This window comes from Aedes aegypti, chromosome 1, assembly GCF_002204515.2.
Source record: "Aedes aegypti strain LVP_AGWG chromosome 1, AaegL5.0 Primary Assembly, whole genome shotgun sequence".
Classification (NCBI taxonomy): domain Eukaryota; kingdom Metazoa; phylum Arthropoda; class Insecta; order Diptera; family Culicidae; genus Aedes; species Aedes aegypti.
The window spans coordinates 47386965-47459053 of NC_035107.1; the positions used below are offsets into that span (position 1 = coordinate 47386965).

The 72089-nt window shown below is 42.0% G+C and overlaps 4 protein-coding genes and 1 long non-coding RNA gene across 5 annotated transcripts; 2 read left to right on the top strand and 3 right to left on the bottom strand.

Annotated features, from left to right (window-relative positions):
• Window positions 1-5818: 5818 nt before the first annotated feature.
• Window positions 5819-6521, top strand: LOC110676694. Its single transcript, XR_002500634.1, has 2 exons — window positions 5819-6269; window positions 6338-6521. It is a non-coding gene; the product is annotated as an uncharacterized LOC110676694 (long non-coding RNA).
• Window positions 6522-7206: 685 nt separating this feature from the next.
• LOC5566769 (translation initiation factor eIF-2B subunit epsilon) lies at window positions 7207-17138 on the bottom strand. The gene is made up of 2 exons (XM_021845408.1): window positions 16938-17138; window positions 7207-9145 (listed from the first exon to the last, which is right to left on the bottom strand). The coding sequence occupies exons 1-2, from the start codon at window positions 17031-17033 to the stop codon at window positions 7241-7243; spliced, it is 2001 nt and encodes a 666-aa protein (XP_021701100.1). The 5' UTR covers window positions 17034-17138; the 3' UTR covers window positions 7207-7240.
• Window positions 12521-15072, bottom strand: LOC110676674. The gene is made up of 2 exons (XM_021845500.1): window positions 14006-15072; window positions 12521-13944 (listed from the first exon to the last, which is right to left on the bottom strand). Exons 1-2 carry the CDS (start codon window positions 14561-14563, stop codon window positions 12652-12654), a joined length of 1851 nt encoding a protein of 616 aa, XP_021701192.1. The 5' UTR covers window positions 14564-15072; the 3' UTR covers window positions 12521-12651.
• Window positions 17139-17498: 360 nt separating the features above from the next.
• On the top strand, window positions 17499-40326 carry LOC5566768 (exostosin-2). Its single transcript, XM_021845625.1, has 2 exons — window positions 17499-18185; window positions 38473-40326. The coding sequence occupies exons 1-2, from the start codon at window positions 17650-17652 to the stop codon at window positions 40151-40153; spliced, it is 2217 nt and encodes a 738-aa protein (XP_021701317.1). The 5' UTR covers window positions 17499-17649; the 3' UTR covers window positions 40154-40326.
• Window positions 40327-50478: 10152 nt separating this feature from the next.
• On the bottom strand, window positions 50479-54695 carry LOC5566778 (ER degradation-enhancing alpha-mannosidase-like protein 2). The gene is made up of 2 exons (XM_001651125.2): window positions 54475-54695; window positions 50479-52787 (listed from the first exon to the last, which is right to left on the bottom strand). Exons 1-2 carry the CDS (start codon window positions 54591-54593, stop codon window positions 50522-50524), a joined length of 2385 nt encoding a protein of 794 aa, XP_001651175.2. The 5' UTR covers window positions 54594-54695; the 3' UTR covers window positions 50479-50521.
• Window positions 54696-72089: the final 17394 nt, after the last annotated feature.

Below are 72089 nucleotides of genomic sequence, written 5' to 3' on the forward strand. Positions count from 1 at the left end.
CTCTGCTGGAACTGCCGCAAGAACGGAACTTCTGGAGAGAGTGCAGGAAGGCTAAGACAACCTTCTGCTACGTTTGTGGGCCACATGTGAAAATCATCCGAAACGTGATTCAGCCCGTGGGGTGGCGGGTTTACAAAATTTGGGAAACTGAATGCGGAGTGCGTAGTTGGGGACCTTAGCATTACTGGGGAAACCTCTGTTCCCATCCAATTGAAACTGTATATTGATGCCCTTCTTGAAATGAAAATCCAAACTCATCAATGTCCTCAGGTGAAAGTGGCCATATTTGGAGTAGAAATTGATGCCCTACTCGATTCGGGGGCCGGTATCAGCGTTGCCAATTCCAGTGATCTAATTGATCGTCATGGGCTAAAATTGTTACCGTCGCCAATCAAAATGTGCACGGCAGATAAGACGCAATATTCTTGCAGTGGTTATGTGAACGTTCCCATTCAATTCAGAGTTGTGACCAGAGTGGTCGCTCTTGTAATGGTGCCGGAGATTTCCAGGGAGCTTATACTAGGAATCAATTTTTGGAGGGCGTACAACATTAAACCAATGATCCAGAATGGTACGAATTTCGAAGAAGTAGCTCTCATTCAACCAACGCCGATGAATTCCGAGCGAGTGGAATCTCTACATTTCTTTATTCACCCAATAGAAAATCTACCAAATCTCGAGAAAACGGACCCCGATGACTCTTTAGACATTCCAGGTTTGGACTTGCCGGAGCCATCTCGAGCTACACCAGAATCGATTGAGACTGAACGCAAGTTAGGGCCAGAAGTTTGAAGGCGATTGTAGAGGAAAGGCCGTCGGCGTGACCGAGATGGGAACCTAGGTTATCAAATTATTGTTCAAATATACGTCCTACAGAAAGTCCTTATGTTAATGGAAATGTTGTGTTAGTAGTGATTAAGAAAGCCCACGTTTCGTTGGTCCTGGTTACTTCCGTTGTCTGTTGAATAATCCGTCTCCTAAAACAGAATGGGCTTGAGTGGGTGAGATGTCTCTGTCAGTGATGATAAATAGCATTAGGTCGTGTTCTTGGAGTTGGGTTGTTCGGTGGAATCTTTTGGTTATGTTCGTGTAGCTTCATTTGTTGAAATAGGAGATTTCTTCGGGGCAAATTTGGGTAACGAGTCTGCTTACTTGTTCCCGTTTGGTTACAAATTGTGGATTTTTGTGTTTTTTATATTTATTTGTATGTTTTGGAACCTTCACGTTTCTCTTGTAAAAACAGAAGAAGATACCACAGAAGCGTTAGGGTTTGTGCCGCTGTAAATGTCTTCGTCCGCTACACGCAAACAAATTTTGTTGTATAATCTACCGAATCCATGGTAGAATTAAGAACTGTACCAACGATTTTCAACCGACTACAAAAATCTGTTAAGTTTACGATAATCTGGTGAAAATCACTGAGCAGTGCAGTAAATTTGACTATGTCCATAGTAGCATGCACTACAAAGCATTGTATTTCAATCCGTAACACCCACCGTACAACACAGTGTGGTCGAAAGTATGATGCTAAACTTCTCAAATCAAGAATGTTTCTAGTCAAAAATACTACAACTCTGGTTAAATCAACAGAAGAAATTTTTTTGTGTAGTGATGTTGACTATGTTTTGGTAGAGTTAACAGATTAATGTAGTCGGTTGAAAATCGTTGGTGCAGTTCTTAATTTTACCATGGATTCAGTAGTTTCTACAATAAAATTCATTTCAGTGTACCAACTATTATCATGGCGGAACGATGATACATATATTGCGCAGTTCCCACCTTATTGGACCCCGCACTTCAGAAGTGCGGGCAGGTTCATAAGTGCGGAAACGTCAAACCCTTTGTTTTCGCCGTTGGCGGGCAAGAAAAGGCAGTGAATCGGTTTCGCGCCAACGAAAATTGTTTACGTTTTATCAAAAGCATGTGCTCTCAGCAGGGTTGCTAGTTTGTTTGTTTCATTTGTTTCACGAAAACTTGCTTGTAAAACATTTGTAAAAGTATGTCAGCCATTTGAAATAGGCTTGTTCGATTATAATTAATTGTGACAATGATGCAGTCAAGTGCAAATCTGCATTTGGATAGAAAAACCAGTGTAATTTGTCGCGTAAATGTACATTTGAAGAACTTTCCATTTGCTTAGAAACATATTGGAACCACTGCTTGGTGACCTTCGAAGTGCGATACACAACTTTCCCAATAATCCATTTATCAAAGCAAAGCACAATACCTATGAAGCGAGATCAGCGAGTTGGCATGTAATCCGATAAAATATGATGGATGTGGGAAATCTTTAAAAGGACGGCCATTGTCCAATTTCGGCCTCTTTTTATATCAGGCGTCCGTGTGCTGTGGATAAGTGTTCAGTGCAGTGTAGTTAAAACGTGTACGACCCCCCCCCCCTTGGCCCTTAGCAGGAGCTAAGTGGATGCTTGGGTGATAATTAAGCTCAGGTAATAAAATATTCCTGCACTCTTCAAAGGAAATAGTTTGTAGCTTGTCTGTGCCCTTTAGGACCTCTTGTGTCTTTGTTTCGGACCTTGAATAGGTTCCGTCATCCAGAACACGGCTCGGCCTGAGAAACTATTAGTTTGATCATCAAACCTGTTCAACATACTTATCATACCTGAAATACACCAAACATTAGATAAGTATATAATTAATAAGCAAAGTAAAACTACTTATCATTTGATCGTTCTAGATCGAGATTCAATGTTATTCGCTCCCAAAACGACAATTCGTCCGGTGGGGTGTGCTGCTGTCGTCATGATGATGGTTGACTTGAGCAATGTCAAACTCATTCATGGTTTCAAAACATTCAGAACAAAATATTTATTTTCACCGCTTAAGTGAAATAATGTATGAAATTGAATGAAATTCAATGGTAGAGAATTCATTATTTTACCCAATGGTATTTTAAGAGGCAGCGGAGAATGTTTCGAAACGTGTTTTATTCAAGTGCAAAAATCGCTCAGGCGAAAGTTCCAATGAAACTAACCTCACATATTCTGGTTTTCCAACCTCACACTAGTGCTCCTACCAGCCGGATATAATTTTTTATAAAAGTAGTGGAATAATATAAAAAACAAACGAATGTGGAACATATAGCACGGATATTTCTACCTTTTCCACATAACCGTTTGACTGTTGACTGTCTTTTATCAAGAAATTAAAACATTTTCCCCCACAGAGGCATGTTTTTTTTCTATCTTTATTAACGAGATTTTTAGCCCTGGGCAAGTTCATCTCGGGACCAACGGCTTTACTTCCCTTCCGAAGGAAGTCGTCACTATTTAACTTTTATGTCATTAGTGACTATCTAGGGGATGGGATTCGATTCCAGGTCCTCGCCGTGAGAGGTTTGTGTTCTAACCACTACACCAGGTCCGTCTCCGACACAGAGGCATGTGATGAATGCGTAAATAATCAAATCTCTCATCCAATGACAAGTTGCGCTACCAATGTATAGATGGCTAACAGATGTTGCGTTTCGCGATTGGAGGCCTATTGTTTACCTTTTATAGCTTTCATTCTTGACAGTTCCAGAAGATTCTGCAGTATACTAAGCCCTTTTCAAATGTTTGTCCAGTTTTTGTACAGTGGTCACACTATCATGGGGGACGAGGTTGGTGGTCTAATGGCTACCGCTTCTGCTTCATATGCAGAAGGTCATGGGTTCAATCCCTGGCCCGTCCCTTTCCTCGTACTTTGTACTTGTGTCTTACACTTGCTTCTATCTTCCACTCTCAATCTTTCATAGTCACATTCTACTCGTCCATAGCAAAAACGCTAGAACCAGAAACGGTCAAGAAACCGTTTCTCAACGCTTCACTCTATCTCATCATTATAGCATGCCTTTCCTTACGCTTGATACTTAGGCAGTCTGCTAACCAAAGAGCAAGCCTCTCTGCTATGCCTTTCCCCCAATCCATACACTCCCGCATGAATTGGCGTAGATGCAGTGGTATATACGGTCTACGTGGGAGCCAGTTCAATGCATCATCAATTCCTCACCCTTTCCCCTCATTGGTCTGCATTCTGACGTGGCAGGCGCCATTGTTGCCTAAAAATAGAAGATCACCAGCACTTATACACTGAGGGTGTCTGTTAGTCCCAAACAGTCATTCGGTTGGTTCCTTGTGTAAGTGCAGCTGATCTGGCAATACTGGAGTAGCAACCACAGGCGGCCGATCAAGCTCAAGCTCAAGTGGTCACACTATCATGGGTCACCCACTATTATGGGTCATTTTCATTTGAAATGCGTGTGGAACAGAGTGACTAATAATCGTGACAAGGTGACCCATAATAGTGTGGGCAGTGTATAACAGTTAGGCTACAATACGTTATTGTATACAACAATAGGCGACTAGGATATTACATGCAATAAGATAGGGAAGAGTGGATTATAAATAGGAGGCCAAAACCTGTTACATATCAGTCTGAAATAAACCGTGAGTTCGAACGTATCTTTCTTCGTATTAATTATTCCCTACCGGATCGTATCGGCGGGAACATGCGTAATTTCAAAGATTATTTTATATATATATATATATATATATATATATATATATGTAATATATATATATATATATATATATATATATATATTTGTCGGTAGCGATAGGGGTAGTACTGGCACTATTAATCTGCCCTAAGCTCCTTCCCAACATTTGCTTTTATAAGCCTCTATTGCGTTCATCACACAGACGTTCCTAAGCAATGTTGCTCAAATGGTCACTGTGTACCCTAGCAGCAATCAGCCCTTACCGTAGTTTTGCAGTCTAATACTTTAGACTACTATCAAACTATGATAAGGCCTGAAATGCTACTAGAGTGGTTAAAGAGACGAACGAAATTGTTTTATTAAAATGTCCTCATTTCCCATTTCATTTCATCACTCACTATCGTCACTTTTATTTTCGACACTATCACGTATTTCGCCGATTATCACTCATCAACTTTCGAAATACACTTCAGATATACTTTCCATAATATCACTTTTCACATCACACCATTTTCATATAAATTCATTGTTATTAGCATTTACCATTTGTTAGCATTACTAAGTAATTAAAAGATATTCAATTTAAATGTTTCATTATTTTTGTTGCTGTAGAGTCATTACTATTCAAATTACAATTTAGCACTATCAACAAAGTTACAGTAAAACAAAATCACTTCGAACCATTTTTCTGCACTCGCTGTCATTATTAACACTTTTATCATGCATGTTTGAAGAACTAGGCAATAATGTTTATATTCAGAGAAATGATTGCAAAATGTATTATGGCCTTTATTAAATTAGTTGAGTTCACATCATTATACATCATCATTATTATATTTCTAACAAAACTCAGAATCACTTCCAATTTCCTTTTTAAAATTTTCATCACCATAGATTTTATTATAAACACACCATTAGCACCAACACAATCACTAAATTTAATAACAACAAGTGTTACGCGCAGTTCCACCAAACACCCATTCTTATGTTGCATTATGAAACGATTGATCACATGTTAGCTTCGAAACTTAACAACCATTACTGATTAGTACAAAGGATGCTACAGTTCGTGGTAAACGAACTGAACCATCAACAACCAGCACTGGTTTATAAGTAACTAATAAGCCCTGGCGGTCCCTCCGTTCAGAGGACCTGATAATATGCCGAAACATATTAACAGATCCTCCGCCTGAATGCAGCCATTTCATGATAAATCATGAACCGTTAGAGGTGTGCCAAAGTATTGGGAAGGTGATATGTTTCACAGACGGGTATTATCATTGTGCACCTTCTACTTTGGCACCGTCAAACCCTGCACTCAAAAAAATCCATACGTCATTACTACGTGAAAAATCACGTAGATCCACAAAAATGAACTATTCTCTGACTTCACCTGACTAACGTAACAGTTACCGGTCCTCTGGTGATTTTCACTGCGATGAACCCATCGGTTCTACGTGGAATTTAAGTACATGATTAAGTTCATTCCGATCGTGTTCATTTTTTCCTCGATTCATTTTGTTTTGTGATGAATCGTAAAGATGGCGTCAGTTGAAAATCAACGTAAAGATTTGGGAGACTTGCCATCAATTTGATCAAATTCTAAGGTAACTTCTTTAACGTTGCAGTGAGACTTACATTGATCTGAATTCTACTTTTCGACAGATCATTGGGTCATTTTTCGGGCTGCATTATTTTTAGCAATGCAGATCACATTGGTACATAGTTCTGGAAGAGCTGGTGGCTATCCCGTTGGCGAAGTTCAATCGTGAGTAATCTATTTTTATTTGGTTATGCTTCTTATTATAACTCTACGATGTTCTCTTCCTGAAACAGGAAAGTAACCTGGAACTGTTTGAAGAATGATTCGAGGATAACGAGCCGAAAACCCACACCAAAACCAGGCAATCTAGTACAAGACAAACCTTAATATCAGATGTTTCGGCATTGCTACGCCCAATGTGTACAACTTGATATGTGCGAAAACGATGGTTCAATAAATGTTATGTTTTATTTCTAACAAGTGTTTTTAGTGAAAAATAGTTCGATTTAAGAATAACAATGCAAAGGAAGCCGAATAGCATATATACAAAAGTTTAGTCAAATTTACTGGAAACATACCGTAGGCTCCATGCTACTACTTAGTAAAATATACGAACAAATCACTTAGCTATTACGCGGTTCTCCGATAGAATGATACGCATTCATTAGTTCATTGGTTCATTCTTCGTCATCTATGATTCCCGTAAAAGCTACGTGAAAAGTGGGATGGAAAAAAACCACGTATGTTTTCACGTAACAATGACGTTTGGATTATTTTGAGTGTGTGATCGTGGCCAGGGATATTTTAAAATATAATTTGAATTTATGTTATTGATTGGTACCCTTTGTATTTCAAGCATATGCTAGAATAAGGGCGTAAGTCGCCTGATCGATTTATCTTCATATATCCTCTCTTCTGTGAGTAAAGGTGACATGATGCGGGTTCGTTGGAATTTTTTTACTTCAAACCGATTGGCAGTGATGCAATCTTGCGTCCTGAGGTGAAAAAATGCTGAGAAACTTGCATCTTGTCACCTTTATTTACAGAAGAGAGGATCGATGAAGAGAAATCGAACATGCGACTTACGCCCTAATTCTAGCATACGCTTGATTTGTCATTTTCGCGTCTTACGAGGATTTTCACAAAAAAAGAACTAAACATATTAACGCCATAAATTGTTTATTAGTACCCTACATTTAATCATCATCATCGTCATCATCTTCTTCTTCTTCACTGGACTGCATCAACCAATCCACCAGCTTGGCCAGGCTCTTCTTGACTGTCGCACCGTCTTCGTCGTCCAATTCGTTGTACCATTTCAGAATCACCTCTTCCGTGACGTAGTCTTTCTCGTACAGATAGTGCACCAGCTGAGCGATTTTACCTCCAATCAAATCCTCCTGCTCGCTCGTTTCCTCCAGCGCTTTCAAGCAGTCCATCATGGCATCGTGGCCACGAATGTAGTTCTTGAACACCGAACCGAAATAGGCCAGCAGTTGATTCATAGTTGCCACCACGTTCTTCGCCGCATTCTCTTGGAGTACTAGGAGCTGAAGAATGGCCTTCACTACGTAGAAATTGACCTCCGATAGGGACATGTTGTATGCGTATCGTGACGAGTTGATTTCCAGAATCAGATAGTCCGGATTGGACTTTTCCGAATAGCCACGCTTCAGCGATTCCAACACTTCCGTGAGGAAGATGTTTGCGTCTTCCTGCACCGGAGACATGGCACGGGATTCTCCCTCTTCGGAAGAACTGCTATAAACTGAGGGTGCTTGCTTGCGCTCCAATCGACAGAGTCGCATCGCATGATTGAACGTATTTTGGTCATCCTCGCCATCTGAATCCGGCATATCTTCGTTCTCATCGTTAGCATCCGGAACGGTGTAAGCGCGTTCTCCGAACTTCTTCGACCCTTCGGTCCACTCGTCTTCTGGATTGGAAGCTTGAAGAGTCACCTTGGAAAGCTTCGTTCCCTTCGCCAATTCAACCTCTTCTCCCAGCACACAACCATTATTAAGTTCGCTATTCGCTCCAACCCTAACCCGATCGCCCACAATACAGTGATCCAGCACGCATCCGTCTCCAATCTCAACTCCATCCATTAAGTAGCAGTTATTGATTCGGCAATCCTTACCAATCTTACATCCACCTCCCAAAACCGAATTCTCAACAACCGTATTCTCAGCGACTTCACTCCCCTTGCCAATGACCACATCTGCCTTCAGAACGCTTCCCCTTGCCAGCCTGATATTCCGATGTCGATAGATGTTGTTCCGACAGAACGAATACCGCAACACATTGCCACAAACGCCCATATCCGGTACCAGCGGATACACGTACCGATTAGTCACATCCTTGCTAACAATCTGATAGCTTTGCCAGTTGTTGACCTTCAAGCCATACTCCTCGCTGGGCAGCAGGCTCACGTAAATCGTGCTTGCCAGAATCTCCTCATTGATGAGTAGCCCCCTCACGAAGTCATCACGCGTCAGGAAATCGAAGTTATCGGAAAACAGCGGCAGTGCCGTATTGCTACACACGGCAATCTGCGGATCGACCAACCCATGCTGCAGCGTCACGTCCTTGTTCTGCGTCAAAATCTCCAACGGAATGACGAAATTGCGCTCCTTATGCAACGGCTTAAGCCTTTGATGGAACAGCAACCTCTTACTATTCTTATCCATCGCGATCATGACTTCGTTCCCGGTGCGTTGCTGCGGAACGCCTTCCTTGAAGACCACCGTCATGGCCGTTCCCTTGTCCGCCTTGGCCGTGCGCTTGTGCTCCTCCAGAATGGCCGCCAGGTTGGCATTGGTCACCGTGTCCACTCCCATCAGGAGGAAGTTGCCCCGCATCAGACCCTTGGCGTCCAGATCCCGCAGGGCATCGCCCATGCAGCGGCAGCCCTCGGAGCTGACGATCGTAACGGACATCCCGATGGACCAGCTGCATCCGGCCGATTGGCGTGCCTTGACGTGGGCCTTCACCTGGTCGACATGGTTGCTGCAGAAGAGTATGACCTCCTCGACGCCCGAGCGGTTCAGCGATTCCAGCGAGTAGTCCAACAGCGGCACGTTGACCAGCGGCAGGAGGGACTGAAACAGGAAAAGAAAGAGTATTAACTACCGAATAATGGGTTTCCTATATTAGCCAATGTAGGCATCCTGGAGTCTGGAGACACCTTATTAAAAAAACTCTAAAATAAAACACAGATGTTAATGGTTAAGGTACAACACTGAAGGAACTGTAGTTCAGAGAAATAAATGAGTAGTTACGAAACGGTACTTGATATGGTTAAGGGGACACGGGAGACCGTGTTATTTTCCCTATCTTTCGTCTCACTCTAACAATCATCATCAAAACTTTGTGGAAGCAAATCTCGAGTTTTAGTGAACCGATGAAGCTGAAAATGTATCGGGTTGTGCACTACATATATAGAATCATAGTGATACATTTTTCGCATCGATATATGGAGTGGTTCTTGAGATTTGCTTCTTGAAATGGATAGGGTGATTATGATGATGTCCCGTGCCGCCTTAAAGAACCAGAATTCCTAAATGCTTGAGTCTAAAAAAATAATTTCCTTAAAATCTATCCTGTTTTTACTAAGTGGAAATCTGTAAACAAACGCCTGAGAAGGTAAATCAGGGAGTGTGGGGATGCCGCACCAACGACGACCCTATTTGACGACCCGCTGAAACCAGCCCATGCACTGTGCATGAGCATTTTTTTTACAGGCATATTCAACGTCGCTAGCGAAGCTGAGCTTATCATCGATCATCAGTCCAATATGCCTAAGGGATCGCTTGGACGCCATGGTGCAATCACCTACCAAGATAAGCGCCCGTTGCTCGGACTTGCGGTTGTTGATCACCATCACCTCAGTCTTGTGATAGGTCAGTCCTAGTTTCCTAGATTTCATCCATTCCTTAACTATGGAGATAAAGTGCGCTGCTGTCAATTCGCCATAGACCACTAGGGTGATGTCGTCGGCGAAGCCAACAATCTCAACACCCGTCGGAAACGGCAGCTTCAGTACGTCATCGTACTGCATACGCATTCCATAACATCGGGTCCAGGATCGAAATTTGCGGTACTACCGCGGTATTTCGAACACTTTTTTGCCCCTTCGTTGTGTCATACAGCAGAATTCAATATCAAAATAGCTTTCTACAAGCTTATACAACTGCACTGGTAACTTTACTCTGTGAAGCTATCGCTTCCCAGATTGCGCTGTTAAACGCATTCTTCACATCTAGAGTGACAACCGCGCAGTAACGGACGCCGCTCCTTTGATGCTCAATTGCCACCTCAGCTGCCTGAACGACCGACTGGATAGCGTCCAGAGTAGATTTACCTTTCCTAAATCCAAACTGGTTGTTGGACAGGCCATCGCACCTTCTGTATACGGTACTAGCCTGTTAAGGATCAACATCTCCACCAACTTGCCCGCCGTATCTAGTAGACAGATAGGTATATACGCCGACGGGTCACCTGGTGGTTTCCCCGCCTTTGGTAGTATTTCTGTCGCTTCCATACATCCGGAAGGATTACTTGATCTATGCAGCGTTCTGAACATATCCGGATCCGCATTCACTGCTGCTTTTGAGGCAACGATCGGGTTCTAGTGCCTTATTTGACGCGAATGATTTCACGACTTCTGCCAGGTCTTCGTTGGTTACTCTCGCCATTTCTCCTTCATCTGCCGCATACGACGCTGGGGGCCATGGGCTTGTGGGATGAGGCGGGAAGAGTACATCGATTATCGATCGCAGCAACTCGTGCGATTTCTCTTGGGCAGGGTTGGTAATTATCGGTTTCGTCACTGACCGATGACGAAAAATTGAAAAAAAAAATTCAGTGCGTAAAAGATCGTCATTTTCTCTGTCTTCAATGACTGACAAGAAGACCACGACGAAACAAAGCCGCAAAAAGTCCACGAGTAATATTTTTCGTCACTCCTCCCGTCACCCCTCCGCACTGAACCAACATAAGCTTCTAATCGTCACCGAGCACACAATTGCAGACAAAGAGAATCTGAGCTACGAACTACTAGTCAACAAGGTGTCTTGTGTTAGCAATTGGGCAAGCACATTTCAAGCAGCTGTGTTAGCTTTGCCGGTAGGCGCGTGCTACTGATAATCTAAAGGTTTTTTGTTCAACTCCGGAAGCGCGCTATTTTTTTTTTGCTAATTCCTTTATGGTCGGCCTTTCATTTGGCACCGATTATTTGTCTGCCTTTCTATTCATGCTGAACATGTTCAACGAAAACACAGACAGAGAGAAACGGCAAAGATTTTTCGTCGCGACGAGGTGCTTGGTAGCTGGTAGTTGGGCGTCGTTCGTTGCGCTGAGCTGAGGTAGTGACGAAAACTTTTTATTTTTCATCACCGTCACTGATAGTCTGTCGAATCCGGCGACTAATAACAACCCTGCTCTTGGGGCGCTATGGCACCTTTGGTCTTAGCCATTACTATAGGCGTCACCCCATGGACTCGAACTGGCACTCTGGCATAAGCTATCTAAGCATGCACGTTTTCGACTCTCGATTTGATGCTGAAAAGGAATCACCGATTCCTTGCAGAAATTTTCTACGGCGACTCCCATTTGAACTGACACTTCTTTTCAACCGAAGGCAGATTGCTCGAAGATTTGCAATTGATTTGCACCACCAATACAAAGGCGGCCTGTTATCTCTAGGAGGGACTTTTCTCGGCATGGAAGTGTATCCTCCTTATCTCGATATCTCCATATCTCGATGTGTTTCTGTTGATTTTCCGTTCTCAATTTTCTCTCCGTATGTCGATATGACCAATATCGAAGGTTACTAGACCAAAGTTTTGGGATTCAAAACAAATTAGGAGCGCTAAATGACGTCTGTTTGTGTATTACTATCTTGGCAACGGAGTGTTTTTCAATCTAGTATTCATCAAAAATTTGTTCTTTGTCTCGATCTCTCCCTATCTCGATGGTCCCTTCGATATCGAGATGTGGAGAGGCGACTGTATAGCGAATCGATTGATGATCGCGATGAGTATAGGCCATTTTACGAAACGACAACACTGATGATATTGCTGTAACTTACACACGTTACGACACCGCCTTCTGTCAAAATTTCATTCATAAAATAAACGATCCAGCTTTTCAAAAACATCTTGTAAAATGGACTATAGGGTAGATAGGGGCAGTATGGTCCACCTAAGGATTCTGTATCATGGACCGTTCAAAAAATATCTGAATGCATAGTCACAGTAGTCTCCTCGTTACGGGATGTATGTTAAACAATATGAATGAAAAAAAAAAATGGTTAATGTTTGTTTATATGAAAGATTTGTGTATTTAAAAAAAAATCATTTTTGGCTGCAATCAGCAACCATACGAGGCATAACGGGCCACCATACGGGGCAGTATGGGCACTCTTTTAAAGTGGAAAACCAATTTAGGAAATGTTCTAAATTAATACTGCAATGTATTTTAGTTACTGAAAGATATATTTGATAACGAATTCATTTATTACACTTCAGAATATCATTGAAATAAACAAAAAGAACTTGGTTTTCTGAAACAGGACAACTAGTCACGACGGTGCTAGCTTTTTCGTTCAATCATTGCAAGAACACATGACATCTGTACAGTTGTGTACCCACGAATGGCAACGATGACATTGGTTCCACCCATCTCCGGCAGTAGATGCACTGAACTGATCGCCACAGTATGAGCACAAAGTGTCCTGCGGGAAATTCTCCTTAGCGCTCACTCGTTTTCTTTCCTTTTCGGCTTGCGTTTTGGAAATGCGTTTCATTTTTTTGAGGTTCTTGATGTCCTTGTTTGCTTGCAAAACTTTGAGGGCACTCCTGTGGGGACTTGAAGTAATGATGGATGATTTTTCCGATTTTCGAGTAGATGCAATCTTCCTGCGATTGGATTTTGGCAATGGTCTTACTGTAGCAGGTGAAATCTTGAAGCTGCTAGAGTGTGTCGATGGAGTTGGCACTACCGGTGGTGTCGGATGTGATGTGACCGTTCTGTCTAGCGATTCTAAAGACAGCGGTTGCAAATTTGATGACGGATAAGGTGTTTCGTGATCAGAATCAACCTCATTGGATACCTTCGTTAATGTTGATTCATTAGTGGGGATAAAAGCAAGTGGTTCCAACAAGTCGATGTCAAATCCCAAGAATGGACCCTCGTTTTCTGAATCCGGATAATTAGGGATGGTCGGTTGCACGACGGGTATGTCCGTTACTTCGGCAGGAGCGAAATCTGCATCGCTAAACACAAACCGATTGAAAAGGGCAATTCCGGTTTTACGAAATCCGTTTACTGCTACTGAAACAGATGCAGCACGAAGGTACGCTTTTCCCAACAGAGTGCTTATTTCATTGAGAGTTACAACCTCTCCTGGTTTATTCTTGAGCCAATCTACTATGGCCTGGGAGAAGTGAGTTTTGAATGGTCCCATGAAACTCACATCCAGTGGCTGCAACTTGTGGGAACAATGCGGTGGAAGGCTCAGTACAATGACGTGACATTCTCTTGCTCTGTCGACGAATTCCAGATTCCTTGTATCACTGGAGTGGCCATCAAGGATAAGCAGCACTGGATTCGTTTCTGTTGGGTGCACTTGTTGAATGAAATGCTCGAACCATCGGTTGAAATCCTTTGCTGTCATCCAACCGCTGGGATTACACGAAAACAATGTTCCGGGTGGAGCACCTTGCTTCAGCTGCTGGGTCATCCTAACTCTCGGGAAAATAATGAGTGGCGGTATGAAATGGCTTGTGGCTGACATGTACATGCATGCCGTACTAAGTACTCCACGTTCAGCCGAAGTGATGCAGCCCACCTGCTTTTTTCCACACTTCGCAAGAATCTTGGACTTCTTACTCTGAACCTGTTTGAGATAGTATTGAATTTAGTTAAATTACTCCTCTGGTAACACACATAAACCCTACCGGAAAAACCGATGTCTCGTCAACGTTATAAATCCTGTTTGACCGGATGTTTTTCGTTTGTACGATTTCGTCCAGCAGATCGTAAAATCTCCCAACAGCAACGCGATTAAACCCTTGAGCACGGGCAGCGGAGGTCGCTTCAGGTGTTCGAAGTGAAACTTGTGGGTGGCGCTTGCGAAAACCAGCCAACCAATCGATGCCAGCCATCTGCTTCTCTCTATTGAATCGGTGACGGATACCATTCTTTTCCGCCAGATCGAATGCCAGTTGGCGAATTTCTCGCACAGTAATTCCGTAGAATCTTTGCTCCATATCCAGAATGTAGTTCACAAGCTCATCTTCTTGCTGCACCGAAAAAACATTCGAAAAAGTTCCAAGGTGCTGAAGCTCCAACGGATTCTCGCGACGCAAATAACGTTTTAAAGTTTCGCGGGGGATACGATGTAGTAAGGAAGCGCGCCGCACAGACGTACCACTATTTACCGCTTCGATGGCTGCAGTCAAGCTGCTTTGTGGCCACTGTTTCCGGTTGGATTTACGTAAAAAATTACGCACCATGTTATTCGTGTGAGCGACCGGCAATGTTTACTTATATTTTGACAGCGACGATTGTAGGTTATGGTCAATGAAGATACATGCTCATATTGCCCCAGTCAGGTATGCCCATTCAACCCCTAAAAATCATTCTCGGTAAAAATGCTATTTTGTACGATTAAATCAAATAATTCGTATCACAATTATTCATGGCAACGTAGTATGATAGTTGTAGAAGCATTTGTAAAATCAACAGATCAATAAAATTCATTATAGGCTTTAAAAACCTTATTCAGAAAGTGCGAATCTAATAACATTTTGAGACTTTTGAAGCCATTTTGTTTTCATGAATATCTTAATAAAATCAATACATACTGGTACGATTTTTGTAGGGTTACAAATCGAACACATTTATGACAAGCCAGTGTAAAAATAAACTATATAGATCTAATAAAAGGCTCAAAATAATGGTGGCCCATTCTATTCCGTATGGTCATACTGCCCCCATCCCCCCTAACCGTCATCAACTCGCCAGTTCTTGGTACCTAAAAGGTTAGGACTACAAAACGTCACGTCGATGATCGATTCTGCACCATTTCGACGGAAGGTACTCACTGTACCCGCTTTTGCCAGCTCTACATTCAATTTGGCCAGGGATTCCAACAATAGTTGGCCTCTTTGGTTCAGTGTTGTTCAGACTCATTTCCCCGAAAATAACATTTTCCGAACTACGAAGCCACGAACTACTACAACCATGATCTATCCTCCTAAGATAGAAAAGCAGATGGTTAAGCTTGAGTACTGCACACAAAATCGATCAATTTTGATCCCAGAGAGCCACAATTCAAGTTTCGGTGAAATGAAATGAGTGAGTGAGTGAGTGCGAATCATTTCACTGAAACTTGAATTGCGGCCACCGAGATCAAAACTGTCGGATCCCATGTGCAACACTCAAGCCCAACCACCTCCCCCTCCATCTCAAGAATACAACGCACAGTTATAACAGTTTATGGCTTCACAATTCGAATTTCGGGGAAATGAGTCTGATCAACACTGCTTTGGTTGGTGCAGCGGCTACCCCACTCCATTGCCCATGCATTAAAGTTACCAACTGCCTACCTTGGGGGCGCGTACCGTAAGGACGCCATTCACCGCTCATGCTCCATTCACCGCTCATTGAATTATTTAAAAAAATCTGAACAAATTTTCGCAATAAAAGTCATCAAAATGTATTAGTATACCAGAATAGATTGTATCAGAATGAAATTCATTTCATTTAATTTCATATACTATTTAAAAAACATAATTTTAGGCTGTTTAAGGCGGTAAACATGAGTTGAACAATGATTTTACTATGGCAGATCGTAAAATGCTTCTTAGATGCCACGCTTTACTATGTTGTTGTACTATAGTACAAAGATAACAACCAGCTAATGAAAGTAAATTAATTCCAACTCGTTGTGTATATAGCGCCTCATACTTAGGATGAGCGGTGAATGGCACATGTATCATTGGCATACATGATATTCGGTACCATTATACGTTGTTCAGATTTCAACTTCTTTCCTACAAAAACAAATGTATCTTGCGTCTAGCGCAAAAAGTTGCAATAAATATCGAAAAACAGATTTTTGACAGAATTTGATGTGTTGAAAGGCTGTTAAATGAGCGGTGAATGGCGTCCTTACGGTACCAATTGCAATAGTAACAACGAAAAACTGTCATTTGAGATAGAGACTACTTCTTGGATTGGGTATCGTTATGTCGTCCCTAGCTAGCTGTTGAGACCAATCCGCCACCCAGTTCCCGTTGTTGGCTGGTTTGCGGTATGGGTTCGATAGTAACACCACGTCAGTCTTGATTTCCGAGACTGACTGCCAAAGGAGCTGCTGGGCTGCATCACAGTGGTTTAAATTTAACTGTGTTACTTCCGCTTTGGCCGCTTTAATACTCCGCTTGTGCCCGGACTTTGGGTCCGCCCGTTGAGTGTCCGTTGTCTGCTCTGTCGACACATATTATTAGGCACTGAGCGATTTGCTTGCAATCACTTGCTTATGGCCTTCGGTGCCGCATTTTCTGCACATCTTTCTTCTGTCGGGACCATTGCAATTCCACGGTTTATGACCCTTCCCGAAATACTTGAAGCAAACTTCAGGAGGCAGGAATCCTCTTGATAATTTCCACGAATTTTCTATTTTTAATAGGAGATGGAAGGCAATCCGGGATAGCACTTTGTCGGCACCGTCTGGGATAGTGATTGCACGATAGTTTCCACATTCCAGTCAATAGTAGGTATTTCACGAATTCCATAAACCAACATCTTCCGGAATATGATGCAATGACTGTCAACAAAATCCTGCCACCGGCGATAGAGATAGAAACTAGGATGCAAACTTACCAGCGGTTTCCGAGCGGTAAACGGGATGAAGCAATCGTTGAACCCGTCGCCAATCAGGATCGCCTGGACCGGTTCCTTTTCCTCCAGTCGATTCATTGCTTTGCAAGCCTTAAAATATCCGAACCACAGCGAAAAACTTCACGAAACAAACACTTTGCGACCCCGCACGTTGCCAACAAATCGAAAAGTTTACCAAGAGTGACTTTCGAAAATGTCCTATTATATTTAGTTGGTGGTGAATTTGACATTAAACTGAAATTGCTTACGATCTTTTTAGCAGAACTTAAATAATGAAAATGAAAAAGAAATAAATTTGAACTTGAACGAAGTGCAAGGTGAGCCACGTTAAATGTTATGCAGAAAGACATTAAAATCTTACATTAATATTACATTCGATACAAAACTATCATTGGATCTTTCCAAAATTTATTCCTAAATATTTTTTGTTTGTTGTTTACCGACGGCTGACCGACCGAGAGCTGATGCCAAAACGAACGCTTCGAATGCGTTTGCCTTGAAGGATGGAATCCGTTCACGGATTCCCTTGTTTACCGATGCAAGTCGCGTCTGTCAAAAGGGGAAAAATCCTCGCACTTTGTTTACGTACCTACGCGAAGAATCGCGGACAGAATTCAGAATTTCGCAGTCGCACGGTGAATAAATTACCAATCTCAAAATTCCTACGAAAAATGTGAAAACCAGCGCTCCCGCAATGTCACTCCCGCTCAAGTACGGTGCCATAAAGCAGGCACTAGTGCCGAAAAGTGATTTCAACCGTTACCTGGTGGCATTTGTTGGGGCTCTGGTCCTGCTGGCGCTTTTGTTTGGTGGCAGCTCGGTTTCGGAAGCGGATGGCGAGCGGCTCTCGTTGGATCTGGTAGACATCCCGCAGATTGTGCTCGACAAGGATGTGGAGTTGGCACGGGCTCGAAATAGGAACTGTTCCTACTGGGACTGCTTCAATGTGTATCGGTGCGGACAGAGAGGGCTGACGGGGGGCACCGAGGAACAGCAGGAACGGATCTCGATTTATGTTTACCCGCTGAAGGAGTACGTGGATGGGGACACGCGGAAGCAGGCGTTTCAACTGACGAAGGAGTTCTACACGATTTTGAAGACGATCGTGAACAGTCCGTATTATACGGCCAATCCGAACGAGGCCTGTCTCTTTGTTCCGACGTTGGACACGCTCAATCAGAATCGGATCGATGTGAATCTGGTGGGAAAGGCGCTGGCTTCGTTGCCCTAGTAAGTATGGGGTTTTCAGGGTGGCCACATATTTGGGAATTTCGTTTTCAATAGGGCAATTCTTCTGGTAGAAATCTCTCTTTTAGGTCTTTTTAAGGAGTCTTGATTTTTTTTTTTTAAATGCGAGTCTTTAAAAAGTCGATCTTCAACGAAAGGTCAAAATTTCCCTGCCTGAAATTAATCCTTGTCCTAGAAAACCCTTCAGATACTATTACGCATATTATTTACGTGTTCTTCAGGAATTTCTTCTCAGATTCCTAGATAATAAATTTCCGGAATCTAGTCATTTCTGAAAACCGCGCAGAAATTCTTCTGGTTCTACCACCAAGTTTCCAAGCAATTTTTCCAGAGGCGTTTGAAAGGATGCTTCCAGGAAAGATCTACAAGAATTCCATATATGTTCCTATTTTCAACACAGCTATCAGCCTTGTTGAAGGAATTTCGCTAGCTCTTGTGTTTAGCTTTCCCTCCGAATAATTTAATTGCTAACATTTGTTGCAGAGATTCCTCCCTAAACGCCAAATATATCTATTTTTCTGGTTTCTACTAAGCATTTTTCTAAAAATTCAACTAATGATGCATTCAATTTTTCAACAGATGCCTTCAAATATTTCTGGTTTTGAGGAATTACACCTGAATTTCCTCTAAAGAAATTTGTATGGAAACCGTTAATATATTTTCATTAATCAATTTTTTTTTCAAGGAATTGTTCCGAATATCGTCGTTTTTTTCTTGAGATATTGTCAAGATATTTCGTATTACTGCTGGTAATATTTCTGTGACTGGGTCATAAATTTTCCATGAATTCCACCAAGGGTTTAATCAGAAGTTCTCTCAGAGATATCTTTGAAAATAACTTTTAAAAACCATTTAGTATTTTCTACGGAAATTCTTCTTTGATTTTATTTAAACATAACTTGAAAGTATTCCTCCAGAGTTCAATCCAAATATTTCTACATAAATTTTTCCAAGAATGCTTCGAAAATATGTACATCCAGAGGTTTCGTAAGCAATTCCTTCATGAAATACTTCAAAAACGCTTTTAGGAACTCCTCCAAAGATTTTTCCTGATATGCTTACCAGAAATTTGTGGAATTCAATAAGCAATATACTGATGAGTTTTCGTCGAATTATGTAGACGATTTATTGGTGTTTTTAGAGGTATTTTCCTAGCTTAATGATGATAATTTTCAAAAAAGTTATAAAGAAATTTCGAAATTATTCCTGATGCATCTTTGGAAGAATTTCTGTTTGAATATTTAGAGGAAACCTGGACAAATCAATGCGATACCTTTCAGATGTAATTTCTGTAGAAAGCCAAATAACATAACTTGTGGTACTTGAGTTACATCACTAGCATTTGTAGAATATTCTTAAATTAAATTAATTATTCTTCCGAAGGAACCCTTGAAAATGCTCTATAAGAACATTTGTGGTATTTTTTGAAAAGTTTAGTTTCTTGAGGAATCCTCAATAAATCAAAGAAATTTATGTAAAACTCATCGAACATCTTCTTGGAAGCGCTTTCAAACGTATTCCTGAATATTTAAGTAAGTGTGTTGCGACCCCTCGGTCGGCGCGACTCATCTAGACTATTGTTCTTATGTTCTTAGTTATACCATGATCCTACGTACTGGCGTTTAACTGATAGGTAGAGAATAAGATTTGAAGCCGTCAAAATAGATGATTCGGCAAAAAGGCTGTCTATATATTGTTGTTCTCGATAATTACTACTAATTTTGAAGTATCTTACATTTAGTTTTTACATATATCTTATCACAAGGTAATTGAGTGAATCATAGTAAACCAAACAACTCAAATTAATTTCTAAATTTCCTTAAAGAATTGAATTGAACTTACTATATTAGTCGAACTAAAGGGTCGTATGAAACCACTATTTTTAGTAATCGTAAGTTTACCAACTAATTACACTATGAACCCAATCATTGAATGTTTAAACTTAGTAGGAGCTGAGCTAGGATTGAACTACGTGCTTGAAGTAATTTCGGGACTGAGAAAGGAGGAAAAAAGAACACGAAAGAACTAAACGTAAGAGGATTTGAGGCCAGAGTAAATTGGAAGTAATATATTTGTTCTTTCAGGATTTTTTTAATGTGCGAAATATACATTAAGAAATCGGAATCCCGTGGTCTCCTTTTCTTATCCCTAATCGTTGATTGGTAAATCAACAGTTTAAAAAATTCGTTTACCCGGTTCCAACTGGACAATGCTTGGACGAACACCGATTAAGACGAGAAGCAATTCCGCACCCCGAGATGGGCAGTCGACAGATGGGCCACGCAACGTCATCGGTGGTAATGATGGCAATCACCACTGCAAAGCTTGCGCCGACGAAGACAACACACGAATTGTCCAGTGCGATAGATGCGATGACTGGTATCATTTTGAGTGCGTCGAAGTAAGTCAAGGTGTCGCCTCTCGCGACTGGCAGTGCTCCAAGTGCCTGTCTGTCGCAAAGGGAGGTTTTTTTTTTTTTTTTTTTTACAAGGGGGTAATCTGCAAACAGATCCCCTGAGAAGATAACTCAGGGAATGCGGGGATGACGCACCAACGACGACCCGCTAAAACCAGCCTATGCACTGTGCATGAGCAATTCATTTAGAATTGCTCAAGTGGTGAACAGTGCATCGACATGACCCTTGGACTCAGACCCTCATCTCCCCGGAACCACCTTACGGTATTTCTTCGGGAAGGGTCCAGTGCATATAGCACAACACGTTTAGCAGAACTAGCCTAGGCAAACTGCTTCTCCTAGCCGACTTAAACAATGTTACAAGGGACCAGCCTCGGCAGGGCTAATCCTCTGCAGCCAACTCTTGGTCGGCGCGCCATAGACGCTGCAATTCTAACATAATGTGAGTGACAGCCGTAGTTACTGCATTCCAGCACTCGGCATCCGCACACATTCTCTCTATAATATTGTCGGGGGACGTGTCCCCTCCGCATGTAGTGAGCATGCGACCTCTCACAACAATGAAACGGGGGCAATCGAACACGACATGCTCCGCTGTTTCCTCTACACCAGCACAATTGGGGCACGCAGGAGATTCTGAGTGCCCGAACCTATGCAGGTACTGTCTATAGCAACCATGTCCTGACAAAAACTGCGTCAGGTGGAAGTTCACTTCCCCATGGCTTCTACCATACCAATCTGACACATTTGGTATTAGTCGATGGGTCCATCTACCCTTAGTGGAGTTATCCCATTCCTGCTGCCAGCTTCTGAGCGTTTCCTCTTTACACGTGTCGCGGACTCCTCTGGTACCCCTTTGGTTGAAGCATTGAACATCTTCCTTGATGATGAGCCCGATGGGCGTCATCCCGGCTATGATGCACACGGCCTCTTTAGATACCGTCCGGTATGCACTTGCTACTCTTAAGCACATTATCCTGTACGTGCTTTCCAACCGCTTTAGGTTTCTGTTCGTTCTAAGCGCTTTTGACCAGATTGGTCCTCCATACCTTAGTATGGATAGCGCCACGCTTGCCAGCAGCTTGCGTTTGCTGGCAATTACAGCAGAGCTGTTAGACATCATCCTCGAAAGCGCCGCTATAGCCGTAGATGCCCTTTTACAGGCATATTCAACGTGGCTAGCGAAGCTCAGCTTGTCATCGATCATTACCCCAAGATGCCTAAGGGATCGCTTGGACTCTATGGTGCAATCACCTACCGAGATAAGCGCCCGTTGCTCGGACTTGCGGTTGTTGACCACCACCACCTCAGTCTTGTGACGGGCCAGTCCTAGTTTCCTAGACTTCATCCATTCCTCAACCAGGGAAATAGAGTGCGCTGCTGTCAACTCTACTTCCTCCATCGATTCACCATAGACCACTAGGGTGATATCGTCGGCGAAGCCAACAATCTTAACACCCGTCGGAAGGGGCAGCCTCAGTACGTCATCGTACATCGCATTCCATAACAGCGGGCCCAGGATTGAACCTTGAGGTACTCCCGCGGTAATTCGAACGCTTTTCTGCCCCTCCTCTGTGTCATACAGTAGAATCCTACCATCAAAATAGCTTTCTAGAAGCTTACACAACTGCACCGGTACCTTGAGGCGGTGAAGCGCGTGTGCTATTGCTTCCCAGCTTGCGCTGTTGAACGCATTCTTCACATCCAGAGTGACAACCGCGCAGTAACGGATGCCGCTCCTTTTATGCTCGATTGCCACCTCAGCTGTTTGAACGACCGACTGGATGGCGTCCAGAGTAGATTTACCTTTTCTGAATCCAAACTGGTTGTTGGACAGGCCGTCCGCACTCTCCGTATACGGTACTAGTCTGTTGAGAATCAACCTCTCCAATAATTTGCCCGTCGTATCTAGTAGACAGATAGGTCTATACGCCGACGGGTCACCTGGTGGTTTCCCCGCCTTTGGTAGTAGCACCAATTTCTGTCGCTTCCATACATCCGGGAAGATTCCTTGATCAATGCAGCGTTGCATCGTGGTTCTGAACATGTCCGGATCCGTGTTCACTGCCGCTTTTAAGGCAACATTCGGGATACCATCGGGTCCCGGTGCCTTGTTTGACGCGAATGATTTCACGACTTCTGCCAGCTCTTCGTTCGTCACTCTCGCCACTTCTTCTCCTTCATCTGCCGCATACGGCGCTGGGGGCCATGGGCTTATGGGATGGTGCGGGAAGAGTACATCGATTATCGATCGCAGCAACTCGGGCGATTTCTCTTGGGGCGCTATGGCTCCTTTGGTCTTAGCCATTACCACTCTGTAGGCGTCACCCCATGGACTAGAATTGGCACTCTCGCATAGACTTTCAAAGCATGCCCGTTTTCGACTCTTGATTTCCTTTTTGAGAGCCAACTTTGCCTCTCTGAATGCTGCACCGCGTTCCTCTCTTTGTGCTTCTGTGCGTGCGCGTTGCATTCTTCGTCTAGCCCGAAGGCAGATTGCTCGAAGATTTGCAATTGATTCGCACCACCAATACACTGGCGGCCTGTTCTCTCTAGGAGGGGCTTTTCTCGGCATGGAAGCATCACACGCTCGTGATATCATAGCAACTAGCTCTTCACCGTTTAGGTCCAGAGTGTTTCGTTCGCGCCTCAGGGCTTCAGTGAATACTTCGCCGTCGAAGCGCGCTGTTTTCCATCCTCGGGCTTGGGTCGAGTTACATCGCGCTGCCTTCTGCCCGCCTGGTATTATACTATAGCGAATCGATTGATGATCGCTATGAGTATAACCGTCATCAACGCGCCAGTTCATGGTACCTAAAAGGTTAGGACTACAAAACGTCACGTCGATGATCGATTCTGCACCATTTCTGCGGAAGGTACTCACTGTACCCACATTTGCCAGCTCTACATTTAATGCGGCCAGGGATTCCAACAATAGCTGGCCTCTTTGATTGGTGCAGCGGCTACCCCACTCCACTGCCCATGCATTAAAGTCGCCAGCTATCACTACTGGCTGCCGATTAGCTAGTTCGGCCATCATCCTATCAACCATGTGGGAAAATTCCTCAATCGACCACCTTGGGGGCGCGTAACAACTGCAATAGAACACGCCGTTGATTTTTGCTATCGCAAAACCGTCATTTGAGCTAGAGACTACTTCTTGGATTGGGTATCGTCCTGTCGTCCCTATAGCTGCTAGCTGTTGAGACCTATCCGCCACCCAGTTCCCGTTGTTGGCTGGTATGCGGTATGGGTCCGATAATAACACCACGTCAGTCTTGGTTTCCGAGACTGACTGCCAAAGCAGCTGCTGGGCTGCATCACAGTGGTTTAAATTTAACTGTGTTACTTCCGTTTTGGCTGCTTTGATACTCCGCTTGTGCCCGGACATTTGGGTCCGCCCGTTAAGTGTCCGTTGTCTGCTCTGTCGACACATATTAGGCACTTAGCGATTTGCTTACAATCGCTTGCCCTATGGCCTTCAGCGCCGCATTTTCTGCACATCTTACTTCTGTCGGGACCATTGCAATTCCACGACTTATGGCCCTTCCCGAAACACTTGAAGCAAACTTCAGGAGGCTGTTGTATGCTCAGCCGGCAAACCGACCAGCCTACCTTGAGTATGCCCAAGTTCTTCGCTTTGTTGGCCTCTGCGACCGGCAGCCTGATCGCCGCCACCTGGGTGCCCTGTGGGCCCTTTCTAAGGTGGATGGCCTTACTGGCTACGTCGATGTCACACTGCTCTTTGAGAGCAGCCGAGACCTCCGCTGCATCGGTGACCTCATCCAGATTTTTACACTGGAGAGTCGCTTCAGCAGTAAGGGATCTTACATCAACCTCGTCACCAAGTACTTCTTGTGCCAGTTGCTTATAGACTGCACCCTTTTCCTTGGCGTCCTTCTTTAAGACTAGGATCATTTCACCAATCCTAGTTCGCCTTATGCTTCGCACGTCTGCGCCCAATGGCGATAGCTTCTCTGTGCTTCGCATCGCCTTCAGAACCTCGGCGTATTTTGCTTCCTCCGTTTTGATAACGAGGGCTTCGCCTAAGTTCCTACGTTTCGCTGTTTTCGGTTTAGCGCTCTCCTTGGGCTCCGTTTTCGGTTTCCTCTGTTTTTTCTTATTTCCAACTCGTATCCACGGGTTGCTGTTGCCTTGCGCCCGTGGTTCCTGTGGATGCACTGCCTGGTTCCGGTTAACCCGTGGCTCCTTTTTCTTGGCTTTCTTGGCCTTAGGATTGGTGTTGGCCTCTCCTTTGTTGCCATGTCCTCTTGATCGCGGGGCTTGGCTCGTGCCAACTTTTCCGCTTTGGAGGACGGCCGCGTAGGTCACTTTTCCCTTAGCAACCATACGTCTTTTTGCCACGTATTCATCCCCGGAAGCTTCCCTCTTCCGCATCGCGTATCGAATAATATCATCAGATATATTCGCGTTGCCTGTGAAGGAAAACACTTCGGTCTGACACGACCTAGTGTCTTTTTGGCCTTCTACCTTGCCCAGTTGTTCCTTGGCTTTCTCGTAGTCCTGCTTTGCAGCTAGGACTGATTGTCGCAATTTCAGTAGACTTGTTTTCAAGTCTTTGCTGATATTTGTTTTGCTTTTAACATATTCGATGATGACATCAAGTTGCTCAGCAGCTACCTGCATTTTAGGGAGGTACTCCCTATTGCGATCCATGGCCTCGATTAGTCCCGGGCCATCGGTCACCACACATGTTGCACTGGAGCGGCCAGTGCCTGCCGTCGTCACAGTATCTAGGCTTTTGCCCACACTGTTTTCAATAAAGTTGGTCGCCTCCTTCCTTGGCGGGAACCTTAGCCGGTTACTGATAGGTCCAGAAGCCTCTCCTTCACATTCCGCTAGTTGTTTGTTTTGGTTGATCATCTCTTATGGGTCCCCCTAAGAGCCGCTATCCATCTCCGCTGGAATAGTCGCCTTTATAATCCCATGGTTATCTATGCAAGCAGGGAGGCCATGCTAGGGTTGACATAGTCCTTTATGGGGTACTATGTTCAGAGCCGGATCGCCGCAGGTCAGGTAATGGCATCTGAGCCTACTCCCGCCCAGTTGGAACAACCAGGCGACGGATTTGGAACGTACTCTAAGGCCTGCCACGGTTTTACGGGACGGGGGCAGCCTGCGCCATTAACCCACTCGCCGTTTCGGGCCAGTGTCACCCGACCCTACTAAGGGAGTAGAATGTCGCCGCTGTCAGCCTCAAAGCATATTATCCAGTACATATACCGTTACTTGTCCTTTGTCGTGCGCTGCCAGTATACATAATTGGGGCCGTACTGGCGTTGGTCCCAATGTGCTCGAAGCACTCCTACTCGTAATTCCATGCCTTGTCCGTTTGTATCGCGACCAGTATGCCATAATCAGGATCTCACTGGTATCAATCCTGATGTGCCGGTTGGCACTCCTGTTAGTTTGGGCTAGGGTACTTTAAGCGGCACCGGTCGCTGTGACAGAGTTGCATTCGGATTTGTGTGGTTTTTATGAAGGTTCATCAGAGCCCACTGCGAACTTCACCACATCCTGGGCAACTCTCCAACTCGCAGAGGTCCTGGGGGGGGGTCCGTTAAGCCCCTGGACTGTCGTCCCTGCTGCCCCAACAAAAAAAAAAAACGCATAATGCGAAGCCATAAGGGTGAAAAATTTAAACTAATTTACAACATCCTTATAATCCCACCCTTATTTAGCCTCAGGTTTGAGACTGAAGAAGGGAAGCCGATTGTCTCGGAGAAACACAAGGTCACCTGCACCATTGCTCCGAGTAGCGCAGGAAGGGCACAATACTGTAGAGGGCGCCCTGATTCTCCACAGGCTCCGTTTGCGGTTAGGTTTTTTTTTTTTTTTTTTATTTTTTTTTTTTTTTTTAGACCCCCCTAACCATTCATTCTTAGGCACGGTAAGCTTAAAGCGGCATGAATTAGGGGTCACCTGTGAGATGGACTTATACCACCGGAACAGGCAGTCCGTAGTGTTAATTCTTAGCCAATTGAAACAACCGCTACCGACACTACACGGCTATCTAGGCTGTTCGGGAAAAGGAAGTTAACATTGATGATTAACTCCTGACGTGCCCAAACAGCCACAAAGGGAGGTAGAAAGAAGGCTTCTACAAAGGAACCATCTTCCGATCCAGCCGTGAGTACGTCAGTTCAAACAAACCCATCAATAAGAGTAACATCAGTACCGCTAAACGTCGTTCCCCAAATCCCGACAACTCTACTCGTCTTGCCCAGCGTTACAACAAGTGGTGACGTCAACGAGTCGATGGTATCACACGTTCCCTCTATTATGATGTTTCCGCATATGTCTACCCACTCTTCACATCCATCAAACACTCATGTTACCGTCAGTATGTGTACCGCGTCAATGCTGATACCGCCGAGCATATTCACACTCGCTGGCATTTCGGTACCACCACATTCGCTCCATACGTTCACGTCATCGAATCCATTAAGACAAACTTCGAACGAGCCGCTGAAGTCAACGTCTAACGCACCTCGAAACAACGCGAAGCAGATTTTCGGGGAGATATCAAGTCAGCACTCAGAATCTTCGAAGAGATCAACCAAGCAGAAACAACTTGAGTTAGAGTTGAAAATGCTGGACGAAGAAAGAAAATTGCAAGAAGAGGAGAATTTGAGAAAGCGCGAATATCTTCAAAAGCGGTACGCCATTCTTCTGGAGATTGCCAGTGAATCATCATCGTTCGCTGAAGTTGAAGACGAGAGAGTTGTTGATCGTATAGATGAATGGATCAACAATGGTATGAATGTTGGACGCGCATCAGTGAATCAGGAGCCACCGCCACTAGAAATACAAGGTATAAACGTGGCAATGCAGCCGCCTTCCAACAATGTGCATCCGAGCTATATCCAGCCCATTTCAACCGGGACGTTTACTGGTCAGCATAAGAATGTTCCTCTGCGGCAACCCAGGATGTTGCCAACATCTACGATGGAACGATATTTTCAAATCCCAAGTAATCCACCGGCAGAACCCTTCCACCGGCCTCATGTCACCATGCTAATATAGATCGCCCGAACATACGTCATCAGCCAAGCCAACAACCGAGAAATGCAAGTTCACTCAACCTAGGCCGTTCTTCACTGAGGCATAACATGTATGAAGATGATGAGGGAAACAATCTAACTCGAAGTCAGGTGGTCGCTCGACAAGCCGTGTCCCGTGAATTGCTGACATTCAGTGGGATTCCTGAGAAATGGCCACTGTTTTTCTCATCGTTCACGACTACTACTAACATGTGTGGGTATACTGCAGAAGAAAATCTCGTGCGGTTGCAGAAATGTCTCACCGGGAAAGCTTTCGAGTCCGTTAAGTGCATGCTAATGCATCCGATGAATGTCACCCAAATAATCTCGACTTTGAAAATGCGCTTTGGAAATCCAGAGGTCATTGTACATAATTTGATGGCCAAAATCAGCTCAACACCGGCCAAATCTGATAAACTTGATACGATAATTGAATTTGCTCTTGCCGTCTAAAGTTTATGTGCGACAATCGAGGCGTGCCAGCTGAATGAATACTCTTATAACGTTGCGCTTCTCCGAGAACTTGTTGGTAAGTTACCAGCGTCCATCAAGTTAGATTGGGCTAGGTATCGACGAAACTTTTCATCCGTGAATCTCTCCATCTTCTCCAGCTGGCTATACGAGCTTGCAGAAGATATCTGCCCGCTGGCAAGCCTTCCTAATGATGCTAAAGCTCAGCGGCTAACAAAAAACCATCCAGCTTTTTTGAATGCTCATTCCGACGACATTGACATTGCGCCAAAAAAAATTTCATCGAATTAGAGACGACTGCGCCCAACAAACTTCAATGATGATAACTCATCAAGGCAAAGGATTTGCAATGGAGGATATCAAATACCTGGTCGAAGAATTGAATAAGCGAGAAGAGATATGGCGAAAAATGCAACTGGAAAAAGAAAGGCGCATGAAGGAAGATTTCGAGCGCAAAATAGCTATAATTGAGGAGCATTATACTGCAGCCGCAGAGAAAATTGAACTAGAATTCGAAGCAAGAAAGGAAACAGTACGAAGATTCTACAGTGGGAGAAATAGACACGATGAATCGGCAACGGCGCTCAATTCGTGTAACCATAAAACCCAGATACAGTTCGTCTGCACTTCTGCTCAAAATCCGACTACCGAAGATTCTCTGCAGTTCGTAGTAGCTTTGAAAGCCAAACCATTTCCCGGATTTCTAGATGTCTCCGATAATAATAAACATGCTAACAAACCAGAGGTAAACCCAGGAAAAAATGATTCGATTGACGTTAGTCCACCGAATGAAACAGACACCAAAATTAACCATCATGAAGATGGCAGCAGCGTACTTTCGCGCGCACGAATGATGCAAAATACTGCTGTGGTAAGATCAACTGTGGTAATGTTTACTCACGGTGATGAGAAAGGATCGAACAGAACTGATCTTCTCCCTTCTCATGCACCGTGTAATCAAAACAGAACGAATACAAAACAAGAGAATGTCGTCAATATGTACCAGTGCTACGTTAGACATAATGTTGCTGTGGAATTCGGAAGTAGTGATGAGGTGGCTGATCCACGACAAATCGACAAATCTGAATGGGTTAAGTGGCAGTGGCCACGGAATGAAAATGTTTATCATCGATCCAGGTGGGTCTTCTAAAAAGAAAACGTCGGTTCTTGCGGGCGCAGATGGAAGGAAGACAAGTTTTGAGAAGATTTGATTCAGTTGATCACCTGTTTCACGGGGGGGGAGAATGTTGCGACTGTTCAAAGAGTGTTTCAGTGAAACTGGTGACACTGTAGTCTGAAAGTTATATACTTCGTGAATAGTGTATAGTAATCAGTCGGTTGGGTGGTACGTGTCTCTAGAAGTGTCGATTTAGGAACTATCATGTAAGCTAATAATCAATGTATTGGAGTATTTGAAATAAGTATAAATAAATATTTACAGCATTGAAGCTGATGTAAAGTAAATGCTGCTTTCAATATGTGTTCATCGAACTAGAGACGACTGCGCCCAACACTGTTGGGGGGCCGTTACCTCTGGTTTGAATGAAAAACCTCTCGACAGCAGTGTTTAGTGTACACAGCTTACAAAAATAAAATTAAAAAAAAAAAAAAAAACCCTGTATGATTTGTGGTTTCTTCAATCATCGGATTCGCAACTGTGAGGCGTTCAAAAATTTCAGCTTGGCGAAACGATGGGAGGCTGTTCGAAAATGGAAATTGTGCTACCAATGTTTGAATGAACACGGAAATAGTCTCTGCAAACTGAATATAAAATGCAACGTTGGTCAGTGTACTAAAAGTCACAATCCCCTGCTGCACTTCCAGAACATCAATACTACGAAAAGTATAGAGCCCGAGATATATTCGAAACAATCGGTGCTTTTCAGGGTGATTCCGGTTACTCTTTATAACGGTGAAAATACTGTTGAAACGTTAGCGTTCTTGGATGAAGGATCATCATATACGCTCATACAAGAAGATTTGGCAAGCGCATTAGCAGTCAAAGGTGAAGCGCAACCGTTACGAGTAAAATGGACATCAGGTGTTTTTCGAGAGGAAAACAATTCACGGATAGTGAATCTAGAGATTTCTGCTAAAAGATCAACACGTCGATATAGTATCACAAGCGCACGTACTGTGGAAAGTCTAAAGTTACCTCAGCAGCAGGTAGTTATATCAAACGTGATTGAAAAGTATGCACACTTGCGTGGATTACCTCCGATGGACATTCTGCAAGAGGTTCCCAAAATTTTGATAGGTTTGCAAGATATTCATTTATGTGCTCCTATCGAATCCAGATTCGGTGGAACGAACGAACCTATCGCCGTCAGATCAAAACTTGGCTGGACGATCTACGGTCCAATTAGCATGAGTCACGTGGAAACAAGGATCATTGGATTCCATAACTGTGAGTCATTCGACAATGAAAAAGGTTGTGCTCTAGAAATAGGTCGAAGTGACATCAATAAAGTTGGAATGACAACATCTAAGACACCACAGTCAGCGGTAGGGACTAAAGAGTGTGAAGCATCGCGGATTTGTAACTACTTGAAGAGTGAAAAGAAGAAGAAGAAAGACAAACTTAGTATTGATTCTGCGAGAAACATTGAACCGTTGAAGATGGTACCGTCTAACATTGTAAGCTCAATAGGTTTCCCTCTGAATAGAATTAGCAGTAAATCGTAGAAAATCTCTGATAATCCCTCAAGAAAAGCTTCACAAACAATACAAAGAACCTCTTTGGACTGTGGAACGTTCAGTGGTGCTAGAAGTACTAGTAGTAAATCTGGTTTATGGTAGATTTTCACCAGAATCACGTCGGGGGGTATGTACGCACCACCCTAAGCGAGTATATATGCAGTGGTAGCCCAAATGGTAACAAGCTACCAGTCACAATGAACGTTGTCAGGAAAAGTGGAATGAAGGAATGTATGAATGTAAACAAACGTAAAAAAGAATAATGTATAGTAGATATTTCGGGATTTGATACGATTAAAGTGTAGATAGTTTTAAGGGATAATTAAAAAGTGCCAGAATATTGAATTTATGTAAGTAGAATTAACTAAATATCAAAGGAATTGTATGAAGAAGATATTTTCTAGATCGAAGCGAGAATTCAACAAGGGCTCCTACAGCAACAAAGCAACTTGAACTGAATCGAGAAACTATATAATGTAAGTGCCATTGAAATATCCTTAAATTTAAGTATAATAATTAAATATATTTAGTTTCAAGCTGTCGAACAATTTAAACGCTGCTGTGAAAATTTTAGTTTCGAACTGTGGTCCGAACACCATCCATCCGTGCCTTTCCAGTCTAAACCAACAGACGCAATGTGTGTTGTGTGCAAAAGCAATTGCCCAAGCGTTGACAAGTGCCAGCGGTTCGACGAACTTGGTTATAATGCAAAATGGGCTGTTGTCAAGGAGTTTGGATTGTGTCGCAAATGCCTAAAACATCATAAGGGTATATGTAAATCGCAGAAAGCATGTGGTAAGAATGGGTGTGAATATAAACACCACCATCTCCTACACAATAGTCAACGAAACGCAACAGCTCCTGTAAAGCCTGAGGTTAAATCAGAAGCAACCGGTGAGAGTCGTGAATTGGTAGCCCCAAAAACATCCGAGAGCAAATGTATTATTCATCATCAGTTCACCAACAAGACCTTATTCCGGGTTATCCCTGTGGTTCTGTATGGACCCAAGAAAGCTATAAGAACGTTTGCTTTTCTGGATGATGGGTCTTCCTATACCTTGATGGATGCGGCTCTTGCTGTGAAGTTGGAGATTCAAGGACAACGTGAACCTCTTTGTCTCAAATGGACAGGAAACATGGGTCGTTTGGAAAACGAGTCAATAAAATTGAATGTTCAAATTTCGGGAAGTGGAACAAATCAAAGAAAGTACTGTCTGCAAGGAGTCCATACGGTTTCTGCTTTAGATCTCTTTCATCAATCCCTAGACGCACAGGAACTAGCGAACCAGTACGAGCATCTACGAGGAATTCCAGTTGAATCTTATCAGAATGCGCAGCCACGTTTACTGATAGGAGTTAAAAACGCGAATCTCAGCTATCCTTTGAAGGGGCGTGAAGGGAAGCAGAATGAACCCATAGCCACAAAAACTCGCCTAGGATGGGTTTTGCATGGAGGCTCTGACGAGGATGATCTACTGTTAGCATATCACGGCGTGCAAGCCTGTTCTTGCATCGAGCATCAAGACGACTTGTTGGAACAGGCACTAAGAGACTATCTCTCATTAGAAGGACTCGTTGTTACGAAACCTGATAAACCACTTTTATCTTGCGAAGATCAAAGAGCACTAGAGATTTTGAACAAGGTAGTCAAAACTGACAGTGGACATTATGAAACTCGGTTGCTCTGGAAATATGACCAATTCCGTCTACCAAACAGTAAACCTGTTGCCTTGCATCGATATCATTGCTTGGAATCTAGAATGAGAAGAGATCCAAATCTGGCGTTGGCTCTTCGAGAGAAAATCGAAGATTATAAAGAAAAGGGCTATATACGAAAACTCTCGGAATCGGAACTGCAGGAGAAGATGCAACGCTTCTGGTACGTCCCTATTTTTCCTGTATTCAACGCAAACAAGCCAGGAAAATTGCGTATTGTCTGGGATTGCGCTGCAAAGACCGGAAATGTATCTTTAAATTCGATGCTGATCAAGGGCCCCGATCAATTAGTTCCTCTCAATAATGTCCTGTACAGATTTCGCGAGTATAAAATTGGAATCAGCGGTGACATAAGAGAAATGTTTCTCCAAGTAAAAATCGCAAAGGAAGATCAAAACTGTCAACTATTTCTGTGGAAGGATACTCCCGACGATGAAGCACCAAGTACCTTCTTATCGCAGGTAAGGGGTCATGCACAAATTACGTCACGCTCCAAGGGGGGGGGAGGGGGTCAAGCCAAGCGTGACAAGCCTTACAAAATTTTCGAAGGACTCATACAAAAAACGTGACAAAGGGTGGGGGGGAGGTGGTAAAAAAAGTCGAAATTTAGCGTGACATAATTTGTGTACCATCCCTAATGACGTTTGGCGCATGTTGTTCCCCGAGCAGTGCTCAGTTTATTAAAAACTTGAACGCGGGGAAATTTGTGGAACAATTTCCGAGAGCAGTCGAAGCCATCACAAAACAGCACTACGTGGACGATATGTTGGCCAGCGTAGAAAGCGAAGAGGAAGCCATCCGGTTAGCAGAAGACGTCCGAACAATACACGCTAATGCTGGCTTTGAAATTCGAAATTGGATTTCAAATTCATCCACCGTTCTCCAAGCTTTACACCAGGGAAAAACGGAACACAAAAGCCTACACGTTGGGTCGGATTCCTCCACTGCGGAAAAGGTTCTGGGCATGTGGTGGTGTACGGACACAGACTGTTTCACCTACAAACTCTCGCCGAAACATGACTCTGAGCTTTTGAACGGCGAGCGAAAGCCCACCAAAAGGGAGGTATTGAGAACACTTATGTCCATTTTCGATCCATTGGGTTTACTATCCAATGTACTCGTCCACCTCAAAATACTTTTTCAAGAAATTTGGCGATCCGCTATAAATTGGGATGATGAAATACCAGATAATCTCGATGAGAAATGGGAGCAATGGCTACGCATTATCCCTCATTTACAAAACATTAGCATTCCTCGCTGCTACCGTACCTTAACGACCTTTGGAGCAGATACGAATGTTCAGCTACATACATTTGTAGATGCTAGTTAGATGGGCTACGCGGCGGTAGTATACTTACGGTTTCAACAAGGTAACTCGGTAGAATGCGCCATTGGCGGAGCTAAGTCTCGAGTAGCGCCTTTGAAATTCGTCTCTATTCCACGTCTTGAGCTACAAAGTGCTGTTTTTGGCAGCAGACTTGCCAACACAATAACTGAGGCACTGTCCTTTAGTATAATAGTATAAATGAACGAGTGTTTTGGACGATGCACGGGACGTTTTATGTTGGCTACGCTCCGATCACCGTCAGTATACGCAGTTCGTGGGTTGGCGAGTTGGCGAAAAACTAGAAACAACTGACATTGCTAACTGGAGATGGATTGAAACAAAAGACAATGTTGCTGATGAAGCAACGAAATTGAGACGTCCGCTTGATTTGAGCCGGGTTCAGGGGTCCGGAGTTCTTGTGACAATCAAAGAAAGTATGGCCATGTAAACCTTTCAGCATCAACTCAACAAAGGAAGAACTTCGTGCAAATCTTCTGTATCGTGAGGCGGTCTCAAAACCGCTGTTCAAGGCGTAGAATTTTTCGGACTGGAATCGTTTGTTGCGCACGGCCGCCACAGTGATCAGGTTCATCATGAATATCCGACCAAAATCAGCGTCCAACGAGCGCAATACAGGACCATTTTCCAAGGATGAGGTGGTATATGCTGCAAGTCTTCTATATCGGCAGGCTCAAGGTGCATCATTCGCTGAAGAAATTAGTCTTTTGACCAACTCCGATGCCAGTAGGACCATACCTAAATCAAGTTCGATTTTCACCTTAAACCCGTTCCTGGACGAACTGCAAGTTTTGCGAATGCATGGACGTATAAGTGCCTGTGAATATGCTAGCACCGATGCGATGAATCCCATAATACTTCCCAAAGATCATTACACATCTAAGCTTGTCGTACAGAATTACTATAAGCGATACTATCATCGCAATCATGAGACGGTTTTAAACGAACTACGTCAAGTGTTCAGGATTCCGCAACTACGAAGATTGTTCAGGAAAGTTAAATTTGAATGCCAAACTTGTAAAAACCAGCGGGCAGTTCCCAAACCTCCTCCGATGGCAGATCTTCCAAGAGCAAGTTTAGCCGCCTATACTAAACCTTTTTCGTATATCGGAGTTGATTATTTTGGACCTATGATTGTCACAGTGGGAAGACGAAGCGAGAAACGTTGGGGAGTCCTAATAACGTGCCTGATAATCAGAGCGGTGCATTTAGAAGTTGCCCATTCTTTAAGTGCGGATTCTTGCATTATGGCATTGCGGGCATTCATGGCAAGACGAGGAGTTCCCCTTCAAATATACAGCGATCGGGGAAATAATTTTATTGCGGCTAGCAAGGAACTGAACGAGGCATTGAAGGACATGGACCAACAGAAAATCATTCAGGAAATTACTAGCCAACATACTCAATGGACATTTCTTCCTTTATCCAGACGGTTAAGGTCAACTTGCAAGCGATGCTGCCAACACCCAACTGACGAAGTTCTCCGCAATACCCTGGCTGAAATTGAGAACCTCATCAACTCGCGTCCGTTGACGCACGTCCCAGTGGATGATCCTGACGCACCTGTACTAACACCAAATCATTTCATTTTGGGTTCATCTAGTGGACTTAAACCCGCTACTCGTTTGGATGATAGAGCATTGGTTCTGCGACGGTCATGGCGCGAGTCGCAAAGAGAAGCGGACTTATTTTGGCAACGTTGGCTTCGTGATTATCTGCCGGACTTGACTAAACGTACTAAGTGGTACACTCAGGTCAAACCGATAGAAGTCAATGACATCGTGGTTATAGTTGACCCAGACCTTCCCAGAAATTGTTGGCCCAAGGGTAGGGTCATTTCAGTCAACTAAGCAAAAGACGGACATGTGCGATCTGTTGCTGTTCAAACTCTGACTGGAATTTATGAGCGACCTACCACGAAAATCGCCGTTCTAGATGTTCGTCGCGAAGAAGCGGTAACCCAGGATCCTGGCGTACCGGGGGGCGGTAGTGTTGCGACCCCTCGGTCGGCGCGACTCATCTAGACTATTGTTCTTATGTTCTTAGCTATACCATGATCCTACGTACTGGCGTTTAACTGATAGGTAGAGAATAAGATTTGAAGCCGTCAAAAAAGATGATTCGGCAAAAAGGCTGTCTATATATTGTTGTTCTCGATAATTACTACTAATTTTGAAGTATCTTACATTTAGTTTTTACATATATCTTATCACAAGGTAATTGAGTGAATCATAGTAAACCAAACAACTCAAATTAATTTCTAAATTTCCTTAAAGAATTGAATTGAACTTACTATATTAGTCGAACTAAAGGGTTTGGTTCAGAAAGGGGTATAGGCGCGTTCTGCCAACTCGGTCGAGGCAGATTTCTTGTGTGAACAAGTAACAACATGGACGTTCTAAAGTGCCAGAATGAAGTGTTGTGCTTGTGGGGAGCACTTGAAGATGGGATGGAAGGTCATTACTTCGCGTTCGTGCTTTACTCCTGCTTATCTTAAAAGTTCTATACAATAACCGACCCTAAGTTTAACTATCGAAATTAACAGTTGCAAATACAATAATCGTTCTGAGCTCACTAACATGTCGTCGCGTTAATTTTATCATAATGATCTTTTATCTACATCCGTCGAACCATTCTGAATGGCCGTTGTGAGAATATCACCAAGAACTTCTCACATGCATTAAAGCTGAATTGTCCTACATTGAAACATTGAGGTTGACGCTCTTTTGGATTCATTTTTTGTTGTTCGTCCTCAGTGTTGTTGAGATGTCCTGAATGCCGCACATGGTGTACAGTGTGATATTGCCATGAAGTTTCTCGTAAGCTGCATGGGGATTGTTATCATGGGAATCCAAAGAGCGAATTTTCTATGATTTCATTGTAGGCCAATACAGCAATAAAGCATGTAACAATCACTAACATTTCTTCTCTCTTTATCCTTGTTTTCATATCTAACCCGCCATTACAACGAGGAAAAATCCATTGGAGAGGAAAGACATGGCAGCGTATTGGCCGAGAAAAGTTAAGTATCATGTTTTTGTAAATATTCTTATTACTGATTGCAAGGTGAATCAGATTAACTAAATTTTTAATTAATAACAAACTTGTTCCACAGAGCTATTTACAAAAAACCACCCAAAATCCCTCCTTTCCCATATCCTTAGGCAAAACACTTCACTACCGCTATATGTATGACTGATTCATGTTCTTTTGGCCTTGCATCATTCATACGTGTATTGGAAGTCAAGAGTAGAAGCAAAACTTAAAGAACCTTCTGGTCAAAGATGTTGCGTTGCCTACTTCCTAAACTCCAAAACCCCCCGGTGTATTATGGACGGTGTGAGTTTTCAAACTTATGCTGGAGACTTGGCCCCTGACCCCCTTGTACATCAATAAAATAAAATAAAAACTAAAGGGTCGTATGAAATCACTATTTTTAGTAATCGTACGTTTACCAACTAATTACACTATGAACCCCATCATTGAATGTTTAAACTTAGTAGGAGCTGAGCTAGGATTGAACTACGTGCTTGAAGTAATTTCGGGACTAAGAAAGGAGGAAAAAAGAACACGAAAGAACTAAACGTAAGTGGATTTGAGGCCAGAGAAAATTGGAAGTAATATATTTGTTCTTTCAGGATTTTTTTAATGTGCGAAATATACATTAGGAAATCGGAATCCCGTGGTCTCCTTTTCTTATCCCTAATCGTTGATTGGTAAATCAACAAAGTGTAGGGATGCATTTTATAAAGGATTTCCCTTAAAATTGTAAACAAAAATCTTAAAAAAAAACAGAAAGAATTCCTTCTTTTAAACTTTTTAACAAGTTCTTTACTAGACGACTTGAATGAAACAATCCCTTGGGGTTTCGAGACATTTATGGCGTGATGCCAAAGATGCTACATTCCCAAAAATACCTTTGAAAAATACTGACCTCAAATTGGTATTCCGAGGAACGTTTACTGGAAATAAACCCTGAAGTGATTGTTGAAGAAATTCCTTGAAGAATCGAAATAAAAACATCTACATCTTTCCCATGTTGCATTCCTGGGGAATATGTGAAGTTAACTTTTATCAAAACCCTCGAAGCATCTTCTCGTGATGGGCGCCTCACTCACGAAACTTTCAAATGAGTCGATTTCCAAGAATGAGTGAACGAATCACGGTTCTTTTCAAAAGAGTTACGACTCACCAACACCGAAATGTCCCACCTCCTATAAAAAAAACCTTAGAGCTTTTACAGTATTTTCTACTTATGTCTTTTTTGAAGGAGTCTCTAAAGTTCTTCTAATTTCTATGTCTTAAACTCAATCCAATGTTTAACTGGACTTATGAGAATTGGTCCTAAATGATGAAATGCTGAGCTGTAGAAAGTTTGCAAACGTAAATGCTGTAACCACTTCGTTTGTGGTATAATTCGTATGAAGCGTTTTATGAAATGCCGGAAGAACGAAGATGTCATGCGAAAAAAGCGGGCATTTCGTAACTATTTCTTTGTGCCCATCCTGCATTGTGTACAATATCAACAAGTAGTTTAATTTGACTCAATATCCATTTCAGCTGGGAGAATGGCGAGAACCACATTTTGTTCAACTTCATAGCCGGATCAGCGCCAGACTTCAACACGGTTCTGGACGTGAACACCGATCGGGCCATGATCCTCGGGTCAGGATTCGACAGCTGGACGTTCCGACCGGGATTCGATCTCCCCATGCCAATGTTCAGCTCAATTCTAGAACACCACCAGTTGAATTCTATGAATCTGGATCGAAAGTTCTTGCTGATATCGTCGCAGCTGAACATTTTCCAACGACAGTATCGAATCATGCAGGAGTTGACTTACGACTTTCCGAACGACATCCTGTTGTTGCAACGCTGTCCAACAACGACCGTCAAAGCGGAGGAAAGTTTCGACGCTTCACGGCCTATCGAGACGGCCAGCAGTCCTGAAGAACTGATCAAATCGATCAAGGATATTCGTTGTAATTTCCCGCAGGGCAACGAATACGAATATCCTGGCGTGTTGGAGAACGGTCAGTTCTGCTTGATTGCTAGAGGAGTCCGACTTTCGCAACCAACGCTAATGGACGCATTAGCAGCCGGGTGCATTCCTGTGATCATGTCAGACAACCTAATTCTTCCGTTCAGCGACATTCTCGACTGGGACCTAATCTCCATACGAATCTACGAGAACAATCTCCACTCGGTGATCACCACCCTCAAAGCAGTATCCAAAGAACGCATCCAAGAACTCCGAGCCCAAGGAGCTTACGTCTACGATCGCTACTTTTCCAGCCTCGAAAAGATCATCCTGACAACCCTTGATCAACTAAACGATCGTATCTTCCCGCATCTCAGCAAGACCTACATGCACTGGAACGTTCCAAAAACCCAACATTCCACACAGAATCCCCTATTCCTCCCACTTATCGCTCCAAAATCCCAAGGCTTCACAGCCGTGATCCTCACCTACGATCGCATCGAGAGCCTTTTCATCCTGATCCAGAAGCTCGCCACAGTTCCATCCCTTCAGAAAATTCTAGTCATCTGGAACAACCAGAAAAAGTCCCCGCCCCATCCATCGCTCTTTCCCAAAATCGGCAAACCGCTCAAAGTGATCCAAACCACGGCCAACAAGCTCTCCAATCGGTTCTACCCGTACGAAGAGATCGAAACCGAAGCCATCCTCACGATCGACGACGACATCGTGATGCTGACCGCGGACGAGCTGGACTTTGGCTACGAGGTGTGGCGCGAATTCCCCGATCGGATCGTCGGTTTCCCATCGCGGACGCACGTCTGGGACAACGCGACCAACCGGTGGCGCTATGAGTCCGAGTGGACCAACCAGATCTCGATGGTCCTGACGGGGGCCGCCTTCCATCACAAGTACTGGAGCTACATGTACACCAACGCCATGCCCGGCAACATCAAGGACTGGGTCGACGAGCACATGAACTGCGAGGACATTGCCATGAACTTCCTGGTGGCGAACATCACCAACAAACCGCCGATCAAGGTGGCCCCGCGGAAGAAGTTCAAGTGCCCCGAGTGCACCAACAACGAGATGCTGTCGGCGGACCTGAACCACATGATGGAGCGATCGGCTTGCATCAACCGGTTTGCGGAGATCTACGGGACGATGCCACTAAAGACGGTGGAGTTCCGGGCCGATCCGGTACTATTTAAGGATAACTTCCCGGAGAAGTTGAAGCGGTTCAACGACATCGGTAGCCTGTGAGGAGCAGGCGACTCGAGGTGCAATTTTGAATAGGGGAATCGTGTTTAAGGCATTTACTTAGTGTAAGCTTTGTGGTGCGTGCAGTTAGTGTTGCAGAGCGTTATGCTGCCATAGTAGTTCTCATATCAACGTTAGTCGATTAGTTTTAAAAAATAATTAGATGTATCACAGAAGCGTGGGCTATTCTCTAATCCGAACGTTGCCCTGATCAGTGCGCATCGTACCTTCGTGCTGTGCGTACACGAATTCTCTCTGCTCTTGGAAGTTTTCTTAAAAACTACCTAAAGCAATAAAACAGTACTTTTCAGTGCTAAAATTAAAAACGGTACTTTTCAGTGCCACTAAAATAGTACTTTTCAGTACTATTTGTCTACTATTGATCCCTTTACGATCCTTGTTTGGACCCGTGCCTTCGATTTTTCGTTGGATCCGTTGGCGAAAGCTAGCGGTGGTAATCCTTCTTGGACACCGTCTCTCGAAGGTCACGTCTTCTTTCATTTATTAATTAAACATGGTATCAACAACAAACAGAAGGAAGGGTGAATCTCGGAATTCACTACTTCCTTCCAAAAAAGTGGGTTTTAAAACTGTCACTACACGTGGCAAGAATGGAAGGAAGGACGTTTCCCTGGAATGCGAACTTTCTTCTAAGGGTGAAATGAATAATTGTATCGAAATGAGCAATCAGTTCGATGCTCTAGACAAATTTTCCGAACACGAAATCGAAGCAGCCTCTAGCCCAGGCTCTTTGATTCAAGTGAGGAAGCAAAGAGTGCCGCCTATCGTGGTCAGTTGTTCCGAATTTGGGGGATTTAGGCAGGAGATCATGAACTCCATTAGGGGAATCAAGGTTTCCTTCCAAATCGCAAAGAAAGGAGACTGTCGCGTTTTGCCGGAAATTCTTAAAGATCGCGAACTTCTTCTCAAACATCTTGAAGAGAAGAAGCACAATTTTTTTTACTTATGACGACAAAATTGAACGTTTGTTCAAAGTTGTCTTGAAAGGTCTCTCAAGTGACTATAAGTCACCTGAAGAGATCAAAAATGGAATAAATGATTTACTTGGATTTTCCCCAGTCCAAGTAATCATTATGAAAAAGAGAACCCAATCTGGCATTGTTCGGAAAGGGCTTTCTCAAGAATTTTATTTAGTTCACTTTAACAAAAAAGAACTAAATAATATTAAAGCTTTGGAAAAAGCAAAACTTTTATTCGATGTCCGTGTGACATGGGAACATTTCCAGAAACCTGGAGGAAATTACCAGAACCCCACTCAGTGCCGTCGGTGCCAAAAGTGGGGTCATGGTACAAAAAATTGTCGCATGGATGCTAAATGCATGATTTGCGGAGGTTCTTCTCACGCCAAGGACGTCTGTCCAGTGAAGGAAGATACCACCAAGTTTATATGCTCTAATTGCGGGGCTAATCATAAGTCATTTTTTTGGAATTGCCCTTCACGCAAAAGAATCATTGAGGCTCGTGCCAAGCAGATGAAAGATAATATCCGTTACGATAACGGTCGTTTCCGGAATTTGCCTGGTAGAGTATCGAACAATGCTCATTTTTCAGTTAACGATCGCTTGATCATGAATCATACCCATCAGGGAGATCATAATCATGCTCATTCAAAATCTAATTTTAATCCGTCGGGTAGCCGTTCGAATCTTTCAATTTCGAATGTATCTACCCACGGGGAATCCTTTGCCGATATCGTAGCAGGTAATTTGAACTCTTCCCCTATTCGTTCCATGAGTACCCATTCTACTTGTTTCAAAACAAATGGAAAAAACCCTACCACCACAGGTAACTCCTACCATGCTTCTTCGTCTACCGAAAATTCCAATGGGAAATCATCAGATGATATGTCTGCCTCTGATTTTAATTTTCTAACTGAACAATTGAATCTAATGATTGATGCAATGTTCAAAGCCACCACTATGACTGAAGCAGTCCAAGTAGGTGTAAAATTTACAAATCAAATTGTTATTGGATTACGTTTTTCTAATTTATTTTATTTTATTTTATTGATGTACAAGGGGGTCAGGGGCCAAGTCTCTAGCATAAGTTTGAAAACTCACACCGTCCATAATACACCGAGGGGGTTTTGGAGTTTGGGAAGTAGGCAAGGCAACATCTTTGACCAGAAGGTTCTTTAAGTTTTGCTTCTACTCTTGACTTCCAATACACGTATGAATGATGCAAAGCCAAAAGAACATGAATCAGTCATACATATGGTCGGCGTTAAGTCAGAGTGGACCAAGTGACATTTTTCATATTTTGAGACAAACGTGAGCGTGTTGGGGGTTTGGCATCTAAGTCCGAAAGAGACATGGATTTGCGAAAAGAGATGTGTTCATAGTTAGTACTCGAATTCAGTTTGGCTTTCTATTCCGCAGAAGGTGTTCTGTAGCTTAGTTGGTTAAAGCACCGGTCTAGCGTACACGGAGTTGTGAGTTCGAGTCTCACTGGAACGCGTATTTTTTCGCAAATTCATGTCTCAATTTGTCAAACAAACACACTGTGTCTTTTGATTGCAAGTTCCCAAAACTACATTACGATAGCTTGAAAACTAAACTTTTGCATGGTCAGGGCATTGAAGACCAGCAATATTCAAATATGCGTCCAGTCAGAGTGGACCAAGTGGAAATCTTGAATACCGCCCAAAATATACTGGTCCAATAAGCGGGTTTTAGCACATTCCATATATACACCATAGAACTACCATAAACTTCTATCGGACTCTGAAATTGACTCAAAAAATGCAATAATCAATCAGTTTATCGCTTTTCAACACTTGGTCCACTCTGTCTGCACAGAAATTGTTGCAATTTCTGACCACCCTTCCAAATATGGTAAATGGTCAAAAATCAAAATCAAATGCATCGAATTAAGAAAATTTCTATTGATGAATAAGTAGAAAAATTATTCGATGTTGCAAATCTGACAAATCTCTTGAAATGTTTTTCATTTGCTCGCATTCCTCAGCGCGCTGATCATTTTTGCTCTCATGGTAATAAGCACTTGGTCCACTCTGACTGCACACTTTTCTCGATTTTTATTGATCATCCAAAGTAAATTTGCTACATAGCTCTCGCAGTTTACAGAATTCATCAAATCTGATCAAAGTGAAATGGAGGTAAGGTAATTTTGCATCTAATGAGAGAATAATCCCATTTTCCCAAGTTTTGTACTTGGTCCCCTCTGACTTAACACCGACCATATAGCGGTAGTGAAGTGTTTTGCCTAAGGATATGGAAAAGGATGGATTTTGTGTGGTGTTTTGGAAATAGCTCTGTGGAACAAGTTTGTTATTAGTTAAAAATTTAGTTAATCTGATTCACCTTGCAATCAGTAATAAGAATATTCACAGAAACATAATACCATCAGTGCACCAGTATCCGCTCATGTACCAGTAGCCCGCTCACACCGAAAAAAGATAAGTTTAAACAAAATAAATATGAAAGCTATAGCCACTAGACGATTCAATTCGACAAATTGAATTATACTGTGGACAATCTTTTGCGTATTTACTCAAATTACCTTACTTTTAAAACTCGTGAGCGGGCTACTGGAACATGAGCGGATACTGGTGCACTGATGGTACTTATCTCTTTCTCGGCCAATACGCTGCCATATGTCTTTCCTCTCGGATGATTTTTTCCTCGTTGTAATGGCGGGTTAGATATGAAAACAAGGATAAAGAGAGAAGAAATGTTAGTGATTGTTACATGCTTTATTGCTGTATTGACCTACAATGAAATCCGACAAAATTCGCTCTTTGGATTCCCATGATAACAATCCCTATGCAGCTTCCGGGAAACTCCAAGGCAATGATCACTGTACGCCAAGTGCGGCATACAGGACATCTCAACACTACTGATGACGAACAACAAAAAAATGAATCCAAAAGAGCAAAAACCTTAATGTTTCAATGTAGGACAATCCAGCTTTATTGCATGTGAGAAGTTTTTAGTGATATTCTCACAACGGCCATTCAGAATGGTTCGACGGATGTAGATAAAAGATCATTATGATTAAATTAACGCGACGACATGTTAGTAAGCCTAAAACGATTATTGTATTTGCAACTGTTAATTTCAATAGTTAACCCTCTAATACCCAACCCCGCCTTTAGACGGGGTACACTTTGCAATTTTGTGTATTTTTTTGTAGCTCGGAAATCAAAATGATTTTATTTTTGGCTTAAACCTCGGCTCGGAACATGCATATAAGGGAAGTTTTTAATGACTTTTGAAACTTTTTTGGATTTTTGAAAAATGTTTGAAAAATTTCATTTTCATTTTGCAGCGTTTGGTGGGGCAATGAGAGCTATGCTGAGTATGCTGATCGCTTTCTAGAAATTTTATAAACAACAAAATAATAACAATATGAGAGTGATGCTAAGGGGTGCTGATGGCACGATGCGACGCTTTAGGAGATTTTGATACTGATTGAACATTACTATACAGAGCGCAATTCAATCGATGGTGATAACTTTACAAACTTTATCTGTTTTTGAACTGATTGACGATGCTGATTTATTTAAAAATATTTGATATTATTAGTTCATTTGTTTGTGTGATCTATGAGTTAATAATGGAAAAATTTTACATACCCTTGATGATAATACTTCCCTTACCAGAAATATTCTATTTTGAGCATCCTTTTCGAAGCTCCAGGTATCCATGTACTGCTTTCAATCCTGAAATTATTCTTATTGTGCATTCTGTAGCACGTAAAATACGGCTAAAGGTTTTCCGTCTCCTGTTTCGTTCCCTGGCTCAAAAAACAGACGGCTTTAGCGCCACCTCCGAAGAGGACCGTCTGTCGAGTTATGTTTTCCCGGCAAGAAACCCAACCTCAGAGCGGGTTTGTTTTATAAGAGTCCAAATAGCAATTTAGGAAACGATACAGAAAACTCAAAGGTATAGTGGATCGAGATTTCTCAGTTATAGAGGTCGCTTTAAGCGATTCTCAAAAAATAGTTGATGCTGACCGCCGTTCTACCGACACAAAAAGACACCACTCACGAGTATCATCACTGGAAGAACTTACTAATTCAAAATTCCCTGTCCGCTTCAGACACGTGAGTGGAGAGACTGATTTCCCAGGCAGTCTATCCTGGCGTACAAAAAAACAGAAAAAGAAACAGGTAGAACGACGCGAAACGTGAGAAATCTCGAAGACCAAAACAAAACTGTTACAGGGAAAGCTTTAACATACTACAAAAATACATAATTTAGTTGAGAACAGCAAAAACATTTAGCACTTTATTCAAATTTGATAACCTAGGTTTTATTCATATTCGTGTGTTCCTTTCCTCTTCTACTTCTTCTTCCTACTTTCCCTAATGTGTGTGCGGATTTTCTAATCTACTTCTATCGATGTTTATCGATCATCTTCTTCTTTCCGAGCTCGGTTAGTTGTGTGGAGGTTTAACGCATGATTAGTTTGTTTTGCTTGTACTCACGGACCCTTTTTGCTGTGATGAATGCTGACGGCAAAGCAGAAGCGACGGTCGTTCAATGGGCTGGCAAAGCAGAAGTGCCGGACGAAGAATGCGACGGCAAAGTAGAAGTCCAGATTTAGCACATCGATGATGGTGGTATTGCGACTACCACCCCAAATACAGCAACGAACTGCGACTTTTTGGCTTCCAAATGATGAAGTGTCGCACGCCGGAAATCACATGCGTCGGTGACGGATGACGCAGTTTACGACGGTGGGGATCGTCGGGGCTTCACACGTGGCCTGTCCACGCTAATAGAAATCGGTGATGGCCGCTCTGTCGGAACGGTTTGTTCCCTTCCGGCTTTCCCCTCAAACCGGGACTTTTGAACGCTGAAGCGTGGGGCCGAGAGCAGCGTTTAGCGAGTAGATGCGGTGCGCCGAGCTTGGGCCGTTGATCGCTAGATTTAAATTCTGGATAAAAAGCCGTCGAACGGCTTTTTTATTCACAAACGCACACACGAAACTAAATGACCGCACTTAACCTCCTGATTTAGGTTATTGACTTTTCTACTCTAACGAAAGGAACAAAAGTAACATTAATTTTAATCTAAAAGACTTCTCACATTTTTTAAACTATTACCCAATTAAACACACCGCGACACTAAAAATATTCACGCACTCTCGCCTCTTCCACGGTCTAGGTCAAAATGGACGAGTAGAGATTCTGAAAGTCCTCAGATAAGGTGTGATTTTACATCTTCGTGGACGGAAGTACGTAAAATCACCGAAGTAATTTCACGACCTTTTCAAACGACGATCCTCATCAACTACGAATGAGAACCGATTGAAGCGCTATCTCTTTCGCTACCATTCCATCTGAATGACCTGTATCGTTCCGTCTATTTTTGGACTCCGATCTATTTATAACGATCGTTAACGTTCGGACTTGAACTTTGAACCTTGGGCTTATTCGTGTTTCGTGGTGTAGTGTGTAAGGAGACCGGGACTTTTATTTGATATAGTATTGGTAGAAGGCGACTTGTGTGCAAGTTTTGTATGCGGTTTTGGAAAAGTGCATTTCATTTTGAACTGTGAATATCGCATATATTTGAGTGAACTATTGAATTTGTTAAATTTGACAATGAAATAATATATGATTAAATAAAAAATAAATTAACACGAATAATAAATTAACATTGAAGAACATGAAGAAACTATAATTATATAACAATTTATGTACATCTATATTTATATTGAATAAATCTTAAAATAATATTTACACAAAAGTGACCATGCTACAATGCTCATGCATTATATTAGTGATGGTCATTATCATGCAACAGATAAGAAGGAGAGAAAAAGAAAATATAGGAACAGTGAATAGTAATGAGTTAATTATGTAGTTTTGTTAGAATTATAAACAATTAAACAGTAGTAATGAACAGCTTATAAAATGACTTTGCAGCATAGCTGAGCCTTTCGGATCGTAAGACCGATGTATAAAAATAATTTGTTTCGAAATTGTCCGCGTGGTCTTCTAGTGCCCCTATTAGATAAGAATCAGTCAGACATACATACCGAATGCTCGCCATGACCCTATAACCAACATTTGTATATGTATAGCCTTAGCTGATGTGGCTTTTCTAATAGGTAGTTCTTTCACTCATTGATTGTCTCCAAAACCTTGTCAAGTATAGAAAATTGATTTTATTTCATTTATTACTACATTGTACTTATTAAGTATTAGGTATTATTTTATGTTTTTATCACAATTGATATTATCAAGGCCAGAATTCCCAGTGAGTGAAGAATTTTATAGTACTAGAACACCATAGAAGATCGCTAAACATTACCTAATCATGGAACGGCTTTTTGCTCGATTGTTTTAGGTAGATGCTATTGATCTCCCTTTGCTCCTATCCGCAACCCGGTACACGCGCCCTGTTGGTTTTCGAAAACCTCGTAGAAGATTACAAACCGTCAATGGCATTCCCAATTACTACTCCACATTGCACATTCAAGGGTCTGACTGTGCTCCTAACCCACCCTCAGTTTGTAATCTTCTCGCCAGTTTGAAATTATATTTTCCCGAAGTAAAAGTAATTTTGATGAGTGATAGCCGTACTATGCAGTAGTTTAACCAGAATCTTTAGGTCAGAAAACAAACTCTAAATTTTGTAATAAAAAGGTTGCCATTGCTTTGAAATTCACCCAATATCTAATCAAAACTACTAACAACAGCGATCAATTATCAAAATTCATCGCTCCCTGGAAAATATAGTTCCAAGCCCAGGGGTTATTGGATTACGTTTTTCTAATGGATCCAAATAATAATTTAAATATTTTATATTGGAATGCTCGTTCTCTGAATGGTAAAGATGACGAGCTGTTTAATTTTCTTACGATTAATAACGTGCATATAGCAGTTATTATCGAAATGTATTTAAAACCTGGATCTAAACTCAAAAGAGATCCTAACTTTTTTGTTTATCGTAATGATCGACTTGATGGGGCATGTGGGGGAGTTGCAATCATCATTCATAGGCGTATAAAACATCAACTGTTTTCATCATTTGAAACTAAAATTTTTGAAACTATAGATGTTTCTGCTGAAACACAGTTTGGTAAATATACTTTCATAGCTGCCTATTTGAATGCTCTGGACAGAAAGTTAATTTGCTCCAAACTGACTTACGAAAATTGACTCGCAATAAGTCAAAACTTTTTGTCATTGGTGACTTTAATGCCAAACATCGGTCATGGAATAATTCTCAAAGTAATTCCAACGGCAGAACTTTATTTGATGAGTGCTCTTCAGGATATTTCCCAATTCAATACCCTGATAGCCCTACATGTTTTTCTTCTTCTAGAAATCCATCTACGACTCTAGTCATCTTTGTAGCCAACTGATTACTCAGCTCCACTTTCAATTATTTACGAGCCGACTGGAATATATATGAAACGTATGTTGATTCTAATCTTGATGTTAACATTTCTTTAGAAACTAAACTTGATATTGACAATGCTCTTGAAACTTTAACAAATTCCATTGTTGAAGCCAGGAGCATTGCAATTCCAAAATGTGAAGTAAAATTTGAATCCGTGATTATAGACGATGATCTTAAACTCTAAGACGGATCTAAAAACGTGAGAAGAAGGCAATTTCAACGCACTCGCGATCCTGCTATGAAAATTATATGGCAGGATTTGCAGAAAGAAATCAAGAAACGTTTTGCTCAATTAAGAAACAAAAAATTTGAAAATACATTTTCTCAATTGGACCCTGGCTCTAAGCCCTTTTGGAAATTATCTAAAATCTTGAAAAAATCTCAGAAGCCAATACCGGCATTGAAAGAGGAAAACAAATTATTACTAACTAATTGCGAAAAAGCTCAAAAACCTGCTATGTAGTTTGAAAGTGCGCACAATTTTAATTTAGGTCTTACTAGTCCAATTGAAAATGAAGTTACTCAGGAGTTCGAAAATATTCTCAATCAAGAGAACGTTTTCGAAAATGCCTGGGAGACTGATTTGGAAGAAGTGAGAACTGTTATTAAAAAATTCAAAAATATGAAAGCTCCTGGCGATGATGGAATTTTCTACATCCTCATCAAGAAACTTCCAGAAAGTTGCTTATCATTTTTAGTTGATATATTTAACAAATGTTTTCAATTAGCATATTTTCCTGACAAACGGAAAAATGCTAAGGTTGTTCCAATTTTAAAACCAGACAAAAATCCTGCAGAAGCGTCTAGCTATCGTCCAATCAGTTTGCTTTCCTCCATCAGTAAACTATTTGAAAAGGTCATTTTGAACAGAATGATGGCCCACATCAACGAAAATTCAATTTGTGCCAATGAACAGTTCGGATTCCGCCATGGACATTCGACTACTCATCAACTTTTACGTGTAACAAATTTAATCCGTTCCAACAAATCTGAAGGCTATTCTACTGGTTTTGCTCTTCTAGATATAGAAAAAGCATTCGACAGTGTTTGGCATGAAGGTTTGATAGTAAAATTAAAAAACTTTAATTTTCCAACATACAGTGTTAGAATAATTCAAAGTTATCTGTCAAATCGTACACTTCAGGTTAATTATCAGAACTCCAGATCTGAAAGACTTCCTGTAAGAGCTGGTGTTCCTCAAGGCAGCATTTTGGGACCAATATTATACAATATTTTCACATCTGACTTACCTGAGTTACCTCAGGGATGTCAAAAATCCTTGTTTGCGGATGACACAGGCCTCTCCGCCAAAGGACGAAGCCTGCGTGTCATCTGTAGTCGATTGCAAAAAAGTTTGGATATTTTTTCTTCATACTTGCAAAAATGGAAGATTTCTCCTAATGCTTCCAAAACTCAACTAATAATATTCCCACATAAACCAAAAGCTCTTTATTTGAATCCTTCAAGTAGACATGTTGTCACGATGAGAGGGGTTCCACTAAATTGGTCAGATGAAGTTAAGTATCTAGGGCTCATGCTAGATAAGAATTTAGCTTTCAAAAATCACATTGAGGGTATTCAAGCCAAATGTAACAAATATGTAAAATGTCTCTATCCACTTATTAATAGAAAATCAAAACTTTGTCTTAAGAACAAGCTTTTGATATTCAAACAAATTTTCAGGCCAGCCATGTTGTATGCTGTACCAATATGGACTAGCTGTTGTAATACCAGGAAGAAAGCAGAGAATTCAAAATAAAATTTTGAAAATGATTCTGAAGCTTCCTCCCTGGTATAGTACCAATGAGTTACATATAATATCCAATGTTGAAACATTGGAACAAATGAACAATTTTTAACAGAGGAGAAACACGATCTGTTCCATTCCATGGGACAATTTTCTCAACAAATAACATCAACGACTAGTTTGGAACGAATCAGACTTGTGTACTTTTAATTTTCACCCATCTTAGAAAAACTCCCCCAGCAGCGTTATCCTCTGCAGGAACGGCTGCGCCTTGCACGTGAGCAACCCGTAGTTGCTGGCCCAGGAACTGTTCCGCAGGTGCCCTGCCTCCTTCACTTTTTCGAGCAGTGCGTGCGGATCGAACTTGGTCTTCTGGTACACCTTGGTTTTGAACATGTTCTGCACGAACTCGGTGATGGTGTTGTTCAGGACGGACGGTTGCGATTCCGGGAGATGTTCAGCGTCCACGGTGGGCGGAATCGCTTCCATGCCATCGTCGTCCCCACTGCCGACGGAACTGTTCTCGGAGAAGAATTTCTTTGCCGAGTGGAGATCTTCGTCCTCGTTGTCGTCATCTTCCGCTGGGGGTGCTGTCGTAGGTTGTGGTGCAGATTGTTCCGGTGCTTCCGGAAGATCCTGCTGTTCGCGCTGGCTCTCGTTCAGCTTGACTTGTGCCGTTGAACTCTTGTCGTCCGGATCGCGGGCCGAGGGAGTCAGCTTTATCGTGGTCATCCGCTCTGGATCGTCGGCGGCAACGGTTGGCGTGGGAGCGACCGGTTCCACCGGAACTATCAAGCTATCGTCGTTGGTGGTTCTATTGATGTCCTTTTTTGGAGTGGACTCGTTCTGCTGGTTGAGGAGCGATTCTTTGGCTCGGTTGAAGGCTTCCTCGAGGCGTTTCTTGGTTAGAGCCTGACGGGCTTCGGCCAATTTGGCGCCAAGTTCTTCCAATACAGCGGCGGGGATGCCTTCTTCCAGTTGAGCATCCACCACAGATATGTTCTCAGCTTTGGGTTCCTCCGGGGCTTTCAGGTCTGCTCCATTGCCCTCTCGGGTTCTACTCAGATCCAATCGATCTCCGGCGTATTTCTCGGGGCTGAAGTCGGCAAAGAGATTCTGCTGCGGAAGTTCGTGGCAACATCGCAGCATGGCCGGATCAATCGGATGGGCTTCGGTGTTGAAGATATAGCCTCCGGCATCGATTATGCACTCGCCGTAGGTTGTATTGATGACGGTTCCCACGCGGCCATCATTGTGGATGAAATTGTCCGGATCGAATAGCAGGTAGAGATATTTGGTCGTTTCCGCCAGGAAGAACGACTCCATTCGATCTTCCTTGTGGTGATCTCGGACGTTCTTGATCGTCGCATAACCGCAAGGCGTCTTGGCGCTGTATTCTATGCTTCTGAGAATGTCCTCTCCCACTTCCAGCAAATAGGGATCACCGGTTGCCCTGTACAGATACATGACCGATTCGATCAGTTCCGGCCGCAAAGGATAATTCTCCCGATTAGCTCCGGCTTCGGCGTTGGGAATGTTGTAGAATTCCGGCAGGAATCCGTACTGTTTCCAAACGGTGTGGTAGTTGTGCAGAGTCTTCATTGCCACGCTCGTATCTCCGAACAAGCTCAGCACTCCTGGCCAATAGGCCTCCAGCGATTGGAACACCGGGAGCGTCACCTGACCCTTGTTCATACTGACCCAAACGTGCCAATCGTCACGTTTCAGATACTTATCGATCGCCTTTCGGCCTTCGTTGAACATATGCATCAGATCAGGCTTGTTCAGCATGATGGCCCCTTTGACCAGATACTCGTAATAGGAATCAACTCCCGCTCCAATGCCGGCGTCCTGTGCCGTCCACCGACCTGTCTGGACATCTATGTGATTCCCGAACAGCCCAATCGATGACCGATGATTGTATAACCCGTACAACGCATTCAAAGCAACTTCCTCGTAGATCGGATCCCCAGTCAACCGACTCAACGCCCCAAACTCCACGATGAACGTCCCAATCCCAGCCGTACAGGTCACACTCGTTTCCCCGTACGGAACTCCATACTTCAAGTTAACCGTCCCGTAAGGCATCCCTGTCCGCGTGTCGAACGCCGGCAACAATCTCCGCGCCACATCCTCCGCCAATCTCAACAGCGGTCCATTACAAGGCCAACCCGGTTCCAGTTCCACCCCGGCCTTGTGACTCATCATGTGCGCACTGATCAGCCCTCCCACGATCCGGATATTCGTCTCGAACACCGACACATTAATATCGCTATCGAATGACTTCCGCTCCAGCAGGCCAACCACCCGCCGGAACTCCGAATAGTTACCCATCACGGCCAGCGTGTCCAGCGCGTCGATCAGCGTCAGCGAGTAGCTGCCCCAGGTGTCCACCCCGTCGCACGACAGCGGCCGCAGTTCGTCGTACTTGCTCGCATAGCGCAGGTACCCATCGTAGGCGTGCTGGAACATGGCCCGGACTTCTTCCCTGAAAAAGAAGAGATCATCGTTGAAATCGTAAACCATAAAGCACTTTCCGGGTTAGTAGCAGTCAGACTATACTATATAGATTATTCAAACACTATTTTCTTGCCGCTTGCTTGAGTTTAAAGTGAAACAGTTTGGAATCAACTTCTAAGATTACACTAAAACTTGAAAGGAACAAATCTCGCGAAGAAAGCATCCCACAACAGTGCACTTTTTATTTTGGCTTTGTGCACTAGCAGAAAGCTTAAAATAAGATCAGGAACGGAGTGTTTTACAAAGCCCAAACAAGACGCTTCGTTTTCGGGACGCCGGGAGTTTGGTTTGCGGTTCGCGTGGTGTGCTGAGCAGTGTTTTGGAAAGCCCAAGCAAGACGGTTTGTTTTCGGGGCGCCGAGAAGTTTTGCTGTTCGCTCTGTGTTAGTGCGAAAAGATATTCGTGTTCAGTCGAGGATGGATTACCAACTGGTGAGCTCGTTTCATGCTTATGACAACACATTTTTTCACGAAAGCGTTACTTTTTTGTAACATTCAATCAAACTTTGTATGGTTCGTCACTACAAGTGTCGGCATTATGCCTGTTTTATACAATTCTATTAAACATATAAAATATTGGACATTACTCAAAATATTTTTTGAATTGTTCGACATTATGAATGTCGACGTTTATTTTAAAACATCTATTAAAGACTTTTCTTCTTAAGGCATAAATGTTCAATAATACTTTTATGTAATTTTCAAACAAACTATGTATGGTTCGTCACTACAAGTGTCGGCATTATTCCTGTTTTATATAATTTAAAATATACGCATATATTTTGCTCTTTTCGACATTAATAAAAACTTCTTTTGAATGGTTCGACATTATAGATGTTGACGTTTGTTTTAAATATTCTGCCAAAAACTTTTTGAGACAAAACTAAAACTAGCTAGTATAAATCGTATTTTTCCTCCTTATCCATGGATCACATCACCGACCAAAGGTGACTCCCAGATCTTTTCCTTCTCCACTAATAAACACCCTTCCCGTGGTGATTGTGGAGATGCAGAGGTATTCTCGGTCTCTAGAAGCAACAATCATTACACCCTAACATTCCTTCCCTATCCCAACTGACTGTAAGGACTTGGCCGGCGCCGTTATTGATCAATAATATTAGATCTGCTAAAATTGCACTCCGAGAGTAAGCGGAAACTCCCATCCCTTATTCATTTGGATCGCAGTGCAATTATTACCAGTTCCGATCAATCACGGAGTAGCAACCATTGACATGTACAGTCAGTCTATGCTATGCTATGCTAGCAGAAAGCTTAAAATAAGATCAGGAACGTTTGCCAACTATTTCGCCAGTTTTGTGCCTTTGAAAACGTGAGTAGGGGTAGAAGTCGGCCATTGTGCTGGCCATCTTTAGATTCCGAGATGTTTCACCTTAAGAAACTGACCTGGTCCGTTAATCATTGGAACATGTAATTCATGACCATTATACTGCCCATAAACGCATAATTGCCCCATGTGAATAGGAAATCCAGCAGACATGGGACTGATATGCTTTTATGGGCAGTATACTGGAAATAAGTTACTTTAGTGACTTTTTGTGTCAAAGATAATTACCAAGTTACAAAAAAATGTGAGTCGCTACCAGCCCTGCAGTCTTCGGATATGGATGATGCCGAAAAGACTTAGTGTGTACATACCGTAATCGGATCATGTCCTGTTTGGTGTACTTCCGGAGCCCGGCCACGGCGTTGATGAAGGCGAAGCACAAATACACGAGCAGGAGACCATTTTTGCCGAATCGGTGCAATTGTCGCATACTTTTTACCACAATAATTTAGAATAAATTTGGGAGCGAATTTCTTTTTGCGACTCGCCGTCACAACAAAGCTCGAATTTTTTTGTCTCTTCGTGGTGGGTGAGCAGCAGCGAGCGACCGACGTGTCGACTGTCAGTCTCCCAAATGAACAGAGCAAAACAAAACACAGAAGGAGAGAACAGCTGATGGCCGGGCGAGAGCAATGTGCGATGGAGGTGTTCAAGAATTGTAGCTGGAAGGCGATCGACGACAGCTGAACGAACGCTTCGGCAACCCTATGTTAGTTGGATGGCGTTCACAGCTAAATATGTGTTTTTTGACGTAGAACTACGTCTTTCTTCTCTATACAGGAGTGAAATTGGAATTTCAAAACCAAGAGCGTTACGCTGGCATGAAATATTTTAAACGTTTATAACTTTTCGCTGGTTTCAAGAAATTTATTTATTAGCACCTCAATCGAAAGACAAGACAACAAAGGTTCATGTCGTTAACTTACTGAATCCTACATACCTGTCCAAATAGTTTAATAACTGTTTTAAAAGAGAACGTTGATTTCAAGCAAATCTATAAATAGGGGTGCTAGAGAAAATTTGACGACATTTGCTTTTCACTCTCCGATTGGCTCGCATCTCAGCAGGCAACAGATCGGCATGCTCTGACCGGGCGTGCTTCTCAGACACAGACATCGATAACGAAGGACGCCCCGTTTGTATTGCTTCGCTCAATCAAACCGTCGAGCGAGCGAGAGAAGATACCGTCCAAAGCCAAAGCCATCACCGTTGCCGCCGCCAAGAAGAAGAAGATGAAGAAGCAGTCCACAGAAGAATTTGCGCTCGAACTGTGAACACGGTCGGGCGAGTCATTCTCGCTTTGTGGTTCACCGCTTGTTTGCGTTCAGCCATCGTCATCGCCGCCGCAAATTTCATCGGCCGAGGAGCTGTTGACCCGCGCTTCAAGATTTCGACTCGTGAAAAAATCAGCATTGGTGGTCAAGAAGCAATCCCGTTAGGAACAAATACCAGAAGCCCCCTGAGTTGATGGTCCGAGGAGCCGCTAATCGAGCGTTGGACTAGTGAAATCGCTCAAGATTTCAAGAATGAGTAACGTTTCCAGCCACGAAACATTCAGCTGGTTCGTCGTATAAGTAAATAACTTGCTCAAAGGAGATTGGGCAAAACTGTATGGAGTTTGGTCCCGGAATGTACACAGATGACTCATACATCGTTTGAAAGATCTAAATGAGACAAGAAAAAGTTTGTATGGGGCCAAACATATTCGTCGTGGGAGAAAAAAGTTATGTGTGCTGAAACATTGTTAAAAAGGGCATGTTTTGGCAGTTTTGTATTGAGTCATATATTCTTGCGCACATGTTTGGGATACGTGCGTTAGGATGCTTGTGTATGTTTATATCAGATATGCTTACTATATGATTGTAGAAACCGATGATTTACTCAGGAAGCAATTCCCATATTGTATACGTTTTAACACTACAGCGGTTCCGTTCAGTTCTGCACAACTCTGGTAGAAATACCTCGCTTGTCAAACACAGCATCAACGTTCTGGCACTAGCGGTGGAAAACCGCGACAATTAAAGCACCGCAATTTTTGATATCAATAACGTACTAACATGCTATTACTCCTTAGAAAAAAAAAGTTCAGAATTTGGAACCAAAAGTTAATGTAGTGTTTTTGTGAACAAACTGCCAATAATCTGAACAGCACTATTTTAGTTTGCTTTTAGGTAGTGTGAGCTCGATTGGTGGCGTCAGAACACACTACAAATGCTTCGCTTAGATCACTAAGCATTCATGAGGAATACCATGACTTAACGCAGCTAATATGGTCGGTTAACACATATCGATAAAATGAAACATAAATAACCAAAAGCGGGATTCGGACTTTTGAATTCTGCCAATTGCTTCAACACCACACTGCTCATATAAACGTCATAATCGACTCTGATCACTACCTGGTTATGATACAACTGTGCTTAAAACTTGCTGCCATTAAAAACGAACGGTACCGACGCCTTTCTCGGTATGGGCTTCAGCAATTGAAGCAGACCGATATCATCACAGTATACGCCCCGAATCTTCTATTTTTTTTATCTTTATTAACGAGATTTTTAGCCCTAGGCTAGTTCATCTCGGGACCAACGGCTTTACTTCCCTTCCGAAGGAAGTCGTCACTACAAATTTTTTTGTCAGTGACTATCTCGGGGATGGGATTCGATCCCAGGTCCTCGGCGTGAGAGGCGTGTGTTCTAACCACTACACCAGGTCCGTCCCCGCCCCGAATCTTCTAGCGAAACGCTAGAAGAGATTTTGCTTTCTCAAACCCCTCTTAACGTCAGTTGGAATACAGTAATAACAACCATCAACATCTCAGGCGGGAACATTGTACGTTGAACGAAGACTACAGAATGAATGACTAAAGCAAGGATTATTCTGGAGTAGCATAACGTGGAGCATCAGCAGTAGAAGCAGCAGAAATGGAACTGCTATTTCATATCTGAGAAACGCGGGTACAAAAACAATGCATCCAACATGCCTTCATGCCGCGAGCCGAAATGTACATATATAAAGATGGGAGCATTTCTTCGAATGGAGGCGTGGTAATTGAAAGGTGGAAGCAGCACTATGACGTACTAGACTGGCCGACCTTAGTATGGGAGAAAAATAAAGTTGTATAATTCCACGGGGCACCCACCAGGATTAATCTTTAGGGTTAGAGGAAGACTTCCTGAAAGTTTCAGCTCATTTGGTCGTTTCATGAGATGGCGCAATTGAATTGAAGTTAATATGGGATTTTCAGCTCCAACATATAGGAAACAGCACATCATCTCCTGTTTGAGTCAGGAAAATTGTTGATCGCGTTCAATTGAACCCAGAATGTCAAAAACACTACTTGATACTAGAGTTACATATTTCTCAGGAGCACAGAAATGTACTGACGAGCCTCCAACCAAACCGTCTCTCAGCTCATCGGAATCCTAGTGTGCTGCGCTAGAAGGAGGCTCACGAAAATTCTAAAAGCGCGCGCTGGGTGATGTGCTCTCGCTGAGACTCGTCTCATGCGCTGTTCGGCGCTACGGCTCGCCATCGGTATCCAAGTTGTGAAACAACTGCTTAGTAACGAATAGCCTCTACAGCTATTTTCGCATCGTTATGCAGGTGTCTAGATGCCTTACATGATATGGTCGAAGACTCACGATCCAAGAGTTACAATTTCGATCCTCGTTGAAAACTTTTGTAATCACTTCATTATTATTATTATTGAACTGAATTTTAAACAGCACATGTGACGGAGCACATGAGACCGCAGTGAGACACATCTCAATAAAAATGAGGCGCACCAAAAAAGGTCTCACAATGTACAGCGCTCCCGTGCGCTTGCAAGCAATGAGGCTCCTGTACCTAAGGCTACAGCACGTGCACAGTAACTCTACTTGATACTATAGCAAACAATATTGTAGAAGGTTGTATGATGATTAAAATTGATAAAGTGGTGTTTTAACTATCTGAAGTAGATTTGCAATATTGCATAGTATTCCTTCAACTTAGCTGGGTGGTAGCCACTAAGCACATCATAGCCACCTATGACGCTGGGCGAGCTGCGGCACAAGGTGCATGCACATTAGCCTGGGACACGGTTATATGAAAAAATTAGATTCTCGCTCCAGTCCACTTTTTGAATTGCATTTAGGTCCCATAACAACTGTGCAAAATTTCAGCTCGATCGGTGAAACTATATTTTAGCGCCAGCCGTTCAAAGTTTGTATGGGATTTACTATGGGAAAACTTACTTTTGCAAAGAAAAATCGCAAGAGGTCGCCCATTGACCCCTATAAAAATTCTGAACACAGATCTCGATAGGTATTTCCACGATGAACAACATTGCCGAAGACCGCAAAGCAATCCGATGTTTATGAAAAAAGTTATTAAGCATAGACTATTCGGAACTTTTGCCAGATTTTATTATTATTGTTATTCCTTTACGTGTTAATCAACGTTGCCTTGCCAATCGGTTTTCATTGAATAACTTTTTTCACAAGAGTCGGATCGTTTCACGGTCTTCGGCAATATTCTTCACCGTAAAAATACCTATCGAGGTCTGTGTTCAGAATTTTTATAGGGGTCAATGGGCGACCTCTGGCGATTTTTCTTTGCAAAAGTAAGTTTTCCCATAGTAAATCCCATACAAACTTTGAACGGCTGGCGCTAAAATATAGTTTCTCCGATCGAGCTGAAATTTTGCACAGTTGTTATGGGACCTAAATGCAATCCAAAAAGTGCACTGGAGCGAGAATCTAATTTTTGTCCCACACTAATGCACATGTGTGATTGTACGGGAGTGCTGATCTAAGCCTAACTTTCAACAACTGAAAGCTTAATGAAAATGAGCTTAAATCCAGATACAACCTCCGGGAACTATGTTCATTAGCGTATCAACTAGTGAATTTGTCATTCTGGGCTCAATTGAACGCGATTAACTAGTGTACGAGACGAAACAGTGGGCCGTATGAATAAAATGTAGTAAAGTTGAGTTTACTACAATCTCGGTAGTAAACGCTATATGTGGAACACGAGTGGAATATGTTTGTGTCATTTTCCTTTCTACACCTTTCGAACATACTACAAACAACGCGTTGCTAAGAATAAAAGTAGCATTTACTACAAAGCTACTGGTAGTTAGCTTAAGAGGTTGCTACTCATGCTTTGAGATTGCGAAATTGAATGGAATAATTTACTTTTGAGTAAAAATCATGGGAAAACGATATGAGTTTTGATATTTCGGAAGGTATTTTGAGTTTTGCTTAGGAGTTCTGAGGTGACGAAAACATTCGCCCCGCCAATTCTGAGATTCCGGTAAGATTACTGGCAGTAGCAATTTGTAATATCCGTGTGAACTCTGGCATTACGATAATCATGTTATTTTCTAGGAATTTTAGGATGTCGGTAGGAATTCAGATATTTATAATGTAATTCTGAATTTAACGTGTAAATTCTGACATCTCAGATTCTCAGATTTCCTTTGAAATTCCGGAATTCCTGTAGGAACATTGGGATTCCGATAAGGATGTCGGATTTTTTATGATAATTCTGGAAGTTTAAATACCATTCTAGGAATATTGCGGAAATATTAGAAATCTGGTAAAAACTCTAGAATTGGGGTGGGAATGGGATTCCGGATATTAATGTCTTAGAATTCTGTGGGTATCTTTGAGACGGTATTTCTGTAAGAATCTATGAGATTGCGGTGGGATTCCTGCGAATTATTGTGTAAATATTTGTAATTCTGAATACAATCTTTGTAATTATTGTAAAAACCTTTAAGATTCCGTTGATCTCCAGTTCCGTTGGAATTTCAAAGCAAAGCTTTAATATAAACCTTTTGAATGTCGGTAAATATTTTATAGATTTCAATGGGATTTTTTTGTGAAATCGATAAGAATTTTAATAATTTCAAAGGGAACCCTGGATTTTTAGGAGAGATCCTCATTGAATTCTTACGACTACAAATGGAATCACTACAATTCCCATTAAAATCTCTACGTTCTAAGTTCTAGAAATTACAAGGATACTATCAGAAACCCCACCAAAATAACGAGAATATCACAGAAACACTTAGAACTTCCGGAATTCAACATGCTGTTAAGAAAACACACGGGGAGCATCAAAATTCTACCTCTCTAAATTCTATTCTCAGTATTGGTGCTAGAAAATATGTAATTCCTAATTTGATAGCTGTAGTCTCAAGATCTCTTCATAGATGTTAAGCTAATATTAAAAAAAAACATCAATCGCTGGCGTTGGCGAAGACCGAAAACCACTCAGAAAATTCTTTGATGTACCATCATCATAAAATCATAGACATAAAGAGAATACCAGACTAATCGCAAAATTACACTACAAATCTTGTCAAATTACAGCACCTTCATGATTTTGTGCAAATTGTCGCGAAATCGATTAGATTCCATACATTTCCGCCATATGCATGATTGTATTAATTTTAAGCGTCACTCTGAATAGATTGTTCTTTACGTGCAGAATCACTCTGCACCCTGAATGGAAATTTCTTAACGTGCAGCTTCAGTCACTGCTCATGTTCGAAAGTAGTAAGTACTACATGTTCGAAAAGTTTTTTATTCATACCAAAAGTGTAGTAAACTTTGTGGATTTTGTTTTTGAGTAGATGCTACATGTAGTAAAGTTCAACGTTTTTTATTCATATCACCCAGTGACATAGGGTCAATTTTCAATATATTTGAGACGAATATTCCATACAAACTTTGAATAGAATGCGCCAGCTGGGGGAGCAACCAAATGAGTTGAAATTTTGAGAGAGCTTTTTTCTTACCCGCGGCACATACCTAGGGGGTGCCCCGTTGAATTTTACAACTTTTTTGTTTAAGGGCCAGTCTAATGACGTACATTTGAATGGTGATGAGGGCACAGGTACAGAGTTCAAAGACAGCGAGGGATATGGCTTCGTCGGAAGGTTGGACTATAGCAATCAATCAGCTCCTACGCTGAGGGCAGTATGCCGTTCAACAGTTTAAGAATAACAAGACAGTTGTAAAAGATAGCACATGAGCAGAACTCATCAAGATGGGCCTGGTCACTTGTTTGCATCAGCTGATAGTCAGAATCTAATACATAACGGGTGCCAGAGACGTAAAGCCAAGGATTCATATACCCTACTTACAATGAAAGGAGTGTCTATTTACAATGCTTGCATAGAGGATATCAAGGACTTGCAGACAAGTTACTGAAGGGTGACTGAAGGAAAGAAAGAAAAAGAAAATAATACAAGACATGCACTAATTCGAAAAAAAAGCTATTTAACGCCATGGCGTTCGCATACCAACTCGTGAAATGATAGGAAATGGCATTTTTTTAACTTAAGTTCGGTTAGATAATATAGGAATAGACATGCGACACTAAATAACCACATTTGCAGTATACAGCACAAGCCGGATTATTCCAGCGATGATCTGGAGCTAGATTACCCTTTAAACAACTGAAATCTTACATGAAATCTTCAAACTATGTTCATGTTACTGAGAAGATAAAAAGACTAGTTCAGTGTGTACTGACGATGTTGTTTATAAAGGTTGAGCTAATGACTTTATTGAATTCTTCGTATCCCTTCTGGAGTAAGATGTACTTTAGCAAAATCAGTTAGTCAGTTTTCTAATTAGATACCAACCACTTTTCTCTTACCACAGTTTCTCAGTTGTGTTCCATCGATTGAAGATAATTTTTTTTGTTTGAAGTTTAGTCATTATATTAGCTTATCGCTCACAAAAATTTTCAATAAATCTATAACAAAATAGTTGAGCAATTGCGTTTGATGCAATATAGGTGACATGCTCTGGTAGAAAACTTAACTGAATATACATATGTATTTTTCAAGATTTCCCAATAATTGGCCGTCTTGCATCACTTTGTAATTTTTTCATCTTTGAATCAAATGAATCGATTGAAAATATAGCAAAAAAAAAAAAATTCAAATGTAGCAAAAATCCATCTCAAACCATGAGGAATAACTTTTTTCTCCCACGACGGATATTTTTGGCCCCATCTTCTTCTTCTTCTTTCTGGCGTTACGTCCTCACTGGGACAGAGCCTGCTTCTCAGCTTAGTGTTCTTATGAGCCCTTCCACAGTTATTAACTGAGAGCTTACTATGCCAATGACCATTTTTGCATGTGTATATCGTGTGGCAAGGTACGAAGATACTCTATGCCCTGGGAAGTCGAGGAAATTTCCAACCAGAAAAGATCCTCGACTGGTGGGATTCGAACCCACGACCCTCAGCTTGGTCTTGCTGAATAGCTGCGCGTTTACCGCTACGGCTATCTGGGCCCCTAATTTTTGGACCCATACCAACTTTTTTTAGTCTCATTTAGATCTTTCAAATGATATATGAGTCATCTGTGTACATTCCGGGCCCAGATTTGCCCGATCTCCTTTGGCTAACAAAGTCATCGGCCCTTTTCAGGGCCATCAAATCAGTGGAAAAGAGTTGAAAGAGAAATATTTCCGACTTTATTTATGACTTCTTATATTCCTAAATAAATTTCACAGCTTCATACAAAATTTCATTTGTCATAAATAATTTATGACTCAACAATTTGAAATTGTACTCGTGGACGCTGCTACAGTGCCGTCGGGTGAGTGCTCAACAACTTGCTTAGCGAGAAGTACCTCGCTGCTAGAAACCTGCTGAGCCGTTAATCCAGAATCTGGTTTCCATTTTTGCATTCGTATATCGTGTGGCAGGTAAGATTATACTCTATGTCCAGGAAAGTCATGGAAATTTCCATTACGAAAAGATCCTGGACCGACCGAGAATCGAACCCAGACGCCTTCAGCATGGCTTTGCTTTGTAGCCGCGGACATTAACCACTCGGCTAAGGAAGGCCTCAACTTATTCACATATATGTAGAGGAAATCTCATGTTGAAGAAATATAAATTAATAAATGAATTTTGAACACTATGTTAGTTCACGCGTAGAATTGGCACAACCAAGTTTCGATACTGTCTTCTCCCTATGATTTTTCGCCCCGTGACCCCACCTCGTATACATGGTTGACTTCCAAAAGAGATAAATAACACATAGCTCATGAACAGGTGGAGCTCTTTCAACATATTGTCAAGTATAAAAACGATGGAAATAGGCCAGGGGAAGTGATTCACCTAGAGTGAATTTATGTCAGAGAAAAAGTAGATTTTGTATGAGACAGACAGCAACAAATTTTAGGGTTTAAAATATTTCATGCCAACGCTCTTGGCTGGCCAAACCAAATGACAGATCTCCCTTAAAACCATAACGTAATTGAAAACTCACAATCACACACAGCTTAAAAATATGTTGTAAATTTAAGTTTATTTTCATGCACATATTTGGAGCATCAAAATAAACCTTAATTTCAACGACCAATCCATTATTTTTCAATCGAATTCACTTTAAATTTACACGATCATGTAATAATCAACCATTTCTAGTTTAAAATTGAATGTATATTCATTTAAATTTACATGATGCTGTAACAACACACGAATTTGATTTATTTTTACAGTAGACTTCAGTTTACATCACATTGAAAATTAAATATTTTTTCTGTGCAGCAGCTATCATCTATCATCAAACATTCTATCATCTGCAAAGACCCAAGTAACCATGGAGCATTATATCATTGCATATATAATGTAGCTGCATTGCCGTAAGCCTACCATTAAAGTAGTTTAAAAGTGGAAAAGGGCCCTTTTACAGTTGCACTAATGCAAAAACGACGATAAAGCAATGAGTCAATTTATAAAGTAACATTAGTGCAGCAGTGCAATTTATAAAGTGATATTAGTGCATTGATACATTTGTAATGTAGAGTTAATGCTATATTGCTTGACAGCTCTTGAAATATGTCGAATAAAGGCAATGTTAGATCAATGTTGTTGAAATGCAGTAGAATACGTGCAATGTTATAATGCTTGTGGTTACTTGGGGAGCTACCGCACTGTTGTAAGAGTCTGACCCAGAACTGATCGAAGTTATGTCCATAGTAGTTCTACGTCAACCCCGCGGTAATGTAACAGACATTACCCACTCCAATTTTTTCAGAGTTTTTTTTTTCGCTGTTGTCAAACGACAACTACCTACTAAGAGCTACATATATGCCAGTTAACCTAAACTTGGGTTATACCAAGAAAGAGCCGCATTGAGTCAAAAGAAGTCAATATTAGATTGATTTGTGGCTCCGCAATAACTTTTTTGTTTCTCTCATCAAAGTAACCGAAAAGCGAATAATCGAACATGAGAAAAACTCTGTTGCATGAGATATATACGTGGGTAATGACTACGCGTCGGTCCCCAAAAAATTTCGGAATATTTCAGGGTCTTGACTAATGATTAAAATCCATCCAGCTTTTAACGCTTGCTATAAAACGAAGAGGGGTTATTTGGTTTTGAAATTACTTGCCTACAAATTTTATAGTTAAAATTTAACATGATACAGTTTCAAAATATATTTTCACAACCTTCAAGCTCGATTTACTCGAAATGTGTGAATTGTTAGATAGGCCGTTTTGAAAAGTTACGCTAGAAATCTTAGTAGGCTGAAATTTAAGATTGTTGATTAATCTGTCAACAATAGGGTTCTAAAGCCCTGCCCCAATTTTAGTGCCAAACGCTTAGATTTAGGCCAAAAACACATGTTTACTCAATTTTTTAGTGTTTTTCGTTGGTTTAAGTCTAAAAAACATTTTTTCATGTTTCTTTAGATTTTGTCACATCCCTTGGCTTAAACTCAAATTTTGGGTATATTTTGTTTTCCGTGTCCTTTTCGAAATGTCAGTTAGGAACAACCCCAGTGTTAAAACTAAAACCCCTGTGGTGTTTTTGTCGGCTAAGCGAACGTCAAACACGATCAAAAGTGTCAAGGTTCATTTATGGACCCAATTTTTAAATTAAAGTTTAAACATTATATAGCCGTTATTTGAATGGGAAAAATTGCTAAAGTAGTTGCAGTAACATGCTCTTTCGTGTTGTCAAATAAAAACAAGATTTCATTAAACATTTTAGGACCCAATTTTCACTACGTTTGTTTTGCAGCAAGTTTTGGCAAGAACAATTATTCGTTAGAGCGATTAATTAACTTTATTTCTTTTAGAATCAGGAGACGAATACGATAATACGGAAATGACATGAATTGAAAAATGTCACCGTTTAATGAACATGCTTATTTTTATGCTACATTCCTATACCAAATCACTCCGGCCCCGCACTGGGTGAAGTGGTGGATCCTGAGATTATTTTTTACACATTCCAATAGCTACTTACTGGAAAAGCTAACAATAGTGATACACAACTTCGGAAGTGTTGCATTTGGTTAGAATTTCGATCCGATTGGTTTGAATTATGCCTGATGCAAACTTGTTCATGCCAAGATGAAAATTCATTTATAAGGCATATTTTGGGTAAAATAACATGATATGTTTCGTCTCACGAAAGGACTTCGAAATAAAGTCGTCATTACACACAATCATGAACTCAGCGGTCTCTGGACTAGTCAGCGGAACTATCTACTAAAAATGGGTTTCCAACACTTTTTATAAATCATTTAAAGGGTGCTCGCAGTAGAAGCCCAAGTATTTTAAGTTGTCAGTTCCTTGGATAAATCAGATTACAGCTTAGTTGAAAGCCACGTGTATAACTTCTTCGAAATCGGTTAGTATAACAGCCATAAGCACTTTTTTGGTAAACCGTTGTCTGTCAACCTAAAATACGAAATCGATTAGAATAAATTGTAAGATCTCAAATAAGATCGATTTTCATTTCCAAAAACTCCAGAATGCATCAGATTTGACTTCTCTATGTCAACATAACTATTTTTTTCCTCACCGCCAAGCTTGCTTTGTTCTAGCTATAAGAATTAGAGCTCACGCAAGAAATGTCAGAACGGGGTGATTCAAAATTTATGGCATTTATAGCTAACGAAAAAAGCTGGATACAGATTATGAAAGAAGAAGGAGTTTTTGAGAACTTTTGGGCTTGTTCATATATTTCATAAGGTTGGGTGACAAAAAGTCGAAAGACAAAATGTCGAATGCCAAAACGTCGAATGCCAAAACGTCGAAAGGACAAAACGTCGAAAGAACAAAACGTCGAACGACAAAATGTCGAATGCCAAAACGTTGAATCGGAGGGACAAAACATGGAAATGAAAAACAATGCGAATATTTGACAAAACGTCGGTCTATTAGATGTTAATCTAAAGAATAATTGGGAACGTGGATCAGTGAAAAATATATTTTTTCCAATGTTATTACCATGATACCATAATTCTTAGTTGGTCTTGGAAGGGATATCAAAAAGTCAAATTGAAAATTGCCAAAGCTTGTCTGAATTGTTTAATATATTGTTTTAATTCTCAGGTTACAAAACAACAATAAATAAATAAAGGAAGATGCGAAAAATGTGTTTTGAAATAAAAATATCACAAAAAAATGTCTAAATTCAATTCAGTAGATCATATAGGAAACTTGCTGGAGATCCTTATTTCTATATACGTGATCCTGGAATTTCTGAAAAGATAATAAAGTTAATCAAATAAAATGAACAATCGATTTCGGAAAAGATTCTATTGTACTTATTTGATAAAAGAATGAGTAAATTTTTAAACAATAATGAATTCACTAGATGTCCAAAATCATGTTTTAGTTGTTAGTAATTTGTTCACATCACATTAAATTAGTTAAACCTGCAAATTAAATTAAGTTATTAAAATTGTCATGTTCAGTTATACCATCCCACCTTATACAAACTTTTAAACCTTAATTTATAAGCTAAATAACATGATCTGCAAATACGATAGAGCAATCGCATAATATCACACTAACGGAACTCGAAGAAAAACGAAACTGATCAGTTAGTTCTACAGTAATAGATTATTCAGCAACATTTCAGTCGATAGGTGTGCAATTAAGAAGTCCAAATTCGCGCGAGTTGTTTCACTAAAATAAAGTGGTTTAATAGGATGTAACCGTTGTACATTAATATCGGAAGGAAAATACTAGCGGAAGAGTTGAAAAAGGATTGTTGTTGGAAAAGGAAAGATTTTTCATACAACGGGGGGATCTGCGGAATGCGTTACTGAAAGAATGACTGAGCTCACGAACCTATATCCTCCAACTTTGACTTGTTGACTGGTTTGATCACTTTTGCATATCCAAGACTTCAATTTCGTTTTGCTTCACAAAGTGTTTCTTCCCTCGTCTGAAATAGATGTGAGAGTGACATTTTTTGAAAATTTGTTCCATGCTTACTGTGATATACATTGAAAATTTTGCTGTTTCCAACGCCATCCGCATCGCAACCATTTTTCCTTAGCAACGTTATTTCGTTTTAAAAATTACTGCTTTCGACGTTTTGTCTCTTCGACGTTTTGTCCCTTTCGACGTTTTGGGATTCGACATTTTGGCTTTCGACGTTTTGTCTTTCGACATTTTGTCCCTAAACCATTTCATAACGCTTAAATTGGCCATTTTGGACACCCACCCACCCCCTCGTGACGCTTTTTGTATTGATAGCCTATTATTTTTGTATGAGCCGTAACAACGTTCGGACACCCACCCACCCCCTAAAGCGTTATGAAATTTGTGAATGGGCCCTTGGAAAAAATGGTGAAAAAATATAGAAAAAAAAAAAATGCAATTTAAATATTTTTTTGTGGTGGAAATATGATACTGCTAGGAGAGGGGTTGGTTATTTGTAATATCAACATTAATATATTGAAGCGCAATAAAATTATGTAATACTTAAAAAATGTGCTCTTTAATTCAAGCTACAAAAAACTGCAATTCTTCATCATTTCACAAGCCAATTCCACGTTTTATTCAAAATGTGCAAAAATGTTAAAGCGTAAATATAATATGTACAAACAAACAAACAAACAAACAAACAAACAAACAAACAAACAAACAAACAAACAAACAAACAAACAAACAAACAAACAAACAAACAAACAAACAAACAAACAAACAAACAACAAACAAACAAACAAACAAACAAACAAACAAACAAACAAACAAACAAACAAACAAACAAACAAACAAACAAACAAACAAACAAACCAAACAAACAAACACAAACAACAAACAAACAACAACAACAAACGAACGAACGAACGAACGGAACGAACGAACGAACGAACGAACGAACGAACGAACGAACGAACGAACGAACGAACGACGACGAAGAACGAACGAAACGAACGAACGAACGAACGACGAACGAACGAACGAACGAACGAACGAACGAACGAACGAACGAACGAACGAACGAAACGAACGAACGAACGACGAAACGAACGAACGAACGAACGAACGAACGAACGAACGAACGAACGAACGAACGAACGAACGAACGAACGAAGAACGAACGAACGAACGAAACGAACGAACGAACGAACGAACGAACGAACGAACGAACGAACGAACGAACGAACGAACGAACGAACGAACGAACGAACGAACGAACGAACGAACGAACGAACGAACGAACGAACGAACGAACGAACGAACGAACGAACGAACGAACGAACGAACGAACGAACGAACGAACGAACGAACGAACGAACGAACGAACGAACGAACGAACGAACGAACGAACGAACGAACGAACGAACGAACGAACGAACGAACGAACGAACGAACGAACGAACGAACGAACGAACGAACGAACGAACGAACGAACGAACGAACGAACGAACGAACGAACGAACGAACGAACGAACGAACGAACGAACGAACGAACGAACGAACGAACGAACGAACGAACGAACGAACGAACGAACGAACGAACGAACGAACGAACGAACGAACGAACGAACGAACGAACGAACGAACGAACGAACGAACGAACGAACGAACGAACGAACGAACGAACGAACGAACGAACGAACGAACGAACGAACGAACGAACGAACGAACGAAACGAACGAACGAACGAACGAACGAACGAACGAACGAACGAACGAACGAACGAACGAAACGAACGAACGAACGACGAACGAACGAACGAACGAACGAACGAACGAACGAACGAACGAACGAACGAACGAACGAACGACGAACGAACGAACGAACGAACGAACGAACGAACGAACGAACGAACGAACGAACGAACGAACGAACGAACGAACGAACGAACGAACGAACGAACGAACGACGAACGAACGAACGAACGAACGAACGAACGAACGAACGACGAACGAACGAACGAACGAACGAACGAACGAACGAACGAACGAACGAACGAACGAACGAAACGAACGAACGAACGAACGAACGAACGAACCGAACGAACGAACGACGAAACGAACTAACAGAGAGAACAGAGAGAACAAACAGAGAGAACAGAGAGAACAGAGAGAACAGAGAGAACAGAGAGAACAGAGAGAACAGAGAGAACAGAGAAAACAGAGAGAACAGAGAGAACAGAGAGAACAGAGAGAACAGAGAGAACAGAGAGAACAGAGAGAACAGAGAGAACAGAGAGAACAGAGAGAACAGAGAGAACAGAGAGAACAGAGAGAACAGAGAGAACAGAGAGAACGGAGAGAACGGAGAGAACGGAGAGAACAGAAAGAACAGAGAGAACAGAGAGAACAGAGAGAACAGAGAGAACAGAGAGAACAGAGAGAACAGAGAGAACGGAGAGAACGGAGAGAACGGAGAGAACAGAAAGAACAGAGAGAACAGAGAGAATAGAGAGAACAGAGAACAGAGAGAACAGAGAGAACAGAGAGAACAGAGAGAACAGAGAGAACAGAGAGAACAGAGAGAACAGAGAGAACAGAGAGAACAGAGAGAACAGAGAGAACAGAGAGAACGGAGAGAACGGAGAGAACGGAGAGAACAGAAAGAACAGAGAACAGAGAGAACAGAGAGAACAGAGAGAACAGAGAGAACAGAGAGAACAGAGAGAACGGAGAGAACGGAGAGAACGGAGAGAACAGAAAGAACAGAGAGAACAGAGAGAACAGAGAGAACAGAGAGAACAGAGAGAACAGAGAGAACAGAGAGAACGGAGAGAACAGAAAGAACAGAGAGAACAGAGAGAACAGAGAGAACAGAGAGAACAGAGAGAACAGAGAGAACAGAGAGAACGGAGAGAACGGAGAGAACAGAAAGAACAGAGAGAACAGAGAGAATAGAGAGAACAGAGAGAACAGAGAGAACAGAGAGAACAGAGAGAACAGAGAGAACAGAGAGAACAGAGAGAACAGAGAGAACAGAGAGAACAGAGAGAACAGAGAGAACAGAGAGAACAGAGAGAACAGAGAGAACGGAGAGAACGGAGAGAACGGAGAAAAGAAGAAGAACAGAGAGAACAGAGAGAACAGAGAGAACAGAGAGAACAGAGAGAACAGAGAGAACAGAGAGAACGGAGAGAACGGAGAGAACGGAGAGAACAGAAAGAACAGAGAGAACAGAGAGAATAGAGAGAACAGAGAGAACAGAGAGAACAGAGAGAACAGAGAGAACAGAGAGAACAGAGAGAACAGAGAGAACAGAGAGAACAGAGAGAACGGAGAGAACGGAGAGAACGGAGAGAACAGAAAGAACAGAGAGAACAGAGAGAACAGAGAGAACAGAGAGAACAGAGAGAACAGAGAGAACAGAGAGAACGGAGAGAACGGAGAGAACGGAGAGAACAGAAAGAACAGAGAGAACAGAGAGAATAGAGAGAACAGAGAGAACAGAGAGAACAGAGAGAACAGAGAGAACAGAGAGAACAGAGAGAACAGAGAGAACAGAGAGAACAGAGAGAACAGAGAGAACAGAGAGAACAGAGAGAACGGAGAGAACGGAGAGAACGGAGAGAACAGAAAGAACAGAGAGAACAGAGAGAATAGAGAGAACAGAGAGAACAGAGAGAACAGAGAAACAAACAGATGTGTTCATGTAGAATACAAAGCCCAACGAACAACCGAATGACAAAATTCCATAAGACACAGAAGAACAGAGAGAACAGAGAGAACAGAGAGAACAGAGAGAACAGAGAACAGAGAACAGAGAGAACAGAGAGAACAGAGAGAACAGAGAGAACAGAGAGAACAGAGAGAACAGAGAGAACAGAGAGAACAGAGAGAACAGAGAGAACAGAGAGAACAGAGAGAACAGAGAGAACAGAGAGAACAGAGAGAACAGAGAGAAAGAGAGAACAGAGAGAACAGAGAGAACAGAGAGAACAGAGAGAACAGAGAGAACAGAGAGAACAGAGAGAACAGAGAGAACAGAGAGAACAGAGAGAACAGAACAGAGAGAACAGAGAGAACAGAGAGAACAGAGAGAACAGAGAGAACAGAGAGAACAGAGAGAACAGAGAGAACAGAGAGAACAGAGAGAACAGAGAGAACAGAGAGAACAGAGAGAACAGAGAGAACAGAGAGAACAGAGAGAACAGAGAGAACAGAGAGAACGGAGAGAACGGAGAGAACGGAGAGAACAGAAAGAACAGAGAGAACAGAAGAACAGAGAGAACAGAGAGAACAGAGAGAACAGAGAGAACAGAGAGAACGGAGAGAACGGAGAGAACGGAGAGAACGGAAGAACAGAAAGAACAGAGAGAACAGAGAGAATAGAGAGAACAGAGAGAACAGAGAGAACAGAGAGAACAGAGAGAACAGAGAGAACAGAGAGAACAGAGAGAACAGAGAGAACAGAGAGAACAGAGAGAACAGAGAGAACAGAGAGAACAGAGAGAACAGAGAGAACAGAGAGAACAGAGAGAACAGAGAGAACGGAGAGAACGGAGAAGAACAGAGAGAACAGAGAGAACAGAGAGAACAGAGAGAACAGAGAGAACAGAGAGAACAGAAGAGAAACAGAGAGAACGGAGAGAACGGAGAGAACGGAGAGAACAGAAAGAACAGAGAGAACAGAGAGAATAGAGAGAACAGAGAGAACAGAGAGAACAGAGAGAACA

Bases quoted from the DNA above. Each gene is read 5' to 3' on its own strand.
- LOC110676674 (XM_021845500.1), bottom strand. From the start codon at position 14,563: ATGGTGCGTAATTTTTTACGTAAATCCAACCGGAAACAGTGGCCACAA. The intron at 13,945-14,005 runs GTAGGGTTTATG...TATCTCAAACAG, and splicing joins ACGAGACATCGGTTTTTCCG to GTTCAGAGTAAGAAGTCCAA.
- LOC5566769 (XM_021845408.1), bottom strand. From the start codon at position 17,033: ATGAATCGACTGGAGGAAAAGGAACCGGTCCAGGCGATCCTGATTGGC. The intron at 9,146-16,937 runs GTAAGTTTGCAT...TTCCTGTTTCAG, and splicing joins TTACCGCTCGGAAACCGCTG to TCCCTCCTGCCGCTGGTCAA.
- LOC5566768 (XM_021845625.1), top strand. From the start codon at position 17,650: ATGTCACTCCCGCTCAAGTACGGTGCCATAAAGCAGGCACTAGTGCCG. The intron at 18,186-38,472 runs GTAAGTATGGGG...TATCCATTTCAG, and splicing joins GCGCTGGCTTCGTTGCCCTA to CTGGGAGAATGGCGAGAACC.
- LOC5566778 (XM_001651125.2), bottom strand. From the start codon at position 54,593: ATGCGACAATTGCACCGATTCGGCAAAAATGGTCTCCTGCTCGTGTAT. The intron at 52,788-54,474 runs GTATGTACACAC...CTTCTTTTTCAG, and splicing joins CAGGACATGATCCGATTACG to GGAAGAAGTCCGGGCCATGT.